The sequence below is a fragment of the Eretmochelys imbricata genome, chromosome 2, assembly GCF_965152235.1.
Source record: "Eretmochelys imbricata isolate rEreImb1 chromosome 2, rEreImb1.hap1, whole genome shotgun sequence".
NCBI lineage: Eukaryota > Metazoa > Chordata > Testudines > Cheloniidae > Eretmochelys > Eretmochelys imbricata.
Window position 1 is genome coordinate 67,033,612 of NC_135573.1, and position 72,089 is coordinate 67,105,700.

Below are 72,089 nucleotides of genomic sequence, written 5' to 3' on the forward strand. Positions count from 1 at the left end.
GTACGCCTCTGCAGAGTGTCTGGTCAGGCTCAACTGGACCCTGACCGAACCAGTCAGCTTCAGGTGAGGAGTACAGCAGGGGTGCCCCCTCTCGGGCCAGCTGTACGCTCTTTCGATTGAGCCCTTCCTCTGTCTCCTCCGCAGGAGGTTGACAGGGTTGCTGCTGTGGGAGCCGGAGCTGCGGCTGGTCCTGTCAGCGTATGCTGATGACGTGCTCCTCGTGGTCCAGGACTTGGGCGACTTGGTGCAGGTGGAGGCTTGCCAGGCCATCTATTCAGCAGCCTCCTCCGCCCGGGTCAACTGGGTCAAGAGCTCTGGCCTGGTGGTCAGGGACAGCTGGCAGGCGAGCTCCCTCCCACCCGCGCTTCAGGCCATCTGATGGAGCGCGGGTCCGCTGCTCTATCTTGGTGTTTACCTTTCTGCCACGCATCCCTCTCCGCCAGAGAACTGGCACGATTTAGAGGGCGGGGTGATAGAGTGGCTCCGGAAATGGACAGGACTACTCCGGTGCCTCTCCCTTCGGGGGAGAGTGCTGGTGCTTAATCAAGTAGTCCTGTCCATGCTCTGGTACTGGCTCAACACCCTGGTCCCGGCCCCAGGTTTCCTGGCCAACCTCCGGACATCGATTCTGAAGTTCTTTTGGTCAGGACTGCACTGGGTCCCTGCAGGGGTTCTCCATCTACTCCTGGAGGAGGGATGGCACAGCCTGAAGTGTCTCCACACTCAGGTCCATGTCTTCCGCCTCAAGGCCCTGCAGAGGCCCCTTTATGGTGCAGGTAATCCAGAATGGAGCATACTGGCGCACGCTTTCCTGCGCTGCTTCCAAGGGCTCCGATATGACCGGCAGCTCCTTTATCTTCATCCGAGAGGTCTTCCGCGAGACCTCTCCAGGATGCCAGTCTTCTACCAGGACCTCCTCCAGACCTGGAAACTGCTTTCAATGACAAGGTCCGGGGCGGCCACCAAAAGGGCAGATCTCCTCGCGGAGCCCCTGCTACACAACCCCCAGCTTCGCGTGCAGGTGGCAGAGTCCCCCTCAGTGTGCCAGAGATTGGTCCTGGCAGAAGTCACAAGAGTCGGAGACCTCCTGGACTACAACTAGGGAGACTGGCTGGATCCCCTGACACTCGCTCAACGCATGGGGCTCTCCAGACCTCGTAGTCCCCAGCGCGTACTTCAGGAGGTGAGGGCTGCTTTGCCGCCCGTTGCTCAGATTTACCTTGACCGGGTCCTGCATGAGGGCGTGCCCCACCCACCCTCCACCCCAGGCCCGCCGGACCTTTTCATCAGGCCCCTGCCCCGTGGACCCAACTGAGCCTCCACCCCTTCACCGTGAGCTGGCTGCATGAGCTGCAGCCGGTCTGCTTCCAGACCGCGCCAAGGAAACATCTATTCACGCTTGTGCTCCACACCCTTCACGCCCTCACCCTTGTGTCCCGCCCCGATACAAAATGGTGGGACCTTCTGCTACCTTTGGAGGGTGAGGAGGCCCAGTGGGCCAGCCTATATTCCACCTTGGTCCCGAGGCCTGCCGGGGATATCAGTTGGCGGCTCCTTCACGGAGCCGTGAGCATGGGCGTGTACTTGGCGTGGTTCACCCCTATCCCAGACACCTGCCCCTTTTGTGGCATGAGGGAAACTGTGGCACACATATATTTGGAGTGTGCCAGGCTGCAGCCCCTATTCTGGCTCCTCACAAATATTTTATTATGCTTTTGGTTGCACTTTTCCCCTCACCTTCTTATTTATACACTCCCTATCTGTGGCCCCACCAAGTCATGGGATCTCCTGGTCAACCTCCTCCTGGCCCTAGCTAAAATGGCCATCTATAAAACCAGAGTGAAGAGGCTAGCCGATGGAGTCTCCTGTGACTGTGGGGCCTATTTCCGATCCTCCATCCATTCAAGTATCCGGGCAGAGTTCCTCTGGGTGGCATCTATTGACTCCTTTGATGCCTTTGAGGAGCAGTGGGCGCTGTCCGGGGTTCTCTGCTTGGTGTCCCCATTCGGTTCCCTTCATTTGACCCTTTGAGCACACTCCTGTCCCTGTTATTTCATTAGTTGTCCCCCGTATTTATTTGGTGTCCAGGTCCTGTGGATCCCCCTCTTAGGCCGCGGGGGGATCCTTTAGCACTTCCCGGATCCCAATAGGATTACTCTCCTATAGCCATCTGGTCCGACCCTGTCACACTACATAAAACTCAAAAATTGCTAAAAATAAACACTGAAAAATGAAATTAATAACCCCCCAGAACGCAAGCCCTAGTTAAGCTACAGTCTTGCCTAATATTAAAGGAAGTCTGTTACAGAGACAAGAATAGTATTCAGCTCTCCTGAGTCCCAATCTGTTGCTTTAAACACAATCCATTTTCTTTTTATATCCCTCTGTCCATCCTGTACACCAAATGAGGCAGGACTCCTGAAAAAAAAAAATAGTATCTGACGACACAAATAAAAACTATAACAGAATGCCAATGCACAAGGGGCCAAATTAAGTTTGCACAGGCAAATGTAATTCTGTCATTTCCTAGCTTTTGCGTGCTTGACTTTGCAACCTTAAAAAATAAATAAAAATGGAAAGATAGAAAATCCATCATGAGGAACTACAATGACCCTCTGTATGGATCACTAGAACCTGTACATCCACAGCACAGACCTTTGAGTTAAAATATACTTGATAGCAGTAATAGGCTAAGTATTCTTTATGTTTTAATTCAACAGTTTTGATTGATGACTTAAAGAAATGAAAATAAAATGCTTTTGATTTTAACCCATTAAAATTCATGGAGTTATTGAAGAGACAGTGTCTGAGAAATGTTGGCCTGGTTGAAGTGGGGAGCTATTAGTTTCATTTTACTAAAGGAGCTTTCAAAAGTTTTGGAACATTGCCCTAGGGCCTTGGCTTAAGGGGCAGTGCTGAAACCTTGTCCTATCTGCAGCTCAAGCTATGATGAATCACCAGAGAATATTCTTAGGCCTGGTCTATACTACGGGGTTAGGTCAAATTTAGCCGCGTTAGGTCGATTTTAAAATGAATGCGTCCACACAACCAACCCCCATCCATCGACTTAAAAGGCTCTTAAAATCGACTTCTGTACTCCTCCACAGCAAGGGGAGTAGCGCTAAAATCAACCTTGCTGGGTCGAATTTGGGGTAGTGCTGACGCAAATCGGTGGTACTGGCTTCCGGGAGCTATCCCAGAGTGCTCCATTGTGACCTGGACAGCACTTTGAACTCTGATGCACTAGCCAGGTACACAGGAAAACCCCAGGAACTTTTGGATTTCATTTCCTGTTTGGTCAGCGTGGCGAACTCAGCAGGACAGGTGACCATGCAGTCCCCCCAGAATTGCAAACGAGCTCCAGCATGGACCGAAAGGGAAACACTGGATCTGATTGCTGTATGGGGAGAAGCATCTGTGCAGGCAGAACTCCGATCAAAAAGAAGAAATGCAAATATATTTGCCAAAATCTCACAGGGCATCTTGGAGAGAGGCTACAACAGGGACACACAGCAATGTCACGTAAAAATTAAGGAGCTGAGGCAAGCCTACCAAAAGACAAAGGAGGCAAACGGTCGCTCCGGGCAGAGCCCCATACATGCTGCTTCTATGATCAGCTGCATGCCATTCTAGGAGGGGACCCTACCACTACCGCACCACTGTCTGTGGACACCTGCAAGGGGGGAGTCTCATGCAACAGGGAGGAGGATTTTGTGGATGAGGAAGAGGAGGAGGAGGAAGAGAATGCACAGCAGGGAAGCGGTGAATCCGTTCTCACCGGCAGCCAGGACTTTTTCATCACCCTGGAGCCAATACCCTCTGAAGGCAGGATCCCCGACCCTGAAGCCGGAGAAGGCAGCTCTGGTGAGTGCACATTTGTAACTACAGTACAGGGTTTAAAAGCAATAGCGTTTAATGTTTCATTTGCCCTGAAGAATTGGGATGCAGTTGCGGCCAGTATAGCTACTGGAAGAGCCTGTTAACGTGTCTGGGGATGGAGCAGGAATCCTCCTGGGACATCTCCATGAAGCTCTCCTGGAGGTACTCTGAAAGTATTCTGGAATCATTGCAGCACAAAGCATGGCAGCGAATGGTCCTGGGTTCTGGTCTCATTCAAGTAACATTCGGCCTATACCTTTCTGTGTTAGTCTCAGGAGAGTGCTATCATTCATGGTCACCTGGTTGAAATAGGGGAATTTTTGTAAGGGAACAGTAAAAGGACCCCATTCATGCTGGGTTGTTTGCGCTTGGCTAAAAGGGATCATCCCGGAGAATAGCCACGCAATGGGATGGGGGGAGGTGTGTGCTGCACATCCACCTGAAAACTACAGCCCCTCCTTCTAATTGTGAAACCCAACCCAACATTGCTTGCTATGGGAAAGGATGGTGCTGCAGTTTGAAACCATTCCCACATGTTATGCATAAGAAGCCAACCCCGCATACCCTTTGCCTTACCATGGCTGCATGGAAACCGAATTCTGTTGCCCAGCCGTGTGTGATGTGTCACCATACCGGCAGGCGCTCAATATAAAAGGCAAAATGTGACCTTGTACCTAAAGCACATGTGCTGTCTGCTGTGAATTCCTTGATTCACTGTGAAAGAGTCTCCCTTTTGTTCTCAGAAATGTATCATCTTAAATTTTACTCTCCCTTCTTATCTCCCCTCAGGTGCAAATGTTTCTAGGTTCCCCCTATCATCTCTGTCCCTGAGGTTATTGCAGATTAGAAGGCAGAAAAAAACGCACTCACGATGACATGTTTTCCGAGCTCATGCAGTCCTCATGCAATGATAGGGCACAGCTGAATGCATGAAGGCATTCAGTGTTAGAGGCTAGGAAAGCATTAAGTGAGTGCAAAGAGCAGAGGCAGGAGCGGGAGAAGCGGAGGCAGGAGGTGATGCTAAGGCTAATGGGGGAGCAAACAGACATGATGAAGTGTCTGGTGCAGCTGCAGGAAAGCCAACAAGAGCACAGACCCCCGCTGCATCCATTGTACAACCGCCTGATCTCCTGCCCAAGTTCCATATCCTCCTCACCCAGACGCCCAAGAACGCGGGGTGGGGGAGGCTCTGGGCACCCAGCCGCTCCATTCCAAAGGATGGCCCAAGCTGTTGTGCTGTCATTCAAACAGTTTGATTTGTAGTGTGGCTACAATAAGCAATGTGGCCTTGTCCTTCCCTCCTCCCCCACCAGGGCTACCTTGTCAGTTATCTCTCTCTTTTTTTTAATTAATAAAGAAAGAATGCATGGTTTCAAAACAATAGTTACTTTATTTCAAAGTGGGGAGGGTGGTTGGCTTACAGAGAATTAAAATCAACAAAGGGGGCGGGTTTGCATCAAGGAGAAATACACACAACTGTCACACTGAAGCCTGGCCTGTCATGAAACTGGTTTTCAAAGCCTCTCTGATGCGCAGCACGCCTTAATGTGCTCTTCTAATCGCCCTGGTGTCTGGCTGCTCAAAATCGGACACCAGGCGATTTGCCTCAACCTCCCACCCTGCCATAAATGTCTCCCCCTTACTCTCACAGATATTATGGAGCACACAGCAAGCAGCAATAACAATGGGAATGTTGGTTGCGCTGAGGTCTGACCTAGTCAGCAAACAGCGCCAGCAAGCTTTTAAACGTCCAAAGGTACATTCTATCACCATTCTGCACTTCCTCAGTTCATAGTTGAACTGCTCCTTACTACTGTCCAGGCTGCCTGTGTACGGCTTCATGAGCCATGGAAGCAAGGGGTAGGCTGGGTCCCCAAGGATAACGATTGGCATTTCAACATCCCCAATGGTAATTTTCTGGTCTGGGAAGTAAGTCCCTTCTTGCAGCTGCTCGAACAGCCCAGAGTTCCTAAAGATGCGAGCGTCATGCACATTTCCTGGCCATCCCACATTGATGTCGGTGAAACGTTCCTTGTAATCCACCAGTGCTTGCAGCATCATTGAGAAGTACCCCTTGTGGTTTACGTACTGGTTGGCAAGGTGGTCCGGTGCCAAGATAGGGATATGCATTCCGTCTATCGCCCCACCACAGTTAGGGAAACCCATTGCAGCAAAGCCATCCACTATGACCTGCACATTTCCCAGGGTCACTACCCTTGATAACAGAACATCAATGATTGCATTGGCTACTTGGATCACAGCAGTCCCCACAGTAGACTTGCCCACTCCAAATTGATTCCCAACTGACCGGTAGCAGTCAGGCGTAGCAAGCTTCCACAGGGCTATCGCCACTCGCTTCTCAACCGTCAGGGACGCTCTCATCTTGGTATTCCTGTGCTTCAGGGTGGGGGAAAGCAACTGACTGAGTTCCAGGAAAGTGGCCTTATGCATGTGAAAGTTTTGCAGCCACTGTGAATCATCCCATACCTGCAACACTATGCGGTCCCACCAGTCTGTGCTTGTTTGCTGGGCCCAGAATTGGCGTTTCACTGTATCAACCAGCCCCACTGCCACCATGATGTCCCAATTGCCACAGCCGGTGCTTTCAGGAACGTCTGTGTCCATGTCCTCATCAAAATCCTCCTCTTAGCCTGGTTCTGCATATACTCCAGGATAATGTGCAAAGTGTTTACAATGCTCACAACTGCACCGGTGAGCTGAGCAGGCTCCACGCTTGCCGTGATATGGCGTCTGCAGGACAGCAGGAGAGCAGAATTGCAGAGGAAGCGGTGGATGACAATGGATGCCGCGAGAATAGATATTTATACGGAACGATGAGAGGACCTGCGAGGTGGATTTATGGCACCAGGAGAACAGAGTTGCAGCGGAAGCGGTGGATAATGACAACATGGAGAAATTTGCTATTGAGACTGAGCTTATTTACAAGAGCAGGAGGGCAGAGTTGCAGCGGAAGCGGAGGATGATGATGGTTAGCAGTCGTCCTGCACCATCTGCTGACAGCAGCACTCAGGACACAACAGCGGCGGTGATGGTGAGCTTAGCTGAGCAGGCTCCATGCTTGCTGTGGTATGGAGTCTGCAAGGAAAAAAGGCGTGAAATGATTGTCTGCTGTTGCTTTCACGGAGGGAGGGGTGACTGACGACATGTACCCAAAATCACCCGCGACAATGTTTTAACCCCGTCAGGTATTTGGAGCTTAACCCAGAAGTCCAATGGGCAGCGGAGACTGCGGGAACTGTGGGATAGCTACCCACAGTGCACCGCTCCGTAAGTCAATGCTAGCCAAGGTAGTGAGGACACACTCTGCCGACTTAATGTGCTCAGTGTGGACATATGCAATCAACTGTATAAAATCGATTTCTAAAATCGACTTCTATAAAATCGACCTAATTTCGTAGTGTAGAGATACACTAGGCTATATCTACACTTAAATCGCTGCACTACTATAATGGTTCAGTGTAGACACTACATACACTGACAGGAGGGGTTCTCCCTTCAGCATAGGCAGAGCCAGCTCCAGACACCAGCTTTCCAAGCAGGTGCTTGGGGCGGCATTGAGAATGGGGCAGCAATCCGTGTCCCACAGCAGCAATTCGGCGGTAGCTCCGCCTCTCTAGCAGCAGCGGCAATTCAGCGGCGACTGCTTGGGGCGGCAAAATTGGTAGAGCCGCGCCTGAGCATAGGTAATACTTCTCCCTAAGAGGTGGTAGCTAGATTGATGGAAGAATTCTTCCATCAACCTAGTGCTGTCTACACCAGGGGTGAGGTCAGTATAGCTATGTCTTTAAGGCGTGTGTATTTTTTATCCTGATGTGTAGACTAGGCCTCAGTGTCGATGAAGGTTAGTGGAGACCAGGGAGCATGCTCAGTGCAGATATATATACACCTAGTTTTAACTGCACTGAGTACCTAGTTTTGAAAAAATACCTAGTTTTGCCAAACTTCAGGTTTGGAAAAAGCATAACTGTTTTTGCTGAAACTTAAAAAATAAACAAAACTCTTCATGTATTTGTGAAGAGTATATATATGAAGAATCCTTAATTTTTAGCTTTTTTCTTACATATCTGCTTCAATTTAAAAAAAAAACGGTATGTCTTCATCACAAATTCATATATATATATATATATGAATCATTCCTTATTGATGATTCATATATATATATGAATCATCAATAAGGAATAGTCAGTTTAAATTAGCCGAACATTTACAGCGTGATCAGTTCAATGGGTCCACATGCATCATTTTAAAGGGGTGGGGCCTAAAAGTTTTGGCTAGTGTTAGCAAACTGACTATCGCTTACTGAAGGCCATAGCCACATGTATTTACATCCACTACTCACAGGCACGTACACACATAGAGTGCAAAAGTGACCATGCCAACCACTCTGCTCCACTTTCACATCTCCACTCAGCATTCAAAGGGAACTGTTGTTCGGATGTGATGGTTGGCTTCTGTCATAGATATAAAGGGAAGGGTAAACCCCTTTAAAATCCCTCCTGGCCAGAGGAAAAATCCTCTCACCTCTAAAGGGTTAAGAAGCTAAAGGTAACCTCGCTGGCACCTGACCAAAATGACCAATGAGGAGACAAGATACTTTCAAAAGCTGGGAGGAGGGAGAAAAACAAAGGGTCTGTGTCCGTCTGGTGATGCTTTTGCTGGGGACAGAACAGGAATGGAGTCTTAGAATTCAGTAAGTAATCTAGCTAGGTATGTGTTAGAGTATGATTTCTTTAAATGGCTGAGAAAATAGCTGTGCTGAATAGAATGAATATTCCTGTCTGTCTTTTTTGTAACTTAAGGTTTTGCCTAGAGGGATTCTCTATGTTTTGAATCTAATTACCCTGTAAGGTATTTACCATCCTGATTTTACAGAGATGATTCTTTTTTACTTCTGTTAAAAGTCTTCTTGTAAGGAAACTAAATGCTTTTTCATTGTTTTAAGATCCAAGGGTTTGGGTCTGTGGTCACCTATGCAAATTGGTGAGGATTTTTACCAAACCTTCCCCAGGAAGTGGGGTGCAAGGGTTGGGAGAATTTTGGGGGGAAAGACGTTTCCAAACTATGTTTTTTCAGGAACCCAGATAAAGTTTGGTGGTGGCAGTGGAAGTCCAAGGGTAAAATAGTTTGTACCTTAGGGAAGTTTTAACCTAAGCTGGTAAAAGTAAGCTTAGGAGGTTTTCATGCAGGTCCCCACATCTGTACCGTAGAGTTCAGAGTGGAGAAGGAAACTTGACAGCTTCCTTGACACTGGTGCCACTGACCAAAAATTCTTTTCAACACAGGTCTGAAGTGTTTCAGGAGGGCAGATGAGGGGGTGGGCAAAGAGTGAATCACCCGAGGGCGGCTGTTTACAGGCACTGCTGCCAACTCTCAACAATTGCTGGTGATATCTGATGCTCTTATTAAAACCCCTGCTATGTAATTACCTAAGCTCTGCTTCCGTTTAATAAGAATCATAATAACAGAAGTCTGAAAACATGGCCTGGTTGTACCCTAAAGGCTCAAAGGCAAATAAAAGAACCCCAACATTTATATTTCTTTCAGAGTAGCAGTCGTGTTAGTCTGTATTCTCAAAAAGAAAAGGAGGACTTGTAGCACCTTAGAGACTAACCAATTTATTTGAGCATAAGCTTTCGTGATGAAGTGAGCTGTAGCTCACGAAAGCTTATGCTCAAATAAATGTGTTAGTCTCTAAGGTGCTACAAGTCCTCCTTTTCTTTTTATTTATATTTCTAGAAACCTAACAAGACATGATTCTCTATGTGAGCCTGACTCAGGATTTGAAGCACTGAACTCCCTGCACGCTGGACTTCACTGTGGCTCTAAGCCCCTCACCCCTATTTTTAGGCCCTCCCTTCTCACAGCCCGCAGCCCCAGTTCCCCCCAACTCCCCCTGAGGCTCAGGGACCAGTACGCCGCCGTCCCGCAGCCTGCTCCGGGCATGCTCAGTGGGGGCCCCGGCAGCCTGCCACGGCGCCCCGCCCTCGCCTAACCCGGATACGCACGCTCCGCTGCCTTTCACCTCTGCTCGCCGGGGAACGTGGAGCCGGGAGCCAGCTGAGCAGCGAGAGAGGCTGCCGCCGCCGGGCTCCCTGTGGTTCCATGCGGGCGGGCGCTGCCCTCGGGCCGCTGCCGGGCTGGGTGCGGGGTGGGCGGGCCGCTATGGAACGCTGGTGAGCGCCCGCCTTCGGCCCCCGAGAGCCCGCTGCGCGCCCGCCCCGCCGCTCCCGGCCATGGCCCCCATGGGGATCCGCCTCTCCCCGCTGGGAGTGGCCGTGTTCTGTCTGCTGGGCCTCGGCGTCCTCTACCACCTCTACTCCGGCTTCCTGGCCGGCCGCCTCGCCCTCTTCATGCTGGGCGACCAGGCGGAGCGGGCCGGGGGCGGACCCGACGTTCCTCCGGGCCCCTTGCCCGAGGGCACCGTGGACCTGCGGGAGCTGCTGGCCGTGTCCGTGCTGGCCGCCGTCAAGGGGGGTGAGGAGGTGAAGCGCGTCCGGGAAAGCAACGTCCTCAACGAGAAGGCGAAGGGCAAGACCCGCGAGGGGGCCGAAGAGAAGATGACCAGCGGGGACGTGCTGTCCAACCGCAAGATGTTCTACCTGCTCAAGAACACCTTCCCCAGCGTGCAGGTGGGTCCCACGCCCGCCCCCCGAGCTCCTGGTCAGCGCCCCCTTCCCTTAACAGAGTGAGCCGCGTGTCTCTCAAGCCCCCTCCGTATAGCTGAACACCAAACCCCCCTCCCCTCCCTTTAGGGGAATCTCTTCCCTGGCACTTCCTCCTTATCCAACATACCTATCCCTAATCATAAATCACTTGAACCGGTAGCTCAGTATCCTGTAATGGCAACTTTCTGTTTGGTTAAACTGGGTGGCCCCTGCAATACTTTGTCAAGTTATTCTCAACCTTTTCCTTGCCAGGATCCTCTTAGGCTAAGGTCTGAGCTGCACCCAAGTTTTGTACCAGTATAACTCTTTCAGTTAGGGATGTGATTTTATGTTTTACAGTAATGGTTGTCTTAGTGTAATGTTGATCCCGGTTGTCATCTGCATAAATCCTGGGATGGACCTCTGGAGCTTAATGCATGAGCCTCAACTGCATGAGCTAAAAGACACATCTCTCTTGGCCAATGTAACAGGCTCATCAATCTCTAGTCACAAGAGGGGGATAGAGTGCCATACCAAGCAGGCCTGGGTTATCCTAGGCACAACCCATAGTGTAGATGCAGTTACAAAGGTGTCTTGTACAAGTATAGTTTATTCCCTTTCCTATGTGGGATTAGCTATACTAGTATGAGGTATCTTTATAGCGGTATAATTGCGTCCACGCTACAGGTTTATGTTGCTTGAACTACTTCAGTGCAGTTAAAGCAGCACAACTTTCTGGTGTAGAGAAGACCTTGGTAATACAGTATAAAAAGGGCAGGACACCTTGTTCTGATCCCCAGATTGAGAACCCATGTTGTATATAAATATAGTTGTACTGCAAACAGTAGGCACGTTAATATGAAACGTCCAGTTTTTATACATTCTGCCCCAAAGTGCTATAAAGGCTTTTGTCTCAGTAGGTTGAATGAAAAGAGGTATATTTCACATCTGAATTGCAGGGACTAGGGGTGGAGTTGGGAAATTAGTTATCACGTCAAAATATGTAAGCAAACTTGTGTAAGGTAGTCCTACACACTACCTTACATGTGTTGTCATAGAATGATAAGAAATAGCCAGCATGGATATGTCAAGAACAAATCATCCCAAACCAACCTAATTCTTTGACAGGGTTATGGCCTAGTGGAGGATAGGGGGCCGGCTATACACCTGATAGATTTTGATTTTTAGTAAGGCTTTTGACACTGTTTAACATGACATTCTCATAAGCAAACCAGGGAATGTGTTCTAGATGAAAGCACTCACTAGTGGCTGAAAAGAGTCTTTATCCATCGTTGTCTGTCAAACTGGAAGGATGTATTTAGTGGCATCCTTTAGAGGTTTCTTCTTGGTCCAATACTAATCAATATTTTCATTTAATGACTTGGATAATGGAGTGGAGAGCATGCTTATAAAATTTGCTTACAACACCAAGCTGAGAGTTTGGAGGACACTTTGGAGGACAAGATTAGAAATCTAAACAACCTTAAGAACGTTAGAATAGCTGCAGCAACGGTCCATCTAGCCCAGTAGCCAGTTTTCCCATGGTGGACAGTGCCATATGCTTTAGAATGAATGAATGGAACAGGGCAATTATTGAGTGATCCATCACCTGTCCTTCAGTTCCAGCTTCTGGCAGTCAGAGGTTTAGGGACACCCAGATCATGGGATTGCATCCCTGACTATCTTAGGTCCATCAATGGCTGCTATTCATCACCCATGAATTTATCTAATTCTCTCTAGACTCCAGTTATACTTTTAGCCTTTTGGTTGGAGAGGTTGACTGTTGTGTGAAGAAGTACTTCCTTTTGTTTGTTTTAAACCTGCTGACTATTAATTTCATTGGGTGACCCCTAGTTCATGTGTTATGTGAAGGGGTAAATAACACTTCCTTATTCACTTTCTCCACACCAGTCATGATTCTGTAGACATTTATAGTATCAACACCTTCAGTTGTCTCTTTTCTAAGCTGAACAGTCCCAGTCTTTTAAATCATTTTTGTTGTCCTTCTTTGTACTGTACTTTTTCCAATGACAAGATACCTTTTTTGAGGTGAGGCAACCGGAACTGCATGCAGTATTCCAGGTGAGGGCATGCCATAGATGTATATAGTAGCATTATGATATTTTCTGTTTTATCTATGAGTTTCCTAACATTCTGTTTGCTTTTTTGACTGCTGCTGCAACATGAGCAGATGTTTTTTAGAGATCTATCCACAGTGACTCCAAGAACTTTCTTGAGTGGTAACAGCTATTTTAGACCCCATCATTTTGTATGTATAGTTGGGATTATATTTTCCAATGTGCATTACTTTGTTGCCCAGTCACCCAGTTTAGTGAGATCCCTTTGTAACTCTTTGCAGTCAGCTTTGGATAAAATAAAATATATTGAGTAATTTTGTATTGTCTGCAGACTTCGCCACCTCACTGTTTACCCTTTTCCAGATCATTTATGAATATGTTTACCAGCACTGGTCCCAATACAGATCCTTGGGGGACCCCCACTATTTAATTCTTTCCACTATGAAAACTGACTATTTATTCCTACCTTTGTTTCCTATCTTTTAATCAGTTACTGATCCATGAGAGGACCTTCCCTCTTATCCCATGACAGCGTACTTTGCTTAAGAGCCTTGGGGTGGGACCTTACCAACGGCTTTCTGAAAGTCCAAGAACACTATATCATTTGAATCACCCTTGTCCACATACTGGTTGACAAAGAATTGTAATAGTCTCTTGTGACAACCTGTTTTTTGTTTTTGTTTAAAAACAAGTGTCTTTTATGGAAGCATTAGTTGCTACTACCCTCTGAGCTAAAGGTAATCTAAATTTCCATTATAAACCTCACTTTCTAATGCCACCAACTTTGACTGGTGAAACCAATTTGTTTGTAAATTAATATGCTCAAAATAAGTTAGGAGTAATATTTTTCTAGAGACCTTGAAAGTTGCTCCCCCTGGAAAATTACAGTAATACTGAAAAGGTAATGAAGGTTTTTGTTCTTTAAAGAAACTGTGACTGAGGGTATGTCAACACTTAAACTGCTACAGTGGCAAAGAAATAGACAGACACACTACAGCTGTGGAAACACTTATGCAGCAAATAACTTCTTGCATGAGTAACATTATGCAAGTGCCTGTGTGTTTGTGGCATCCCTTGCTGGGATATCTCCTTGTCAGTTAGCAAAGGACCAAATTTTGCAGCGAGGCAAGAAATATTGATATACCAAAATGATACACCTTTAATGCAAATAATTTTTGAGATCCGTTTTTATAGGTAGTCTCAAAGAAAATGTGAAAATGCCATTTTTGATATTTCTACTGGAAACAGTTCTTTCCAGAAGGCAGGAGATTTGACTATGTAGATAATGATTCTCTGCACCAAATTTTTCTCTTCTGTAGCTAACAAGTAACTCTTGTTTGGGTTCTTTATATGGATAGTGATGGTTCACTTGTTCAGTTAACCATGAAAAACCTGACTTTATTTTATGTGGATTTACACTTCCTTCATTAACCTGAAATAGTAATTCTCAGCATTATTAATAGGATGGATTGTGATCAAGTGTAACTAAAATGTTCAGTTTAATTGCTGTTGGTTAATACTTATGAAACAAAACTCAAAGATAATGTTTGTAAGAAACATTTTTTTAAAAAAAAAGGCATTCACTACCTGGCATAAGTCAAGTATGCGCTGTTTTGGTTTTAGTTCTCTAAGGCTTCAGTCTTGCAAAGAGAAGCATTTGGGCCATCCCCTATGTGAAGCTCTGTTAAAGTCAGTGATTCCCTACATGGGTGCAGGAATAGGGGCTTAAATCAGGTTTGGTGTACACTGAAAACTTACACTGGCAAAGCTGCATCTCTCAGGGGGTGTGAAAAGTCCACATCCATGAGAGATGTATCTATACCAACCTAATCTCTGATGTAGACCATGCTTGGCTGACAGAAAAATTCTTCCATTAACCTAGGTACCACCTCTTGGGGAGGTTGCTTAACTTCAGCAATGGGAGAACATGTATGTGAATGTGTACAATGAAGCAGTACAGTGGTGCGGATTAAGAGTAGGCATAGCCTCGGTCATAGTTTATTTAAAGAACAGAAACTTTATTACATTTTCAGCATTATTGTAATTTTCCAGTATTCAAAAATAGCTTAATTAGATAGTAGGAAATAGTGTTTGTCATTTGATCAAAGTAGACATACGAACCAATGAGCCACTGTATTCCCAGCGGTTCTGTCTACCCTGCACTACACTACTTAACATTACAAAGAAGAAAAGCATGTAAACAGTCAGTACTTGAAGCAGAGTTTCTTGTTAAGACCTCGTTATCCATAAAAAAGGAATAGTTAAACTTCCTTGTTATGGGATTTGAAATAAACATGGAAAGAGTCTTGGATTTCTGACACCTGTGATTTATAAATAAAAGCACTTGAAATCTGCAGGGGAGAGAAATCCATAGAAAATGTTGTACCTTTTTTTTTTTTCCTCTTAGGAAAAAAATGTGCAGTGAGTCTCCATTATGTGCAGAATGGGGGAAAAGTCCACTGTTTATACAAGTTATTCTATTTGATGTCAGCTGGCTAAATTCACACCGTTTACACTAAGACTTCTTACAGCAAAGATAAATAGGAGCAAGGAGTAGCTTGTAATTTTTGCTATATGCTACAATAAGCATGATCACCTTTTACTGAGGGTTATTCTTTAATATTTGTATTACAGTGGGGCCTTTAGATGCTTCTCTGGACTGGTGCTTCCACGGCCTGGTTGCTATTCAGACATGAAGGCATGGTATGTCACAAAGGGCTTACTGTCGTAAAGCATTAAACATATGATGACATACAAACACTGCCTTAGAAGAGGGTTATTTAGGTTGTGAAGTCGCACACTCAAAAGTTAGAAAATGCCAGAATAACGGTTGCCAGTACAACTTTAATTCTGCCTCTTTGTGTTTATGCATTTTGATAGTATGTGATCATATAATTAGCAACCATATATTTTTCCACAGGACCTCTGCCTTTTGCAGTGTATTCACTGGCATAAATTCCTCCAGTATACCTCAAACCTTAGCTGTAGCCACCCTACTTCTGCAGTCATGGGCCTCATGTGAAAGGGGATGCAAATCATTGTCGAATTCTTTCAGTTATACGTTGGGTTTTTTGGTTGTTCAGCCAAATGTTAACTAGAAAATGAGTTTGGTTTCATCCTATTTTTCCTTGTGACCTAGACAGAATGAAGGGAAGAAAAGCTCAGAAAGATGGTCCCAGTCAAGCAAGATTCTTAAGCACATGCCTAATTGCAAGGTTGTAACTAGTGCTATTGAAGCTAAACTTTAACTTGATTTCAATCCATAGAAATAAGGAACTGTTTCTTGTAAATTGCATCTGTGTTGCCCAGTTCCTTTTTTCTTAAGTTCCATGCCACAAAGCACTGTTTGCCACACACAAACTGTGAAACCCTTTCATTTTTATGCTTGCCATATCCAAACCTGCTGTGCGTGGCAGCAAGTATCCTGAAAAGTGATTGTAAGAAGTAATTGGAGTTTAGTCTGAGACAGTAAATCATGCTTTTAATACCAGTTTGGCAATGAAAATATAAGTGTTAAGGAAGAAGTTTCAAAGAGCTAAATGCTATTAAAACCCTGACAGGCATTCCTTTGTCATCCTGTGAACTGTCACTGCACTGTGCAGAACAAGATGAGTACAACTCTGTGGGAAGAACTCTGTCCTTGATTTGGGCAGTTATGTTGTTGCAATACTTTTGTGACATTGTCTCCTTTTTTGGCAATCTCCAGCAAGTACCTAAGTAGAACAGTGAGCTAAGATGTAAACCCAAAATTCCACTGACAGATATTGTCTGGGGATTTATGCAGGCCCTCTGCACTGAAGTGGATTTCCCATTTAATATATTTTCCTCAGTGAGTTTTAATTCAGGCCCTTAACATCCTCCTGGTGCAATGTGTTCTGTGATTATCTTTTCAAATGTATTTAAAACTATTTCAGTTGGTATTTTTATTTTAAATTTCCAGACAGAGACCTTTGAGACTGAATTCCTCTGTCCATAAATGAGGAACAGTGCAAGCTTCTGCATACTGTTTAGCCCATGTGTCTCAAATCTGATCTGATTGGGATACCTTTAAGAAAGATGGTGATTAACTCTCTATGCCCATCCAATCCTGTCCTGTCTGCTGAAACGTGCAGAGAAGTGGCCAGCTAGAGTGGTGATTTTTTTGTGATGCGGACACTTGTTCACTAAGACGTGAACAGCAGCTATTAACTATTTTACATAGGACACTGACCTGCAGGAAATTTAGAACAAGTGAGTCCAGGTGACAGCGACAAAGACTGTTACACTCCTTAGGTACCTGTGAAGAAAGGTTGGGGGGAAATAAGGTTTATATTAATTAGAAACAAACTGAGATTAAACATGACTGAGACAAGGTCATGCCTTTGCTTAGAAACAGTTTCTTATCGCTGCAAGAATTTATCTACTTCATCATATATGGGAGTGGATTAGCTACTGCCATGAGAGCAGATCTGTGTTGTGAGTGAGGGGATAAATGTGCCATCCTCTCTGAGTTTTAAGGAGCCTTGGCAATGAGAGTGTGCACTTCAGGGAGCTCTGAACTGGGTCTTGCATTTATGTCCCCCGTGGCTGGTAATCTGGAAGAAAACATCAGTAATCTCAGTCGGAGCATAAAGTACCAGGATTCCCTCAACTCAGAGGCTTTATGAGCCATGCTGTTTGTTTTATTTATTCCTGTCTCTAGCTGCTTCTATCTCCAGGTGTGTGACGCACACACACACACACGCCCCCAGCAACTTCTTGTGGCAAAGCAATTCTAGCATAATAGAGAATCTTCTGACTGTTTTGAGAGCGTTCAGTCTAGCTTTAGGTGGTTAGTCCACTGATCTTGTTGGTTGATTTTCTGTTAGTGGTCAAAATTGGCATTCTTTTTGGTTTTGTTAATTTCAACAGGGGCTTTTGAAACTGTTGACCATAAAATCTTAAGTCCTCTGCAGTTCCTGTAAAGGGTGAATTGGAGTGAAAGTGTTAAGCATGATTTCTGCACATGTGCCTAATTGGTAAAGGCTGCCTATAAATTACAAGCAGGCAGTATTTGAATGAGTTAATCTGCAGTTTTAATGAAATAATAGTGGGATTTGTATTTGGGAGTGCTTACTTTACAGCTGGACATATTTATACTTCATATGCAGATAACTTTTAGGATTTTTTAAAATTATCCTACTTAATTCCTAAAATTAGGTTGTTTATGGAATTCCATATCGTGAAACTAAATTTTATCACTTGCAATCAGTTCCTCACTCTTCTTTTTCAAAGTTTAGCATTATATGATGAGCTCATTGTATTTTGAACAAGGAAACAATTTCTTCCTTAGAAATACTGCATTTTCCATTAGCTGCAGTTGCTATCTTTTAAACTATAAACATGTATCTCCTTAAAAAGCTGCCAAAAGGATTTGACTATTCACATGCTTAATTACAATTATTTTTATATCTTCAATTTTCAGTATAATTGAGAGACTTCATAGGATATAGCTGTAGTTTTGCTTCCCAAACTGGAAAATGTCTTATTTAATGCACCTTTTCATGGACAACTGGCTAGCATTCCAAGCACGTTTGGGAGGAGGGTGGGTGATGTAAAAAAGACTTAATGAACTGTTGTTAAGGAATAGCCCAGCACAGGAAAATGAACCAGTGTGAGGTTCCTGTAATGCTTTATGCAGGCTGGACTGTAGTTTGTTTGTTCAGATTACTGGATTCATCAGCATGGATTTTTTTTTTTTTTAGTATGTTCATGACTTGTCTCTCAATCCCAGCTTTCTGTTTTGCCAACAAGTTATGAGAGAAAATGTCCTCAATATAAAGAACCAAGTGCTTAAGGCCTGGGAAGTCCCCTGTTGTACAGCTTTTTTGGGCCCAGATGTTTTGGTTGAATTTTCTGCTCGTACTTTTCCAGAATAAATTGCCTTCATACTTCATGAGATTCAGATAAACCACAAATTCATTTTAAAGTAGTTCTGAATTTGTGGGTTGCAATTAAGTTGCCTTTTTCATATAAAAAAATAATTGATAGTCATTCAAGAGTAGCCTATTTGCCTCTTATAGATGTGTTTAGAAAGCTGCAGGGAAGCGAGAAATTTGTATAGCAGAAGGCCGTTTTTTATGAGGAGTGACTTCCTTCAAACTCAGTCAGGAATGTTACTGAAGTTTCATGTTACAAAAGTCAGTTTTTGTTTGTTATAAAAGCCGATTTAATGAAGCTCTATATATTGCACATTGATTGTAACTTTATTACTAGCATTTAAGAACAAATTTGCAATGGCCATAATTCTGCTCCTACTCAGAATCTTGTACATGCAAATTATTTAGCTATCTAATTTTTTTCCCATGAAAAGAGAAGTTTTGAGGGCACCCAAACTATGGACATAACCTTGTATATGCAGATCAACAGCATGAAAGTTACCTAAACAGAGGTGGTTCCATTGATTCGATGGTTTTTGCTAAAACAGGAGTTCTGTCATTAAGGCATTTGGGGTCATAACAGTTTGAGACCTAAAGCAGGTCTCTAGGCAAAGTTTTTAAAATGGGCTAGGTTATATATTTGTATCGCTTTTGGCAGAAGTTTAGAAATTAAAAAAATACAATCTGTAGATGAGCAAGTGGTGGTTTTTTGGGGGATTGGAACTTGGGTCAAGCTATACCAAAGAACTCTGTAATTTTCCTTTGACATAGAAGAGTTTTGGTAGGTTTGGGGGGAAATCTTTTCTACCAGTTTATCAGTATAGAAAGCTATTTTTCAGGATGTGCCTTAATAAATTATTGCAAAATAGAAGTAAATTTAAAAGCTTGTGGCATGCTATCTGGCATAGCTAAAGATTGTTATACAACTAGTGCTTTAATCCAGTTTATCTCTTTAATTGTAATGAATTGTAAGTGATTCTTTGGTCAATGTTTAATCTTTGAAGGCCTTCTATTAAGAGCACATTTGTGGAAAGTAAATGTCACACAAAGGAAAAACTTTCTAGCATCTTTCATTAATTAGCCCAGGGTTTCCCAGACTTTCAGAGTTGCTGACCCTCTTCCAGACTAACATGATTTGCAGACCCCCTTATTTAGCCAACATCTCTAACCCTAATCAAGAGGAGGAAAGAATTTGTAACTGCCAACATGTAGAAATTAATATGAAGTTTGTTGTTTTTTATCACCACCATTAAAGAGAAATCTTTAATGCTGCAGAGACACACAAACCAATATTGGAATAAAAACTTTAAAGGCTTATCCAACTAAAGCCGGACGTTAATCCTTCAGAGAGAGCCAAAATCTGCAGCATTCATGGTTAGACAGTCAGTTGCAGTGGTGTTTGCAACCCTGTAGATGTTTTGGTCCCAGGATATTGGAGAGACAAGGTGGGTGAGGTAATATCTTTTATTGGAACAAATGCTTGTTGACACTGTGTGTCCAGTTGCATCACAACTCTCTCCCACAGTTCACTGTCTTAAATCGTGTGGGGCTTATTTTTAAGACCTGTTTCTTCTTTATTCATTAGTTATACCCACAAGTTTGTGTGATGATCTGTGACGTGGGCAAGAATCCATTATGGGTGAGGGTGTCCAATAAAATTCTACAGTGCAACGATGAGTGACAGCATCTTTTTTATGGAGGTGCATCTTTTACAAATTACAAGTCCTTATGTGACACTGTATAGAACAGGGGTCTCAAACATGCATCCCGCGGGGTTATTTTCTGCGGCCCGCTAGCTCCCCGTGGCCCCCCCCAGCGTTTACGTAAAGCGGCTGCGGCTCCAGCCCAGCCCAGCACACACCAGGGGCAAGGGCAAGCTCCCCGCCTGCCTGCCCTGCCCCCGCTCCACTCCGGGAAGTGGCCAGGATCTGGGGGGGGAGGGGGGGACACAGGGGTCTGTGTGTTGCCTTGGCTGCGCCTCCAGGTACCTCCTCCAAAGCTCCCATTGGACGCGATTCCCCGTTTCCAGCCAATGGGAGCTGCAGGGGGCAGGGCCTGGAGGTGCGGCCAGGGCAACATGCAGACCCCTGTGCCGCCCTCCTCTCTCTCTCCCCCCCCGCCCTTCCCTCTGGTTCCAGCCACTTCCCGGAGCAGCGCGGGGGCAGGGCAGGCAGGCAGGGAGCCTGCCCTGCCCCCGGTGCACGCTGGGCTGGAGCCCACCCCCCAAACCCTTCCTGCAGCCGAACCCCCGGCCGCACCCCTCCTGCACCCGCACCCCAACCCCCTGCCCTGAGCCCCCTGCTGCACCCTGCACCCCTCCTGCACCTCCTGGGGGCAGGGAGGGGGTGGAGTTGGGGTGGAGTTTTTGGGGAAGGGGTTGGAATGGGGGCGGAGCCAGGGCAGTGGGGGTTGAAGGGGTCAGTGATGCAGCCCTCAGGCCAATGTACTAGTCATCATGTGGCCCTCGTGGTCATTTGAGTTTGAGACCCCTGGTATAGAAAGAAAGATGACCATGTGTACACTAAAATGTCACCACCATTGCACAGGTATGATAAATCTTATACAAAGTATGCCTTGAAGGTATCAATGGATAAGTTATAATCTGCTATGTATTATTATCCTATTTAAATCCATGTATTGGTGTATCTGAAGTTATGAATATTTGCTATGTGTTTGTATCTTACATCTGTTGTGTTTCTGGGTGACACCTGCAAAACAGATTTACATCAAGGCTAACCAGCCTGGTTGATGGCCCATTAAGGGCAATCAGCTCTTCCAGGGCCCCTTCCCAAGGTTTGTTCAGGTAGCATGTAGGCAGTGAATGCCTCATAAAACAGCAAGGGACATGTGACCCAGGACTCCATGTTTGTGCCAGTAACTTTCAATGCACCTAAGAGAGAGAAATTGCAGACTGTGACATCATTCTTGGTCTTCTTCCTGCTCCACATCTCTAGACTATGGTTTCTAGCAAAGGGAAGCTTTGAACAAATGACTGATGACCCCCAATATTTATGATACAGAGAGACTTATTGCAAGCTAACAGATTTAACATCATGCTATTATCCTGATGTACAAACTCTGAAATCAACTGTAATGTATATGATTCCGTTTAACCTCTCAGTAACTCCCTTCCTTTTTTATATATTAATAAACCTTTCATTTTTAGTTGCTAAAGGATTGGCTATCAGTTTGATTTTTGGGTAAGATCTGAAGTACATTTTGATTTGAGGTGTTTCTGATTCTTTGGAATTGGAAGAACCTAATATGTGATTTCTGATTTTAATAAACCATTTGTCACATAAGTCTTGTTTGTCTTGGTGGTGAATGAGGGTTAGAGGGCCCGAAGGGGATTGTCTGTGGCTTTACAATAACTAGTATAGTATTTTGGAAGCACACATTTGTTACTGGCTTGCTGAAATCTTATGTCAGTTGTGACACCAGGCCAAAAAGGGTTAAGCAACCAGCGGGCTACGTGACCCAAATTCAACCTTTAGAGAGGTACTAAAAGGTATTTAAATGGTAATTAGGGCCATTCCATGTTAGATAGACTAGAGCAGTGGTTCTCAACCACCGTGGGTATGCAGAGGTCTTCTGGGGGTACATCAACTCATCTAAATATTGGCCTAGTTTTACAACAGGCTACATAAAAAGCATTAGCAAAGTTGGTACAAACTAAAATGTTATACGACTTGTTTATACTGCTCTATATATTATACATTGAAATGTAAGTACAATATTTGTATTCCAATTGGTTTATTTTATAATTATATGGTAAAAATGAGAAAGTAAGCAATTTTTCAGTAATAGTGTTCCGGGTAGTCTGGGTAGCACATCTCAACCACTGCTCAAATTACTAGACAACACTTCCTTCCCAGAGCCAGGATTCCTGCTCTACTGCATTCTTTAGTTGTCCAGCAAATATTTATGTAATCCCCAGAAAGTGTATGCGTCGATTCTTCATCTAGTGATTGGTCCATCTATAGGATAACTTGCTCCAGTTATCCTTAAGTGGTGAAGTCTGTGCTGTGGAGCTGAAGGTGTGGAATTCCAGCCCTGCTGTGACCCTTGTGGGAGGTCCTTGTGACTGCTCATGATGGAATTTTGTGGCTGCAGTTTACTTTATTTTTAAAAAAATGTGGTTTATTTAATTCACACAGCAACAGTAATATCCTTAATAACAGGGTTTATAGTTAAACTCCATGATCTGGAAATATGGATAGCTTGGAGCAAAATACAGGAGTTCTACGGTTTGGTCACCTGTCATGTATTCAGTTTTGCACATGGGCAGATCTGAAGGTTCAGAGGTATGATTTGGTCTCCAAACTCATTAAATGTTTTGGGATTTCCCCCTCCCCCCACCCACGTTGAGTTAGAAATGAAATTCCTCAAGGAGAAGGGGAAGGCTGTTAATTGCCATTATGTGCACAAATATTTGATAGATCATCCTGGTACAACACTCTGGGTTAATGTCTGTTTGTATCATTTTTAACATAGATAAATACCGAAGAACACGTTGATCCACCTGATAAGGAGACAGTTTTCTGGGATCGCAGTATTCCTGAAGACATAAAGGAAAAAATACAGCCTAAAAAGGTCCCAGCAGAAAGTGTGACAGTGTGGATTGATCCATTAGACGCTACACATGAATATACAGGTAACTGCTTTTTTATTTTTTAAACTGAGCCAAATATTTAATTCTGATTCTTTCCCCTTTAGATAGGAGACAAAAATGAAATGTATTTTCAAGATAAATTTTATACAAGAGTTGTTGCTTATTAGAGCTGTTGTCATTTTGCAGGTAGATATCTTGGTCTTTTTTTTGTGCTTTTAACCTATATGATGTTGAGCTAATTAATATGTCTAATTTCTTGGTCCCTTCCCCCTCATCCCCACCCTTAGAGGATCTTCGACAGTATGTCACTACTATGGTGTGTGTGGCTGTGAATGGTGAACCGGTAGTAGGAGTAATACACAAGCCCTTCTCAGCATATACAGGTATCAGTATGCATGTCTCATTCTTTGTTTCTGCCATTTTCACTGATGTACAGTTAAAGTTTTACATTTGAGGGAGAATCTGTAGTTATAAATGGATACAATAGTACTTAATACAGGAAAACAAAAATGTGTCATTACTTATTTATATTGTGGTAATATCCAGAGTCCTTAAGATTGGGGCACCCACAAAACACAGGAAAAGGTGGTCTTTGTGGGGCAGAAGAATGGTACATGGAAGAAACATAAACCAAAAATAGAGTGGTTGATGAAGCTCTTTCATTGAAACATTAAGAACAATCTCTTAAAAAAAAAAAAAAAAGAACACTGCATATGTAGGCCTCTATTCTATCACCCTTATACTGAGTGGCCCCTTGCTCACACAAGCAGTCTCATTGAAGTCCATACGAGTGCTCCCACGAGCAAATTATTTTTTATCATGAGTAAGGGTAGCAAAATCAGGACCTTAATGACTAGGGGTACCCACAGAAATTTTTCCTATCAGGCCAGCTATGGCCTCAGCACCTCACCCGTCAAAGTCTGTGCCTTCCGAACCGGCCTGTCCAGGTCCAGTGTCCTGATGCTTTTTGGGATTACCTGAGATGACTGTGGTGAATCACTACCACCAGCTCACAGCAGGAGGGAACCCTGTCTGTGCTCACCCAGGGAAAACACTCCCAAGCCACCTGCTGCTGGCAACATAGGTGCTCTGTTCTGAGTGCCCAGAGCCCCGCTCTGTCCCAGTGCAGGCTAGCAGTTTACACATCCCACTCTGTTACATTTAAGTGCCCAGTCCCTTATCTTCTGGACACCCGCAACATACACCAGTTCACTGCTTCCGGAAAAGCTATGCATCCCAGTTCACTGGTTTCACCTTAGTTCAACGCACTTCTTAGCACAGGATGTTTAGGGCTTGTCTACACATTTTTATAGCGCTCAACTTGCTGGTTCAGGGATGTGAAAAACCACCCCTCTGCGCTCAACAGGTCTGAGCGCTTTAAAGCGCTGGTGTAGACAGGCTCTGAGCGCTGAGAGCTGCGCTCCCAGTGCTCTGAGCTAATCCCCTTATGGAGGTGGCTTACCAGGAGCGCTGGGAGAGCGCTCTCGGGCGCAACCTCACTCGCACTTCAAAGCGATGACGCGGGAGTGTTTCCATGGCAGAGCTTTGACGTTTCCAGTGTAGCCATGCCCTTAGACAGGTTTGTAGTAAAACCACATTGAAGTTTATTTAACAGAGCTTGCAGGTAAAAGAAAAACATAAGACACAATCTAATAGCCTATACTTAGTCACACATGACTTTCCTGTCTAGTAAGGTATTTCTCACCTAAAGGTTAGTCCTTGCAGCGCTTGTTCACTCCAAAGACATGCCCCACCCCAAGCACAGCAGTTGCAATGCCACTCACTCAGTTTTGGCCCTGCAGTCTCTCCATCATGATGGCCAAACCTGAGTGGGCAGTGGGGTAGCCAGCACTGCTCTTCCTCACCACAACCCATGGTATGCACCCTGCATAATGTGCGTCTGACTTCAGGAACTACTGTTAATAACGGCTATGCATCCATCTTTCACAGTTGTTTTAAACACAAGACTTTCTGGGGGGCGGGAAATCTGTGTATTCCAAACAAGCAGCACTCTCATACAGAATCTCTTGAGTCTGTTGAAGCACTGATGAGGATGGATGCGAGTTTAAACATACACATTCGTAGATACTAAGTTCAGAAGGGACCATTATGATCATCTAGTCTGACCGCCTGCACAATGCAGGCCACAGAATTTCACCCACCCACTCCTGCGAAAAATCTCTCACCTATGTCTGAGCTATTGAAGTCCTCATATCGTGGTTTAAAGACTTCAGGGAGCAGAGAATCCTCCAGCAAGTGACCCGTCCCCATGCTACAGAGGAAGGCGAAAAACTTCCAGGGTCTCTTCCAATCTGCCCTGGAGGAAAATTCCTTCCCGACCCCAAATATGGCAATCAGCTAAACCCTGAGCATATGGCAAGATTCACCTGCCAGATACTACAGAAAATTCTTTCCTGGGTAACTCAGATCCCACCCCATCTAATATCCAATCACAGGCCATTAGGCGTATTTACCATGAATATTTAATTACTAGAATCAAGTTATCCCATCATACTATCTCCTCCATAAACATTCAAGGACAGGGTATTGCCAGTAACTTCTGAAAGGCTTAAACAACAAATCCAGTGTTGAGTATATTTGAAGGAAATGTATGTTATATTCCTGGATAGTTAAAACAGAGGCTGATAACATGTTTCCCTTTCCCCTTAGGCCATACTGACCTCTAGAGTCCAGAGCAGTTATGTAATAAATGAACTAGGTTTTCTACCTGTTAGAATATTCAATGTTGTGATTTTTTTTTTCCCCACCTAAGTATTACATTCTTTAAATGCTAACTTTAATTCCAGTTTATCATTAGGACTTTATCTTCACATTTTATATGTATCTTGGCTTTTTCTGAAGCACCTGCCGCACCTATTATTGAAGAGCTGATTTTCTTTCCAACAGAAATTCTGTCATCGTAACTGGGAATTTGCCATAGTCGTTCTTTTAAAAAAAGGAATCTGCAAGGATAGCCCATCAGAAATCTTCAGGAATGACATCCAAATAGGATTTTTTTTTTTTTTTTTAAATGTAAAAATATAGTTAGTTCTATTACCCTCCTCAACCCCTAATCTTGAGTAACTTTCCAAACTGGAAATGCCATAACCTTTTGTTTTGTCATGATCCTGCTCTACCACATAGATATAAATCAATAAGGGAGAGCGATATTTAAAGATTACAGGTTAGTTCAGTCTCTGCCCACATAGTGTCAGCCTCTCTACTATGCTGAAATCACCAGCTAGAACACCAAATAAATGTCACATTGTAATGGCTTTTGGACACAGCCTATCAAGGGGTGATTTTTTTTGAACCAATGATCTAGAAGCGGAAGGCTATGCATCCTGAATTCAGTCTTCTGAATGAATCCGTGTTTTCTGAAAATAAACATGTTCATATTCTTCTCTCTTGATCTGAAAGATGACAGTATTTTGTTGACTGATGGGAAGGAAATAAAAGGTAAAATTTCACTATCTATTTGAAATATAGTCAATTTAGAAGAATGAGCTAAAGGAATTTCAGGTAATATCATCTACATTACATCTGCCCCTGAATCTCCCTGTGAATTTTACAATCACATTTTTTCCAGGTTTACAATATGTTACTTATTATGAAAGATTACAGTTGAACTAAAACATAAAGTGTTCTAAAATGCACTAAGTACACAAATTCCAAAAAGAAATTTTTGTTTCCCATGAATTCTATTCTAGTAATCTTATGTGTTTTCTTCTAACAATAATGGCGGGGGGAATCCGGCAGAAGCACTAGGTTTTGTTTTGTTTTGTTTTTTAAGTTAGCATCTCTTTAATTGTATCTCTAAAAGAGCAGATGTCTCCAAAACCCACTAATGGAATGTATGTTTCTTTTGTAGCGTGGGCAATGGTTGATGGTGGGTCAAATGTAAAAGCTCGTTCCTCCTACAGTGAGAGAACTCCAAGAATTATTGTGTCCCGCTCTCATGCAGGAAAAGTAGAGCAGGTTGCACGGCAAACATTTGGAAATAAAACTGTGATCATCCCAGCAGGTGGAGCAGGTTTGTTACCTTTAAGCATCCCAGACACTTTATTGCTTGTGGATTACTTAGTAAGGAAACAGTTATTAAACCGGAGAAGTGACAAAAACAAGGAATTTGCAGTAGAAGTACTGTATTTCATGCACCTAGAACCCAAATTTAAACCTATTTCAGATTGTGGGATGGGAATTGAGTGACTGACTGAAAGCACTGTTATTATAGTTGGCAGGAAAAGGAGTCAGTACCCATACATTAGGCACAACATGAAACAAGAAGAGAGTACTGGGTACATTGAGAGAGGAGCATTTTGGGTGACGTTTGCTCTATCCCGAATGTTGGAAAAGATCAGAGTGAAACTGGCTGCTATGTTAAGAAAAGGCTGATCATCATGAACAGAAACAGGAGTTGTTGCACTGTTTTACTGGCGTGAGAGAACAATAAAAAGATCATATAATTTCAGATATACAAGCTGAAAATTTTAAGAAAAGAGTTCAGTGATTTAAGAATCTAATAGTCAGTCCCAGGAGTGATCTTACTACAAGCAAGCAAATTGGTTGGAGGGTTTTTTATATTAAATGTCTTGGCAAAATTGGTTCATGGTATAAGTGGAGTGTGCCTATATGAAGGGGAAGCACAAATGTGAAGTAATTACTCACTTCAGCATACTGCAAAATGCAGGTAATTTCTGCATTTCACAAAAGGGCATCTTCTAATTTCTTTGTATGGACAGCTATATCTGGTTTGGGGTTTTGTTCTTTTTTTAGAAAAGATGCACTTAATATCTCATGTTGATTAGCAGTCATGGGTAAGAGAATGAGTCTAAAGAAGTCAGGTTATGGTTAGCAGGAGAGATGAAAGTTTAATTGACAAAGCAAATATTCCATTCCAGTTGGCAGCATATAAAAAGAGGGAGAGGTTTAGCATGAATGAAGAGGATGAACTGTACTGTGAAATGAATGAGTAGGGAGCTTTTGTAAAGAATGAAGTCAGTCAATAAAATGAAATCTGATTACATGCAAAGATTTTTATGAACTGGAAATATGTTTGATACGCATGCCAGCTAGAATTAACAAAACATTTGAGATTAACATTTGAGAGAGAAGTGGAGATAAGCGATACAATTGTGGCAAAGCAAACAAGCCCAAGAGTAAAACACGATCATTTAGTTAAACGCATACACAGTCTGATTCTGTTGATGTGTCTATGTATCTATCAAACCAGTAGAGGATGGTACAAAGGAAATAATCATGGTCAAAATGGGTTTGTTTCAAGTGTGACATGTAGTGGAAAAATCTTGATTTCAGCACCTTGCAGGAAGTGTAACAGAAGGTGAAGGTTTCTGCTGCATGCACCGTTACAGTCTCAACTAACACGACATGGTTAACCAAATCATTTTTGTAATTGCTAATAAATGCCATTGTTTTGTGATGAATTAGGAAAGTTGATGTTTCATTAACTGGTGTTACCTTTCTAATCTTCTAGGCTATAAAGTTTTAGCCCTCCTTGATGTGCCTGACAAGAAACAAGAAAAAGCTGATGTATATATTCATGTGACGTACATCAAAAAATGGGATATATGCGCCGGGAATGCCGTGCTGAAAGCATTGGGTGGTCACATGACTACCCTGACTGGTGAAGAAATCAGTTATACTGGTTCAGATGGCAATGAGGGGGGACTCCTAGCCAGTATCAATGTGAATCATCAAGCGTTGGTTGACAAACTCCCAGATCTGGAGAAGGCATCACATAAACAAACATAACTGCTGAGGAGTACACAAATGTTTCTGCAGCCTCGAAATGTTCAGCCTAAGAAAACGGGCGTGAGAAGAGCCTTCTGGGGACTAGGCACTGAGAGCCAAGGCCACTCAGTGTTTTCTGGGGGACTACATATAGCATCGGGCTTCTTCATTGGTGGTAGTTACAAATTCAGAATTAGGAAGGTGACTGAACTGTCCCATGCCATCTTTTATCTTTTGAGACTTTTCCATACAGTTATACTCAAGGTGCACATACAGTATATATTTGTGAATATAGGCAAACTAAAAGAAAATCCAAATGGGTACTTAGATTATTATAAGTGGTACTTTTCATACGGATTCTTGGAACACATCACATTGTTACAGTATTGTAGCTGCTCCATCTTGAATTTAGTAGAAGAAAGGATTGATTTATGTAGTCACTTGATAACCCTGTAATCCATCTAGTAGGAAACCTATGACCATGTGTTCCATATTCCCTTGGATAAAAAGCACAAGTTGCATACACATTTGTGTCTGCTTTCAACAGTTCTTCTGACAGAACAGTATTTTTGAATGATCAGACATGTTCTGAACTAGTTTGCTGATATTTTTTTCTGAAAACTTAAACCAGTTTAATTCACATGAGAAAATCATGAATATTGGTGGTTTATTAATCAGTGTAATTATTTCTGTATATCTTTTTAAAAGAAAATTAGTGATTCCTTGTATGGGTTTTTAACAAACTCTTGTCCTTGATTTCCATTTGCAATGTTAAAGGTGCATGCTAGATTTTTATCTAATGTGAGATTAGTTCAAGGTTTGTCCCTGTAGAAGCAGCCTCCTTTCCTTTAATGTCTTTTTGTTCACTAAGTTGCTAGACAACACATATGACAGTGTTGTTGGCAACAGTAAGTAGGTGGTTTAGCGTACACTATAGATTTAAACTAGCAGGTTTTTAGAATTCCAAAATTAACTTGCTGGCTTCTTAAAGGTTGTCTTGTATGAATTCCCTTCAAAAGATGTACTCTTTCCTTCTTTGCTGTAAGCACTCTAATTCTGAACAGTCTGTGGCCACATGTTCACCATGGAATTTAGCTCTGCATTAAATTACAACATTTTCCCATAACCCAAAATGGGGTTGGGAAATTTTTGGGGACCTGTGGCATTGATGTACCTCAGTTTGAAGTAGGGCACTTTTTAATTAATTCCACTTCCGAGTTTTAGCCCAGTTCATATGGGACAAAACACTAGTCCATTGAGGTCAGATAACAAATAGCTGCACCACTAAAATATGTGGGTCTTTCTCTTCTGAAAATGTAACTGTCTAACTGGGAGTTGTCTTAGGGAGGCGGAAGGATAATATTTAATAAAGCAAGTTTAAAATATACTTTTTTCTTTTTAGTACCTGTGGGTAAGTGTCTAGCTTTCTTGAGAAGATGAAAAGTTTCATTTAAACACAAATCTTTTTTTTTTTCCGTTCTAAGTTTATTCAATACAAGTATAGGCCATTTATGCAAAATTTATATTCCCCTGGTAAAAATTTTAATCTTCACTCCAGTTATCATCCATGTGGTAAAAGGAGGGTGACACTGCCTACAAAATAACTTTATAATTCTTCTTAAATCAAGAGCTTAAATACATCAATGACTTTCTTATTTTGCGAAATAAAACAAATTTGCTCCTTTTCAGTGGGCAGATTTATTCTGGACAATTAAACTTCACTGAAGAACTAAAGTCAGTGATTTAACAAGGCTTCAGTAAGATTATTTTGCAGGAGCACAATGTGTTTTTTTTTTCCCTTTCTGGCTACTTTAAAACTACTTGAGGCCTGATTAAAAAGATAGCTCTTTTACTACTAATTAAGGAATGGGTTAATTTTAATCCTAGAAATAGCCGTAGTTAGCATATAAGTAAAAGCTGAATGCATCATAGAGATAGGGCATAAGGTGTTAAGTGATATTAAGGCAAAGATTTATTTTGAAGGTTCGGATTGGAAGACCATGTAAACTTTTCCAAGTAAGTATGTGACTACCTCTTTCTTTGGGGCTGATTCCGCCAACCCTACTTACATAGAGCTAGATTGTGGACAGACTACATGCCAATGCAAGGAAGTAAGAAGGGATAATAGCTCCCCTTACATCCCTACATAGGGAGTAAATGGGGATATTCACCTGCTTAATCTCTCCCCACAGCAGGTGACCAGGGAATGGGCAAAGCTATGGCTCCACTCCCCTACTTGCTGGCCACAGCAGCTAGCCTTGAGTCAGTAAGACTGTTATTTGCTTCCAGTTACTGCATCCTTAGGTGTTTGGCTGCATCAGGTCCAGAGTATTCAACATACTGCAGGATCAAGCCCTTATTGTGGGTATAGACCAGCCGTAAATTACTATCTCCAAGGCCTAGGGAGGAGGCCATGGAGGAATTGTGATTCAGAGGCATGCCTGAGTCATAGTACCTCCTGGTGCTGCCTGAGTTGGTGCAGCTTTCACACCACCTCTCATGCAGGGCTGTGCATAGAGTCTCACAATCTAGCCCAAAGAGGCATCCCCTTGAAGTTGGCAGAATTGGGCCCTTGGTTGACATCGAGCTTTCTGATGTTCTCATATTAGAAAAATGTAACTTTTTTGCACAGATGAGCTAGTATTTAAAAGTACTTTAAACAGTGCACATCTGGGTTATTTGTGATAAAACTACTATCCATTTTACCATGATTGTGCTGTGTTCCTAAACATGGTATTAGCCCAGCTTGGATATAACACAGTTTGGCCTTGCCCATGTGGTAGGGACTAAATCATGTGTTCAGCATGGTAAAGGATCATTCTGTAACATTGTCCTCCACAAGGCCTGGAGCACAGGTCCTTACTTTGGTTACAATCCTTTGGTGTCTTCCACATAAACCAAACCCTATTGTACAATGGCAGTACAATATTTAGGCATGCTGCTGAAACATAACATTTACAGTGCAGCTGGGGTCTACAATAGTACCTCTTCTATAAATTTGTAATGTAAAACTTTTATCATAGCTACTAAAAGGGAAGCCCAGGATAATGTTTTATTTTTGGCACTGGTTTATATTTTAACTTGATATTTCAACCAATGTTCTAGGGCTTTAGAGTACCTTGATTTGTAATACGCTTTGTTTTGATCAGAACCATAGTTCACAGTAAAAGGTGGCGTTGATGCTACATAGCACTGTACCAAAAGTTCTAATTTGCATTCCTTGAATGCCAAATATTTCTGAATAAACAAACATGGAAATAAAAGGGTTGAATATTGTACTTACAAAATGGCTTTTGGTTTAACATATTTTTTATGATATAAAAGTTAATGTACGGAGGGTTTGTTCTTAAACCCACTGCTTTCATAGATTTTAATATCTATTTGATGGTTATAATAAATTGGCTCAGGGGAGATGTGGGGATTTTTTGTTTAATTTTGAAAGCAAGTTGGGGAAACCATTTAGAGAAGCTGACCAATGGTGGAGTACGGGAAACAGTTACTTAAATTCATCTTTTGGTTACTTATTCCAATTCTGATACCATTTCCTTAGTTTAAAAAACATCAATCAGGTCATAATACATCATAATGCTCTCATGTATCTAATTGTGCAAGAGCAAGATTTCCACCATTAACAAAATGATGCTACAACACACACGTTAACAGTATAGAAACAGGCAGTCTATTCCTTCCCTCCTCCCAGTGAATTTGAATTCTGTGCTGCCAACTGTACCCTGTCAACTTAGCCCTGCAACTGCACTGACACGATCTTGCTCTGGCTTTAAACTGATTGGGTATCAAATGAATAGGAATTCTATAGATAAATCCTCTGGTGGACTGCGTTGTTGGCTTTGCACTTTTCACATTTTAAATGGACACTTCAGTTGATTTGGGTGGTGGGTTTTTTTGCTTTTCTGCTAAGTTATTTTCAGATCCTACTTATCTTCCTGGGAAGGACAGGCTCTTTCAGCCATAGATATCCCCATCCCTCACATTTGGTTACCACCCAGAGGAATTTGCATCTGCCATGGGTTCTGGCAAGCTGGGCCCAGAGCCTGGATTTGAAAGCCCTACTGCCAGTAACTTTAGTATGTGAACTTTGTTCCTCAGGCTGATATATTCTTATTACTTAAGAGAGTTCTAAGAGGTCAGTGCATACACTAACATACTCCAACCTAACAGAGTCCAGCCATTCATTTCTTTAGAAACTTGAAGATGGATGTTGCTGTCACTGAAGCCCCACAGTATAATGCTCTTACACACATGACAATGGAATAGGGCAACGTAAGTAAAATGACCTTGCTTACTGAAGCAGACAGAGCTGTTTTTCTTAGGGAAGTCTGAGTGCTCTGTATTGGGTTTTATTTTAAATTGTTTCCTGTTTTCGTTTATGATGGTTAATAGGGAAGAAATTTCAAGTACTGATCCTATAGCTCAGTGGTTCTCGGGCTGCTTGCAGCCCATTCAGCAAACAGCTGCGGCCCATGTTACATCCTCAGGGCCATACGGCTAGTATGTGAGCTGCATCCACACGATATATATAACACACACAGAGCTGCATAATGGTAAATAGGTTGAGAACAATTGCTATAGCCCCATTTGACAAGATGCTTGTCTTGAATACAGTTCTACCACAGTAGTGTCACAACTTTGTTTTTGTAACTGGAGCCTGGAAATGTCCTTTAAAATATAAATTGTATTCTCCAGAGACCAGATCTGTGGTGCACTCATTTAAGCGTATGTCTCACTTTCAGCTGAGAAGGGAAAACAGGCTTGTCTAGTGATGTGTTTGGTGTAGTGTGTGGGGGTGGGAACTAGACTCTTTGCAATGGTTTTGGTGTTAGGAGTTACATTTTTTTCTCCTCCCCCTCTCTGGCCACGTGACCTCGGGAAGTTATTCATAGCCTGATTGTTTTTTGGGGTTTTTTTTGTTTTTTGTTTTTTTTAGAGGTATAAGCACCAGCAGCTTCCATTTAAAGTCAGTTTTTCTTCTCAGTAGAGCAGAGGGGCAGATTAATTCCTTTGAAATGTAGCATTTCACACCAGCCAGTAGGCAATAGACTCCATGGATTGCATTCTCTAACACAGTTGGATTTACTAATAGAGTCAAAGTCTGTTCAAACTTGAAGGGTCAAACTTGAAGCAATTTCTCATTTACACAGTTCCGTTATGATATTGTTTTCATATTTCTTTGACATCTTGTTAAATCTTACTTACTTACCTTTGCTTAACAGTGCTCTATACGTCATGGATTAAAACTTGTAATAATGGCATGAACCAAAAGAATTGTAATAAATCAAAAGCTACCATAACATCTCATCCCAATAAGTCACAAAAGGGTGTCTGTTAATGTGCTGTTGGAGCACCCTCACTACCTGGGAGTTTGAAGGCCTGTTAAGTAACCAGTTGCTACAGTGCCAATGCTACCTAATGCATATCCTGGTGTTGCTAATTGTATTAGAATGTGAGGCTTGGGAATTTTAAAATGGTGGTGGTGTGGGGAGGATTACCTAGTGGATATTTCTGCTGTGAAAAATAATTGCTAGGAGAAGGATAAGAAGGGTAGGGGCAAAGGAAGTGCTGTGTTTGGCACTCTTCTGACCCTATTTCAAAGTAGGAGGATGAGAAATAGGGGTTATCCCCTTATTTTATGGTGACTGCTTCTAGACCAAGCACTGTTTACCAAAAGTGTACAACTGGATACTTGGCATCTCCAACTAGTTTCCAATATATGTTGCTTTTACACATCTCTCCACATCTTAGAATATTAATTGGGGGAAAATAGTTTCTAGTCACCTACTCCAAGTGGTTCAGTAACACAGTAGAATACTCGACGACTAAGTAGTGGTACAGAATGCAGATTTACATTTATTTTAGCACCTCTTAGGCAAGAACACTGTAGAGGAGCAGGGTGTCTCTAATCTGTCAGAGTGGGGGATGGTGCTTCCCCATGGCAGTTGAACAAACCACTTCCCTGTTCCATTCCTGTTTGTGTAAAACTCCCAGTTTGAAAACTGTCCCTGAGTGGGGAGTGTAATAACGTGCTTGTAGCAACACCCACAATAGAGTAGCATTAGGAAAGTATTTAGAGTATTTGTAGTTATTTAATGTGATTAGCTGCTGGAAACAAAGAGAACCAGCACCATGTAACCAGCCAGTTCTCCGTGGACCAGTTTGGAACTATTGCTGTAGGGATGACTGTTTTTAATGCATCCTGTGTGAAAAGCTGAAATTGTTCTCTACTGTATATTATACAAAAGGCTATGTCTACACTAGGATCGCTTTACCAGTGTAGGAATACTGGTACAGTATAGCAGCAAAGTGCTCCTACTGTGAATGCAGATATGTTGGCAGAGCTGCCTTTTGTATCACTACAGGAAAACCACCCCCATGAGTAAAACAAGCAGTACTGATAAAAGTGCAGTTTTGCTGGTATAACTGTCTTCACTAGCGGCTTCTGCTGGTATAGCTATGTCAGTTGGTGGTTACATCTTGTCACAGCCCTGAGCAACAGTGCTATGCTGGCAGAAGTTGAATGTAGACCTGACCTAAGACTCATGAAAGACAAAAGAACATTGACAGTGCCACACTGCTGCACAATAAAGGAAAATACAAACTCTGAGTAATGTATTAGTTGTAAGAAGTTAATGGATACGTAACTGACTTTTTAAAAATTAATGGGCCTTGGGAAGGAGTGAAAAACTGGGTCAGCGTAATCTTTTGTCTAAACATATACCGTGCTGTGTGAGTCGTAAGTGAAATGACACCAACCACAAGCGATCCTCAGAAGTGGTTGTCATAGGACTATTAAAAGCCAGCATACTCTATTGAGATAGTAGAGAAGAGATTCACCAAAGGTTTTTTTTAATGTGTGCAAGGTTTTTTAAAAAAATTTTAAGTGCTTTGTAGTGAGGAAAAATAAATTGCTAGTAAAAGCACTTGTAAAGAAAACGGGAAAGTCTTCCAAAATGTAAGATTATTAAAAGTTAGAGAACTACTAACAAATTATTTTACTGCCAGTTATTTTAGGTAATATCAAGTAATTCCCCTCAGCTATATCTTCCTTTTTCCTCCCCCTCTGGTTTGGTTAATTATCTTTGCCACTATAGTACAAAGAACTTATATAAGGTGGTTTCCCTCCTGCTGTCCTGCCTTCCCTCCCCCCCAAAAAGAAACTTAGGAGTAACAAAACTAACATGGATTACCTTTCAAGAGTAAGGTAGCAAACTGTTTTAGCTTCCTTGATTGCACAGTTTATTCAGTTTATGTTGCAAAATTTCAGAAATCTCTGAAGAAGTTTGTTAGCATCAAAATTACTCACTCATGCAGGAATGGAGAAGGCAAAGCTAAGACCTAGTCTACACAGGAAATTTATTATTATTTAAGGGGTGAATTTAAATAGTTTATACCAGTAAAACTACTTGTATAAACTGCTGTGTGGACTCTTATTCAGATATGAGCGAGTGTTCTGTTTCCCTCAAGTCTAGCTTAAATCTCTTCCCAAATGATATAAACTAAATACAAAAGCCATTCTTCTTCCAGATAGAAGAATGTCCATGGGGGGAGGTTATACCGGTATAACTATACCTTTATATCTGATAAAACTTTCCCCTAATGACAATCCCTAACTGAAAAGAAGTTAGTTATCTACAAGTAAATGTATATGTATAAGAACCTAGAAACATTGCTTAGGCCAGTAGGGGGCTATATTTTTTCGATATTACAATGAACACAAGTAGAAAGTTAACTAAAGTTTTGCAAAGATTTACACACATGCTTAACTTTAAACATAGCAATAGTCTCATTGACTTACAAATTAAGCATACGTGTACATCACTGCAGGGTCTCATCTAAAGGCTACAGTAATTTAAAAAAACAAACAAACCCACCTCTTGTTCATACCAAGATCTACATTTATGCAAAGGTCACTTAAATTGGACTGTTTTTGCATCAGTAAATCATGAGAATAAGTACAGTCTAACACCTGCTCAAATTTACTTCTGCTTGATGCAAAAAAACCCACAAAAAACAAAAAAACAACACATTCTAACCCTACCGCTTTCTACCCAACATATATGTGGCTCTCACACCCCTGAACTTTTAGCCCTTGATTAGGGCAGAGGAATTACATTCCTTTTCATGAAGTTCAGTCTTGGGCAAATGTTACCTTTATTTTCCCTTGCTTGGTTTGATCACTACGTATGATTCTCAAACTACAGATGGTTTATACTTTGAAACACAGTTCGTAATGGCTTTTGTTTGTGTAGTTCACTTTTAACATGACTTATATGTGAGTTTTGGAGCAGATGGGCTGGGAGTTGCATAGATGTTAGAGAGTGATTTAACTGCCTGGGCTTGATTTAAGATGTTTAACTGCTGAGTGTTCTCAGAGCTGAGTGATTATGACTATGGAACTAGCTGTTTACTCTAAAAGGACAATTACCTCTGGATGTGATTTCTTCTTTGTGAGGCGAAGGTGAAATAACTGACTTGGAGGGCACATACTGAAAACTTGCGCAAGTCTGCCGTAGTTTAGGCTCAGTGAAATAAATGCAGCATCTCCACAGTTAATCAATATTCAGGATGGCTGGCAGTTTCTCAAAGAGACTATATTAAAGGTGCAACAGCAAACTATCCCTCTGCGAAGTAAAATTATGCTCCATCGCTAAGGATGAGTACAAAAAATGAGCACAGGCATGTAGGCACTAAATCAGAAAGACTAAGCCAAAAATGAGTTATACCTAGCAAGGGATGTGAAAGGAAATACAGTACTCCTCGCTTAATGTTGTAGTTATGTTCCTGAAAAATGCTACTTTAAGCGAATCCAGTTTCCCCATAAGAATTAATGTAAATTGGGGAAATTTTTTTCACCAAACAAAAGACTACACACACACACACTTTAAATAATTTAATACTGTACACAGCAATGATGATTGTGAAGCTTGGTTGAGGTGGTGGAGTCAGAGGGTGGGATATTTCCCAGGGAATGCCTTACTGCTAAATGATGAACTAGCGCTTGGCTGAGCCCTCAACGGTTGACACGTTGTTAATGTAGCCTCACCCTCCACAGGGGAGGGAGGGGAAACAGCATGGCAGAGGGAGACAGAGACACAGACTCTGTGTGTGTGTGTGAGAGAGAGAGATGCGCATTGCTCCTTTACATACTCTGACCCCACTCTAAGTACATTGCCTTTTTAAGTAGATCAGCAAGTTGAGACAGCAGCTGCTGCCAGCAAGCTCCCTCTGTCCTAAGCCCTGTCATGTCCCCACCCTGCTCTGTGGAGATGAGATAAAGGAGAGGGGCCAGGGGGACACCCTGACATTAGCACCCTCTTTCCCTCCCCTCCCCCCATGGCAAGCAGGAGGCTCCTGGGAGTAGCTCCAAGGCAGAGGGCAGGAGCAGCACATGGCAGTGGGGGGAGGGGCAGCTAAACTGCCAGCAATGGACAGCCTGCTGGGCGGCTGCAGCACAGGGAACTTAGGGGAGCGGGGAGCTGATAGGGGGGCTGCCGGTCCACCCTGGTTCCAAGCCCCCACCAGCTAGCTGCAACGGGCTACTCTTCCCGCAAGCAGTGGACAAAGCAGGTGGCTGCCAAACGACATTATAAGGGAGCAGTACGCAACTTTAAACGAGCATGTTCCCAAATTGATCAGCAATGTAACAAGGAAGCAATGTTAAGCAGGATGATGTTAAGTGAGGAGTTACTGTAACAGGAGGTTCTATAAATACATGAGGAGCAAGAGAAAGATGAAGAAAGCATAGGCCCTCCACTTAGCGTGGAAGAAGAGCCACTAACCAGCAGAGTATGTCTACACAGCATTTTGGGGCAAGCCTCCCAGCCAGGGTTAACAGACGTGGCCGAGTGGGATTCTTGCTAGCATTCTACAAATAGCAGTATGGGCTGGAGATCAGATTCTGAAGTATGGGGGGAAGTGGGCTTCGGAGCCTGAGCTCCAGCCCGAGCCTCAACTTCAAAGCATTGTCTATACAGTAGAGCGCTGGCACAAGTCCTACTACCCCAAATCTGCCACCCTGAGCTGGGAGGCTCGCTCATACTCATTCCAAAATGCTATGTAGACATCCCCAAGAAGACTGAGGTATTTAATGCTTCTCTCTCTTCAGCCTTCACTACAAAGATGAACTGTGACCAGATAGTTAACACCATTATTGGTAGCAGGGGGTAAGAAACACAAGCCAAAGTAGGAAAAAAACAGGTTAAAAATATATAGATAACTTAGATGCACTCAAGCCAGCAGGGCCTGATGAAATTCATCCTTGGGTACTTATGGAACTAGCTGAAGCAATCTCAGAACCACTAGCAATTATATTTGAGAATCCCTGAAGGACGGGTGAGATCCCAGAGGACTGAAAGAGGACAAACATAGTACCTATCTTTAAAAAGGGGAACAAAGAGGACCCAAGGAATTTCGATCAGTCTGCCTAACTTCAGTACCAGAAAAGACACTAGCACAAATTATTAAACAACTTGTAAGCACATAAAGCAGTGATACTTACTCTCCAGTGGTTCAGGAGCTAAATTAGCAATCAACAGTATCCAAAAGAGCCATAGTAGTATGAATTCATTGTTTAATTTACTACAGAGATATGGCTATATTTCCTCTCAGGAAAATGACTGACCAAGTATTATTTTATCAACTACAATTGGTTAATAACATAGTAACAGTATCCTGATTGGTTAATCTCTGAGATTGGTTAGTAATCAAAGCATACAATGCTTTAATATCGTATGCTGCGAAGAGTCGGAGGAGCTTTATTAAAGAGCCACTTGCAGCTCTCGAGCCCCGTCTGAGTATCGCTGGCCTAGAGGATAGTAGGGTTATAGGGAAGAGCCAGCATGGATTTGTCAAGAGCAAATCATGCCAAACCAGCCCAATTTCCTTCTTTGATGGAGTTCCTGGCCTAGTGGATAAGGAGGGAACCAGGAGATGTGGTCATCTTGACTTTAGTAAGGTTTTTGACACAGTCTCACACAACATTCTCTTAAGCAAACTGGAGAAATGGGGTCTAGATGAATTTACTAAAAGGTGGGTGCACAACTAGTTGAAAGACTGTATTCAAATCGTAGTTATCAGTGGTTCCCTATCAAATTTGGAGGGTGTATCCAGTGGGGTCCTACAAGGATCTGTTCTGGGTCCTGTACAATTATTTTCATCAATGATTTGGAAAATGGAGTGGACAGTATGCTTATAAAATTTGTGGATACCACCAAGCTGGGAGTGGCTGCCAGCACTTTGGAGGATAGGATTAGAATTCCAAATGACCATGCCAAATTAGAGAATTGATCTGAAATCAACAAGATGGAATTCAATAAAGGCAAGTGCAAAATACTACTCTTAGGAAAGACAAATCCACTGCACAGCTTCAAAATGGGGAGTAACTAGCCCTGGTGGTAGTGCTGCAGAAAAGGATCTGGGGGTGATAGTGGATCACAAATTGAATGAGTCAGGAATGTGATGCAGTTGCTTAAAATGCTAATATCATTCTAGAGCATATTGACAGGAGTGTCGTATGTAAGATGTAGGAGGCATTTGTCCCAACTCTACTTGGCAAGGGTGAGTCCTTAGCTGGAGTTCTGTGTTCAATCCTGGGTGCCCACACTTTAGGAAAATGCAGACAAACTGGAGAGAGTCCAGAAGAGAGTAACAAAAATGATAAAGGGTTTGGCAAACCTGACCTATAAAGAAAGATTTAAAAAACTGGGCATGTTTAATCTTGAGATGATAAGACTGATGGGGGTCCTGATAACTGTATTCAATTAAGGGCTGGTATAAAGATGATAACAACAAGGAGTCCTTGTGGCACCTTAGAGACTAACAAATTTATTTGGGCATAAGCTTTCATGAGCTAGAACTCACTTCATCAGATGCATGGAGTGGAAAATATAGGAGCAGGTATAAATACATGAAAAAATGTGAATTGCCTTGCCAAGTGTGAGGTTAGTCTAACGAGACAATTCAATTGACAGCAGGATACCAAGGGAGGAAAAATAACTTTTGAAGTGGTAATGAGAGTGGCCCATTTCAGACAGTTGACAAGAAAGTGTGAGTAACACTAGGGAGAAATTAGTATTGGGGAAATTATGTTTAGGTTTCATAATGACCCAACCACTCCCAATCTTTATTCAGGCTCAATCTTATGGTGTCCAGTTTGCAAATTAATTCCAGTTCTGCAGTTTCATGTTGGCGTCTGTTTCTGAAGTTTTTTTGTTAAAGAATTGCCACTTTTAGGTCTGTTATTGAGTGACCAGGGAGATTGAAGTGTTCTCCTACTGGTTTTTGAATGTTATAATTCCTGATGTCAGATTTGTGTCCATTTATTCTTTTGCACAGAGACTGTCCGGTTTGGCCAATGTACAGGGCAGAGGGGCATTGCTGGCACACGAGGGCATATATCACATTGGGAGATGTGCAGGTGAACGAGCCCCTCCATGTCCACTGAAGGACAAGAAGTAACAGGCTTACTCTGCAGCAAAAGAGATTTACAGTAGATATTGGAAAAAACTTTCTAACAGTTAAGCACTGGAATAGTCCTCCAAGGGAGATAGTGAAATCTCTTTCTTTAGAAGTTTTTAGATAAACACCTATCAGGGATGGTCTAGGCTTACTTGGTCCTGCCTTAGTGCAGGAGGCAAAACTATATGACCTCTTGAGGTTCCTTTCAGCCCTGTATTTTTATGGTTCTATATTAAAAAGAGGCAGTGGAACTATCATTTTATTTAAACAGGGGTCTCAAAGTCCTGGCCTGCGGGCCATCTGCAACCCGAGAACCTCCCCAATGTGGCCCGTGGGGCTCCAACAATTTTGGGGCCAGGTCTCTCCCTTGGCCCCTCCTGCTGCCCCTGAGCACTCCCCCACGGCCTGTCCCCAGGGTAATTTAAAAAGGCCCAGGGCCCCGTCTATCACTGGCAGCACAGCAGAGCTGAGCGGCTTCCTGCACGCTCTCTCCACGTGGCTGCCAGCCCCTCCCAGTGGCAGGGCTGTGCCTCTGCGCACTGCCCCCACCACGAGCGCCCCTGCGGCCAATGGGAAGCTGCGGGGGCAGTGCCTGGGGGCAGCAGTGCATGGAGGCCCCCCGGCCTGCCCAGCCTTGGAGCCCCAGGTAAACGCCACACCCCCCGACCTCCTCCCAGAACCTGTATCCCCACCCCTTTCCCGCATACTCCCTCCCAGAGCCTGCACCCCCACCCCTTTCCAAACACCCCCTCCTGCTCCCACCTTAGTCCCAGAGCCTGCACCCTCACCCCCTGCCCCAGCACAGAGCCTGCACCCCAGACCCCCTCCCCCACCCCAAACTCCCTCCCAGAGCCTTAGGCAGGTGGGGGGTGGAGTTTGGGGGGGGGGCAGGTTCTGGGCGGCATGAGTGATATTATTGGTCCGCTGGGAGGATTTGAGGACTGGCACTGGCCCTAAAGTAAATTGAGTTTGAGACCCCAATCTAAAGTTTGTTTAAAGATTTTATCTGTTAGATCCTAGAAAACTTTTGTCCTTTTCTTTTTAGATTAGAAAAACACTGGCTTAAGCAGGACTTGAAACTGGAAGTCTCAGCCATGTTAATCAATGGGAGTACCCTGACCCTGGCATTAGAATTCTACAGCCTGATTCTCAGCTGGTGTAAACTAGCATAGCTCCACTGAAGTAAATGGTGCTAAATTACACTACCTGCAAATCAGTCCCTTACTGCCTGCTCTGGCACCAGGTGCATTAAACAAGAGTACTGATGTCAAATTTATCTAGCTGGACACCATAGGCAGACAGTTATATGGGCCCATGGTACCTGTGCTCCACCAATATTCAGGAACGTGGGCCCCCCTAATGTTTGGAGCTCCGCTGCTGGCCCTGCACTCGGGGTCCTGGTAGAAGGATAAGGATGTCCCCCTACAAAGAAACCACTCCTTAAGCCAAACACCTGAGAAAAGAGAGACTGTGTTGTGCTTTAAAACTCCACGGACTCTCATTTGATCAGACCTGGATCAGGAAGGAATAGCATGTACTATATTTGATAGGTCTCTTCCCAGAATACTCACTGGCCTTCAGGTGTTTATAGCTAGGTATTCTCAGCCTAATGTCCCAGCTGACCTAGCTTTCATTGTGGTATACATTTATTTGAAAGAAGTGATGGTCTCACAGGAGCTGGGACCCTAGCCTGATCGATTCAATCCTCTCTTCACGGGATTGGCCAGAGAAGTAATCAAAGGGAAAAAGAGAGGGGATTATAGGTCTCTGCAAATCAATGGCGGTACATGCAGTGGAAGGCACCTAAATGGCTCATACAGCAATCTCCCTACACCTGGAAGTAATGATCACTATCTGTCACTTCAAGGTTATTAGTGATTGAATCGTGTGTATCTTTCTCCTGCCTGCCTGCACTACAACGTGATGGTACTCATTTATCCAAAATAATGCCGCCCCCAGTGGTGCAAGTACGGCAGTCCGGTCCAGTACGCTGTACCAGTAAGATATTTATAGCCTGTACTCTGTACCGGAAAGACACAGGAGGAGCAGAATCCACTTAGAGCTGGATCTTACCACTGTGATTCATGCCTTTGTCACTTTTAGACTTCATTACTGTAATGTGTACTGTATGGGCCCACATTCACAGGCCACAGTAGGAAGAATGCAGCTGCTCACGTGCTTGGCAGAGTTAGCCATATACAGCATACTAGATCTCTACTCTGAAAATTTCTCTGACTCCCTATTTGCTTCCAGGTGCAATTCAAAGTGTTGACTTTGAGCTATAAATCACTAAATAATTTGGGTCCTAGGTTCCTGGGAAATGTCCCTCAAGCAGAGCTTGCCATGGCAGTTCATGTAACTGAAAAGCTTGAGCTAACAGATCCAAGATTCAAACCACTGGGCAATGGTGGCTGTGCATTTAATGTGAACAACCCTCAACTCCAGAATTGGCTCTCCCAGGTGTTCTAACAGAGAAAACATCTCAAGTAGGAGACTATGGTCAACAATCATGACGCTCTCTATGTGATACAAAATACAGTCAGACCTCACTGTGAGCGAGATTCTGCTATCCTTTCTCTTGTTGACTAATACTACACTCCAGAAGTAGTGAGAAGTATCTCTTTGGAGCTACTCATGGGGTAAGGTACTACTCAGTAAGTGTGAAAGTGGCAGAATCTGATTTTTATGGTTCGATGCTGAGAAGTGAATACATGCATCTGTTGCTCTACCTGGTCAAATGAAACCTGTTTACCTGAGTGTTCTTCATGTTCCTGAAATGTTTTAGATAAGAGATATAATTAAAATCCTTTGGAAGGGAAAAGATTTCATTTTTTTCATATAGGCTAAAGATACATATGAAAGTTTAAATTCATGAAACTATACATGACTCATGGAAAAGGAGAAGTTTTGATTCCTTGGTCCCTACTTTGCTTCATTGGATTTTGCTGAGCATCTGAAATCAACTGAGACTTTGATCAACTGAACATCCAAAGTCACTTCCAAAAGCATTCATAGCCCTGTGCAGATACAGATTTCTATTCACGGATGCCAATATCCATGGATAGAAATTGATATCCTATCCGCTGAACCGCAGGGCTCTCCGGAACCACAGTGGCAAAAGGAGCAGAATGTGGGGCCGCTGGGCGGCCCCATGCTGGCAGCTTCTCCAGAGCATCTGTACAGCTTCCAGCCCCACCCCCTCCGGCCCTGTGCTCTGCTGAGGTTGCTGTACAGACTGCAGGCAGGACTCAGGAGATGCAGCTTCTTGGAAGGGCTGGGGGTGGGGCTAAGAGTGATACAGCCACCCCGGAGGAGCTGCTGGCATGGGGCTGCCCAGTGATGAAAAAGTTCTGCTCCTTTTGCCACCGGTCATGTGGGATGGATGTGGATCATGGGGAGGGAACGGGGAGAGCATGGGATAGGGAGAGCATGGGAGCCCCAGGCTGGTGGCTGGTGGGGAGGAGTCACGTGGTGAGGTCACATGCTCCCCCTTTAGCTGATGCCCCTCCACTTTGTGTCCCTCCCATGAGTGCAGCATACCAGTAAGAAACGAATTCTACTTTACCACTGGCAATCCCTCTCCTATTTCTCTGCAAACAGGCTTAGATTCTTCACTGAGGAAAGAAACTAACACCAGCCACTCTTGGTAAGTCATTTAGGCTCAAGTCAAGGCTCAGTAAGTAAGTCAAGGCTCAGAATTGAACTCTCTTCCCCCCAAAGAGAGACAAAGAAAATTTGAAGCAAATTTGTTTTGAAACTCTTGAATCAGGAGGGTTGTGAGCAACTGGATGGACCTACTTTCTATCATTTGGCATGGTCCTCTGATGGTGTAGCCAGCTAACTTACATCTGGGCTCCTCCTCTCCCTGTTTCCATCTCCTCCGTACACCCTTTTCCTGCCCAAGGTACGCTTCTTCCCAACTTTATAGTTTTTGGGGTTTTAGTTAAATATCCTGATAAAGACAATCTTACATCTCACTTTACCTTCTGTGATCTCATTTACTACTAATATAATATTTCTATGTCTGAAATCAATATGAGCCAAATTTATTTTCTAGTCCATGTATTGCTCAGTATTGTATACTTAAAAAACTTGTATCATCCGGGTTCATCCTCCATCTATTGAAGTTAGACACCAATTTCATGGATTGCAGGGCATACAGAATCAATCCCATAATGTCCAACCAGCAATGTTGAGTTATCTGGGGGTGTGTGGAGAAAGGATCGCCAGGTGTAAAGGGAACACGGGAAGCAAGCGGAATAGAGGGAGACTTCTTTGTGTTTAAATGTAAATCTAAAAAATTATGCTAATTTTAGACCTTTGACCTTTGTGAGGTTAATTCTGTTAGTGAAGGTGCATGCATACATATAGTATTATACTTCATACAGGCAGGATCACACTTATCAATCAGTTACTTAATCAAACTTAAGGAACACCCACGTTTTAGGAGCATGATCATTTTATAACAAGCCGTTTTATAGACAAGAGACAGTGCTGTTTTAAAAAATAAAGCAAAGAAGATATTAGTCTTTTGTTCACTCCAACCTCCACATATAAATAACAGCACTTTGAACAGTTAACATCAGCAATCCCATGTTAGCCTCAGGCTCATTTTACATATGCATTTATTGAGATCATCAAGATTAACTGAAGTCTTGTTATGTATCTATCATAGGACCTAGAGGGATAACTTCTTAGTTCAAAATGCTGATTAGGATCACCAAAGAAAAATCCTCTTGTTGGATAACAACACTTAGATTTCCATTTTTGTATATAATACTTTTATCTAGTGAAATTGCATTAATACTAATTAAATCCTTTGGAAAACCACACACACACACACCAACAAAGGTGGTATTATGACTATGCTATCTTAGGTTCTTTATGATTTTCATGGTTAAGAGTTAATGTGTTTTTCCTTAGCACATGTCTGCTGAGTCACTTGAATGAGCAAAATGGGTTTTGGACAGTAGAATTGAAACTTCACATTTAACTTCTTGAATTGGGGGATCTAGTTTCCAATCAATGGGACAAAAGTGTGTGTTTTTGCACGTGCATGCCTGCCTTTTAGAATGGAGATCTGAATGTTTTGGCTTGGGATCCATCTCTAATTACATATCTAGAAGGTTAAGAGCCTGGAGGCACTGGAATTAACTCTGAAATATTTGATCTGAGCTTGAATGAAAGTGTTTAGGATTCAAATCATTTTATCAATATTTGCTGAAATAGAAAAGCTAGAGTCTACTAAAATTACTGATATCCTCAATTAGTTGTGAGGCACAGAGGATTTGTAAGAATATGACATATTGAGTCTTGAGAGGAAACTTACTGTGACTGAGATCTTATAAATAGTTCTATTTTAAAATGAATGTAGATCAGCCTAGCCACTTGGCTGAATTAACTCCCCCCCCCCCCCCGCCCCGAAAAAAATCCCATTACCATATTGTAAATGAAAGATCTGTAACTGTGTTTGAAAGTGCTTTGAATTATTTAGATATTAGCTTCTGCAGTGAAGAGAATCTAATTTTTTAATTCTTTGGGGCTCAAATATTTTATCCTATCATTGACGAAGCACAAAGGGCTTACTTGAGAAATATTGAGCACTTTTAATGTTTCAAAGACATTTACAAGGTTAGAGAACATGCCATCTCCTCTGTGTCTGAACTGTCCTTATTCATGAATGGCCCTCTTGGAATAAATGGGCCATCTAATGTGAATAAGGGTTTCAAGGATCAGCCCCTTAAATTCCTATGCAGTTCAAACCTGGTGTGTAGGAGTCACCTCTATGAAAGAGTAGTGTTTAGTCTCAAAGTATGTTCATTCATTCCTTGGATGCCTTTTCATTTAAAAACTTTAGTGTCCCCACACTTAGGAACAGGGACTTGAAATTTGGCAGGGGGTAGCCTTTGTGTCATCCCCATGAAAATCCACCCAAGTTTGGTCAAGTTACTAGTTTTGAAAAAAAGTGCAGTTCGCACATGTTCAGTAGAGTCTTAGATTTTGGGAGATAAATTCCCCAAGATTCTATTCACATTAGGCTTACTCCAGCGTGGGGCTGAGCAGGATTTTCCTTGCAATTGTGGCTCTGGATTGCTGTGGGCCATGACAGGCACAGGTCCAGATACCTGAACTGAGAGCAGGGAGATTCTCTTCTGAGCTCTCAATGACTATGCCGCTGAGCACAGGCAGCCCGGATGGGAAAGATGCGTGAACTGAATGTGGAGGGACAAGAGCCAAACCTGTGGGGAGGACTGGGAAAAGGATCTGTGGACAGGAGGTGACTGGGACTAGAGGCTGGTGGCAGAGGAAGATGGAAACTGATTGGGAATTGGGATGGGTGGAGAAACTGGGACTATGGGTAAGGAGACTGGGACTTGAAGCCAGGGTGGAGGCTGAGAAACAGTTTTGGGGGAGAGGAGACAGATCTGACAATCAACCAGGGCGTGGGAGGAGAACTGGGGCTGACTGGACAAAAACTGGAGCAAGAGCCCACTGTGTAGGGGAGAGGAGAAGCACAAGAAATTGGACAAAGGAGCCAAGGGGACAGAGACTGGGATGGGGAACATAGGTGAAGGCACTGGTCAGGGAGAGAGAGAAGGATTAGATAAGGATCCAGGATGGGGAGCTGGAACTGGTTGGGCAAAAAAGACTGGGACAAGAAGCCTCAGGAATGGAGAATGAGACTGGGTCTGCGTGGAGAATGGGACTGGGACAAGGAGCCAGGGTGGGGATGAAACAGGACTGGGACAAAAATGGGGCAGAGAGATTAATCTTTGGGCAAGGGGGGTGGAGGGATGTGCAGAATACTATGCCCATTAGAGCCCCTCCGGAGCCTGGAATGGATCCCAAGATTCCTTAGTCTTGTCTTCATCAGCAAATATCCATGAAACCCACTGTTAAAGTGTCATCCCTTTCTAGGGCTAATCCACATAGGGTAATACAGCCCAGAGTGGCGGTCTGTTAGCTCAAGTGGCAGAGGTCAGTGAGGTGGATGTAAATGTTCCAACCCTGCTGATGACCCATGTGGGGATCAACATGATGCCACATGATAGAATTTTAAAAAAAACCCAACAACCTAGTTTTTGTGTGCGTAATTTCCTGTTGCAAAGTCAAGCACTCAAATTTAGGAAAATGCCAGAATTAAGATTATCTGCGCAACCTTAATTTACTCCATTGGGCATAAGCATTATGATGCAGTCTCTAATTATGTGATCCACAGGCCCCCTGCCTCATTCAGTGTACTACAGGATGGACCTGCTTTGGGGGGTGAATCAGGGTTGCATAGTGATAGAGACTGCTGTCTATAAGACCCCTGCCTTATTTATTTCAGCAGTTGGAAGGTCTGTAATGTATAAGGCAGGGGATTGTAGGAAGAGACAGGGTGGTCTTGTGGTTCAGGCAATTGAATACAGCCGAGAGAGCTGGATTCTATCACTGCCTCCACTACAGAGCTCCTGTGTGATGCTGGACAAATCATTTAAAACATCTGTGAAGTATTCAGATACTGTAGTGATGAATGCCTCAGAAAAGCCCATGAGGAAATCTAATAATTCTATCTTCAGAGCAGGTTTTTCGTGGCATGCAGTAAATAAGGCATGGGGCCACACATAGAACAACAAGGAGAAACCCAAAATATTGAATAGCTGTTCATTAAGTGAGCAATATCCATTCTCTGCACTGAAAGAGACTGGGGTCCTCTGCACAAAATAGTATGTGATTATTTAATTAGAGACTATATCATAATGTATATAATTTCCTAACTTTTGAGTACTTGATCTCACAATCTTGATCAAATTTTCAATGTTTTGTGCCTGTGTGTAATTATTTGGATAGGGCCTAATAGGCCCTATGAAGTTAATAGGAGCAGCACATCTAAAATCGGGCCTTACAGTGTGTCACTCACTTCACACAGAGCTGAAGAGGGCAGAATTTACAATCTCTAGTTAACCTTGATGTACTTTCATGAGTTACAGCTAAGCAAAGGCTATCAGGGTAAACACATAGCCACTCTCCCTACAGAACGTGAAAGGAAAATGGCGAGGCAAACTGGGGCTATTTCAAAATAAATCTGTTCCTCCCTGGAGATAGCATTGTTCCTGTTTGAAAGGCACGGCTGTAGAAGTGAGACTATATGATACCAGTGATATGGGCATAACTGTTCAGGCCCAAGTCTAAAAACAGAAGAAGAGTGTCACTGAATTAAACGTTGTATGGCTGTGACACAGTGGCTCATTGGTGATTCACTACTGTGTGTCAGCAGATCTTGTCAGGACTGACAATCATTACACTTAAACACACTGTTGTCATGATACATGCCCAAAAGGCAGCATGTAAGATATTATTGGAAAACTTTAAAACTCACTGGTCATTAATATTCTTGCATGATGTATGTATGAGGTGTGTACAGAGAGTTATAATATGTGCTAAAATTATGTTCTTAGAATGTCTTTGGCAAGCAATGCATAAGCCCTGTCTGTCCTATACCATGGAATGTGTATTTGCTTGACTGTCCAGTCTGATTGTCAGGCAGAGACAATAAAGGTATATTTACATAAAAGCTAAACAAAGCCATCAAAAAAGGGGTGTCTGAACCTCAACTGATAAGTAATTGAACCAACTGATTGTATACAATATTACTGCATTATAAAAGTATCAGTAAGGTCTGTTATGAAATCGAATGGCACACTGGTGATTAACAATTGTAAAATATATATATTAACACTACATGAGGAATTATGAATATTCATTGGTATTATGCTTTCAAATCTGTGAGCAGAACAAAGGGAGTAACAGGTTCTCTCAGACAGGAAGAAAAGTAGCTATCTACAATAAAATTAAGCAAGTGTGATCAAAAACAATGGAAGGCCTATTTACATATGAATCAGCAAGGGAACGTGAAGCCCACAGGAAGGGAAGAATATGAGGTCATCCTGCATCTGGGGACAAAACAATGAGTTTGGGAAGATATACAGAGAGAGAAGAAGCCATCATGGCATCCATCACTAGACAGGCACAAGGGACCAGAGCTCTTGGAAGCTGAGAAGGATGAGACCTACAGCCAAGGGGGTTGAAGTCTCTGGGAGCTGAATATAATTGGAAAAACCTGCTTAGGCAAAGATCTTTCACCTAGGAAGACAAGGGAAATCAGCACCTTGTACTTCTGTGGAAGGTCCTGACTGAAAGTCAACCACAGCTGGAAAGAAGAAAGTGATTGGTAAGAATTCTACCTTGAACCAAGGCTGTAGCTTGTTGAGTTAAGTCTTAGTCACCAGCAGTTGTGGGTGTTCTCAAGCACACAACGTATTTCAATACTTTATAACTTCACATATAATGAGATCACATACAATCCAACAGGATATCAACGTTCAACAGATCAAGACTTTTAAAATGATGCCTCATAAGGCATACTTTGTACAAAACATAGCATAATTATATGACAGTGGTGAATGTGGGAGTTCAAAGGTGCTACTTTGAGGTATGGAGTGCCACGACATATTATTTGTGTGACTTTGCAAGTCACTTAATCTCTCAGTGCCATAATTTTCAAACTGTAAAAATCAAAATAATAGTACTTCCCTAGAGTATTGTGAGGCTAAATCCAGTGTTTATGAAGTGTTTAGATACTCTGGTGACAGGGGACCATAAAAGTACCTACATTCATTTCAGTGAGCAATATAGTGACAGCTATCTCTAAATATTTTACACTTTTAACTTTTTAATATTCCTGACGTGGTCAAGTCCTCAGGCTTCCCCCCTCCCATCCCAGATAATTTCAAGTGCTTCTTTTTAATTCTACCACATCCTGCCAGTACCTCAAGTGCCTTCCATGATCTTTATAGATAGTCAGTTCACAAAGGAACTTGCAAAAGTCCACATGGGTCACAAAACTTCTAAAACAACTAACATTTAGTCTAAAAGTCAGTGAAAGAATGGTATTTTTAGAAATCACTCTATGCTGATTAATCTCCTCAAAGTATCCCCAAAGACTGCTCATGCTCAAATAAATTGGTTAGTCTCTAAGGTGCCACAAGTACTCCTTTTCTTTTTGCGAATACAGACTAACACGGCTGTTACTCTGAAACCTGCTATAGTACCATAATTTCAGAACTTCATGTCCCACCATGCATTGTAAAACCTGATTTTTATTTTATTTATTTCACAATTCCAGTAGCAATTCTTTATTAGCTAACTATTAGGCTGGTTCTTATATCACAAATTAAAATGCAAATAGTAGGTTGACCAAGTCTGGTGTTCTTAGGGTATTTACATTTTGTTATGCCTGTCAAGGTCTATGGTTACATCAAGTGATTCCACAGCTGCCTGACACCTGCATTTGTTTGATCAAATGGAACATTGTCATGACAAGTGTTTAAAACATTGTGTAGAAATGTTCCAAAAGCAGCTGTTGGATGGATCATTTTCCACTGTTGCTTGGATTCTTATTCCTTAGAGATGTGAAGAAAAACTGCTCAGTAAGTCAAACAGTTCTTTCATGCCTGCAACTGTCTCTAACTTCTATAGATTAAAAATTAAAAATGGAACATTTGGGACTAATCTAAAAAGGAACCTTGTGGATTGATACAATTTTTTTTATTGTATGTAATGTACCTAGAGCTAGTGATAAATGGAAAAATATCAGATGGGAAGATCAGATGTACTGGAGTAAAATACTGAAAACTGGTTTTTAGAGCGACAAATCCTTTCCCTAAATCACTACAGTAAAGGTGTGAATTGGGCGGTCCTGTGGCTTTCATTTCAGTAATTACAGCAGCTCCTTTTAAAACAATGCTTTATCTTGATTATTTGAAAATTGTTAATACTCTTGAGATACTATATTGTAAACTATAGCAAATATCATTCAAGTTCTAAGCAAGTATATTTTCCCCCACAAAAGCTAGAGGTTGAAAATACATATCAGTGATTTAGGGTAAAATACATTACATCGAAATTATATTAAAAAAAATTACCAACCCAGGAAATTCAGAATTAATCTTAACATTAAATCCAAAACATGTTAAGGCATGGAAATGCATCACTAAATCCCGTAATAATCTTGACTCCAACCTGTAGTGATATAATCAAATAACCCAACAGTTCTGATTAGTGCATAAATCTGTAGTCCCAAACTAAAGACACACTAGGTGTTCTTTCCCCTTCCTCATGGCTTTACTGCTGGGAGGAGTTAAGCTTGTCTGGGTGCATTAACTGTGTATTTCTATCCCTTAATACATTTGGATTTGTGACCCGTAGGATCTCTCAATTTTATAGGAAAATATGCATAAATGTGTAGGTTCACTAATGGCTATTACCACAAAGTAATTAGAGAATATTTCCAATGGATCTGCCCTTTTTTTTTTTTTTTTAGTTTATTTTCATATTTAGATACAGAACTAAACCAGAGTCAGGCAATCTTAATACTGAATAGCTTTTCTGTGTCAGTAGTATTAGCGTTAACAAAAGTTTTAAAGAGAAGTTCAACACTAAGATTATTTCGCTGCCTTAATGTGTTAATACAGAGTGACTGATTGAAAGAAACAGCTTATACCACTAGAAGACAGGAGAACATGCAGAAGTAAATGATAACATGAAATATTGTTCCTGATTCCTTTGGGTAATTTCACCTTTTTTCCCCTTAGAAAAGCTGACAGTGATCGTTTTTACTAATCTCTCCTCTTGTTCTCTATTCCTTGCTATATTGCTTCATACACGATGAATTATCAAACTTCACCACAGAGGGGAAGCAGAGCATCATTCTTTAACCCTGTGCCATGGTGAGCAATATTACCTGCTGATCTGATATCTCCCCAGTAGGGGGTGGGGCTCACTACTTATGGGATCAGCAAGAGGCAGCAAAAGACTTTTAATAAGTTGGCTTTGTAATTTGCCATCTATCATGGCTATTACAGCAAAGTGTTGCTGCTCTGGGCCGAGGCACAAACTATCGTGTTGCTTTTCCCTAATCCATGGCAAATTGAACAGAACTCAGACAGCCCACGAAATAAGAACTGTGCCTTGATCGTGATTTTTTTTCAGATTGAAAAATCAGAATAAAAATGAACATTGTTAATTTGAGTGTTTAGTTATTAGCAAAAGGGACTACATGTATCTAGGCACTGGAATCTCCTTGCATTATAACATGCCTGTGTTTTGTTTTGAAATCTCAGTTCTTGGTTTCAAGCTCTCCTTGGCTGTGACAAAGGGGTGCCTCTGTGTTGCAGATCTTCACAGCCTTATGAGGCTGTGGTGGTAAACTTCAAAAACAGAAAGCACTGTGTTTGTGTAATCCAGATCTTATTTTAGCAAGGTTAAATACTGAACAAAAAAAGGAGAGATTTTCTAGACACATACCACCATGCTACAGGTGTGGGACACTCAGGGAATCTTATCCCACATTTTAATAGCAGAGGATACTAATTACTTTCAAGTGGTGACTATTTACATTTTAATGGTGGCCACAGAAGCACACCTTCACAACCCCAAGTTTGTAAGCCTAGTGTCCAGGGCCACTTTGCCCCACTCTCCTCCCTACCCTCTACACAGAGAAGAACATAGAATTGTCATAGTGGATCAGAACAGTAGTCCATCTAGTCTAGAATCCTGTCTCTGACGGTTACCCGTACCAGATGTTTCATCACAAGATTCAAGAGGTAGGAAAAACTTTGTGAGCTTCTCCATTCAGTTCTTGAATAGGCCTATAGGGCTCCCATAACCAGTAGGTATCCTGCAGGTCTCTTGAATTTCAGGACCACAGGCCAGTCTCATATGCATGGATATCCTGTCCTTCTACACTGCCTCTCTGACTTCCTGTTGCCCCCTCCAGTTCCTCAACAGTGTGGCTTCATTCAGTTCTTACACAAGCAGCTGCCTCCAGAATCCACCTCTACGGGGGGTTCCATGCAATATGTGATTCTGCTTGGGGCTCTGTTACCTTGTGTGCATATTTACCAGGGTTTGGGGAGGAAAAACATTCAGCCCTTCTATCCACTCCCAATGAATAGATAGTCAGATCCACTGAGCATCCTTGACAGGCACATGGAGGGTACTACATAAGTGATTGATTATCCCTGTCTCCCATCTCCCTTTCCATATGTCCAGGGATATATTCTGGCACAGATGGGTTGCATTAGGATTAATCTTTTTCTCCCTTCCCATCTGTACAACTTCAGTTTTCTCCTTCAGATGGGAAACATTTCTTTACTGATGCAGTTGTCTGCTCAACTGGAGAGTGATTGATCTCTCATCGTTTATACAGTCCTTGATTACATCCTTTCTAAAATGTGACACACTAAGATGATAAGGAAGAATTTGAATAGTCACTGAAAGTCATCTGAAGAACTGTTGAAAAGCCCACATAGCATCAGCAAGAATCTTGGGTTTGATTTTTGCATTAAAAATGGTTATTAAAACTATTTTAATAACAATGGGCCAAATCCTGCAGCCCTGAGGTAACATTTTTTGCTCAGTTTAATGACTGTAGAATGTAGCCCAGTGCACTAGGTAACCCATTCAAACCTTCTTAAAATGCTATTTCTGTACAGTCAGTACATGAAATTTCAAATCACAGTAGCTTTTCTTATATAAATTACAATTATAGGCCTAAATGGTGTATAATGAAGCTATGTTCTCATTGTGTACCGTGTGATTAGCCCTTGGAGGAAATCAAAGATGCAACCTGCAAACCAAATTTATTGAATCCCAATTACTGTGGACCTAAAAAAAGAAAAGGAAATTTTAAAAATGTTGGTCCTTCCCTCAAGTTGCTACAGCCCTCTGTTCTTGAAACATTGCCTCCTGACACGTGGATGTCAATCGCCTTCAGAAAAAACAATGTTAATGCCCTTATTGCCTGTTGGTTCAAAATCTGTGGTTTCTACCTCAAAGTACAGCCTGACTGAAAAATGTGGCTGACCCACTTATGTAAGATCTAACTTAGCTCATGTGGAGATTCTACCATCTACATGTGGCTACTGTAATATCAGAGGGATCAGCCAGCTTAGAATGGCTGTCTTCAAGACTCTTAATCAAATATGGCCTGCTCCTGCTCTACCATCACTCCAGCATCTTGCCATCTATACCAGAGATTTAAATACCATACTTCCTGGAGCTATAGAGAATCTGATCAAAGTGGGATTGACCTTGCAGACAGTGCTTCCCTCTTTATAAAAGCACACCTTATTCATGAACTTAAGCAACCAGCAAATTCTCACTATGCCTGTTGGAATCAGGGATACTCCCCTGACCTCAGTTGGGTCACTTCTGCTGGAGACCACCCTCTATCAGCCATCTGCAGGGTCCTTGAAAATTTCCCCCATAGCAAGCATCACACTATCCACATGCAAATAGGGATTACCATATCTGTTGTGACCACTAGCTCCAGGCTACACTGGAACTATAGAAAGGCAGACTGAGGCAATTACACTAAGCTCATTGACAAATATACAGTCTGTAGCCTTCATGACATCTCAATAGATCAAGCATATTCAAGGTTTACCAAACCAATTTTTAAGGCCACCTCCAAGTCCATCTGATGTGGTTGCCAAAAAAAACCTATATACCATCTCTGGATGAAGACTCTGCAGACCTCTTTACAAAAACTCTGATGATTCTGAAAGAGCCAAGCACCTCCTAGAGAGCCAAGATCTAGCAGGAAAGCATGGACACTCTTCAGGAAATTAAGTGCAGCACAAAACCCACTAGATACACAGCAAGAGAAAGTCTCTCCAAGCTGTGTCATCACATACCTGACCAACATCACTAACACAGTCAGAGATAGAATTGTTGAGGTGTCAATAAAAAGAGAGTGGTGTCAAACAAGCAATCTCCACAGCTTGAGCAAGAGAAAAGCTTCCAACCATTCTCTAGGAAAGAAATAGAAAAGGCACTGAAATTAACGAAAACAGGGAAAGTCTGTGGCTGTGATTGTCCATCTTCATGTCCTGCATCATACAGGAGAATGTGACGCACAAGATATGGCAAAAAGCTAAGGCGATAGCTTTACCAAAGCCAGATAAAGACCACTCTGCTGCAGCCAGCTATTGTCCAATATCACACCTGCATTGTAGCTACAAAATCCTTCAGTGGATGATCCTACCAAGAATTACTCCCATGACAGAACATCTTTTGAAAGATGATCAGGCCAGTTTCCAACAAAACTGAAGCACTCACTATGTACATTGAGAATAGATTTTAAAAAAAGAAGAAAACTGGAGCTGTCTTTTTTGACTTTACAGCCGCCTATGATGCCATCTGGCCCATTGGTTTTCTGTACAAGATGTCAAGAGTTCTTCCTAGATGGGTTATCATGGCAACCCTGCTGAGGCTCTGAAAATGATGTTTTCAGGTGGCTCTGGGTCACAAAACCAGGACATCGAGATTCCAGAAGAATGAATTCCTGGAAGGCTCAATTCTTGCACCAACTTAATTTAATAGTATTCAGTAAGTTATTGCTGAATATATCTCCAGGCAGCTCATGTATGCCTATGACATCTGCTTGGCTTCAGGAGTCCTCAACTTCCAAAAGACTGAGGACACCTGAACTGTGGTATGGCTGCCAGAGGTGACTATTGTAAGAAATGGAGACAAAAAACAACTACATCAAACACTGTGTCAACATGCATCCACTTATAACATGCTCAGCACCATCAATGTAACATCTTTTTGAATGGTCAGTGGTGGGCAGATGATTAAAAGGCAATGTATTTTAGCGGTCACCCCAGATTGCGCACTCACATACTATCGCACTAAAGTCACTTGAAAGATCAAGAGCAGAAATTGTCTCCTGAACAAACTGGTAGGGTCCATCTGGGGACCCAATGTGCAAACACTGTGTAGTTTGGAGGTCACTCTTTGCTACCCAGTTGAAGAATACTAAACCTCAGTTTGGTTACACATTACCCACACTAGACTTGTAGACACACAGCTTAATCATACCATGAGCATTATCACAGATGCACACATGCCAACAAAACTTGTATGGTTACCATTCGTAGACAATATTCCCCCACCTAAGATCCAGCATCAGAATGCAGCCAGCAAACTGATCACCAAGGTAAAACAAATGGCACACTTACTACTGTTCAGGGATATATGGCATAAACTCTGCCACTAACTGCATAGAAGAAATCCTATTGGGACAGTGCTGCCCACTCACCATCCAGCTGATAACTTCATAAGCACACTGTGGCAGACAGAATGGAAGATAGCTTCTGTCACTACCAGGAACTCCCACATCAACATTAGGTGAATGAACAGCCTACATTGCTTTCTGTTCCCTTTGTCACTTCTGGAGCCATCTGAATAGTTTCAGGTTTGGCATGGTTCACTGTACCAAGACCAGCCACGCCTGGGGCACCTAGGACAGCCCACTGTGCAGCTGTGGTGCTGTGGAGGATGCTGCACATATGCTGGATGGTTGCGCTTTCCATGTTGGGCTTCTAATTGACCTTCCCAAGCACAATACTACTGCCTCAGAGACCAGGATGGTTCAGGACCATTTATCTAGATGGTGGTGATGTTTTAAATCTTGCCTTGCTTCTCGTGCCCACATGCAATCACTATCTGCCTCCTTACCTACCTACTAACTAGACTAAAATCCTTGACTCTTAATGAGAGTTAGGCACTGTGATGGGGCATCTGCCCCACACTGGCCTGTAAGGGGTTAATGGATCCCTAGGGAGCTGCACAGAAAGCAGCCAATAGGAGAGGGGCTGCGAGGAGCAGTCAGTTGGCGCTGGGCAGGCCCATATAAGAGGAGCTGCAGGGCAGAGCAGGTTCAGTTGCTCCCTGGAACTTGAGGAGGGAGCACTGGCTGCCTTGCAGGAGGAAGAAAGCTAGCATCTTGGACAGAGCATTGCTGGGCAGGATCAGGAGAGTGAGAATTAGCTCCTGGCAGACTGCCAAGCCACTGAGGAAGTGGCTAGACTGTTGGACTGTGGTACTGTCCCCCGGAAGGGGGGATCACAGAGTATAGCACAGCTGGAGGGTGGTGTCCCAAAGAGAACACCATGATCCTTGGAATGACATGAGTGTGACACTGTACCCCATATTCTTCATAGTGATATTATGATATAGTTATAGCATAATTATGATGTATTTTATGCAAGATGCGTCATGTAAGGTGTCATTGGAAAGTTATGATTTGCTGAATATGATTATTCTATTTGTATCCATGTATCATTTTTGTATCTGAAGTTATAAATACTGACTATGTATCTGTACCTTCAAATGTAGTTACATCTGGGTAACATCCACTAGACAAGATGCTTTCAGTCTAGATAGCTGGTTGGGAAGGCGTATTTAGGGCAATGAGCCATTAGGAAAAACAATAGGTCTTAGGAGAAGCTTATCTTCCACCTGGTGAGCCTTCCTAAGAACACTCCAAACAGCCTGTAAGTAATGGCTGCTATGACTCTACAAGGACATGTGACCAGGCCAAATGACTCTGGACTCCATCTTGGGATGTCAGTATTTTTCCACAAATGGTCTGGGAATCAAGTTTTGAAAGAAAGGGTTCCCGCCATATGCTAAAGCTCTATAAGGCAGGGAGTGACATCATTTGTTGTTCTTCACTCACCACACAAGAAGACTCTTGAAAACACCTGAGGAACAGAGACTGAACTGGGGGAAGTGCTGGACCCAGGCTAACAGGATTTCTAGCCTGCATATGAAAGACCTGGGGATTCCAAGCTGCAAAGCAAGTGTAGCTTGTGCCTTAAGAATCTGCAGCCCGCTTATTCCATCAGTTAGGGTGATAATCTGCTAATTCATATCCAGTCTATCTAGTATATTAAGCTTAGTTTGTGTTTTTGTTTATTTGCTAGGTAATCTGCTTTGATCTGTCTGCTATCACTTCTAATCACTTAAAATCTATCTTGTGTAGTTAATACATTTATTTTATGTTTTAATCTAAACCTGTGATTTTGGAGTGAAGTGTGTGCGAATCTTAGCTCAGAGGGGCTGTTGCATATTCCTCTTCACATTGAAGAGTGCAGCACAAGATGGTATAATTTTGGGTTTATGCACCAGAGGGTATGCATGCCAGGGGAGCTGAAAGTTATCTTGGCTTTAGCCTTTCTACTTTTGGTTCACATGCAGTGGTTAGTCAGACAGCATGCATGTAACTCAGTGTGTCCCTACCTGTGTATATGCTGGTGGAACTGTAAGACCAGGAGCGGGTCTGCAACTTGTCATAGCAGTAGCAGTGTGAGAGGGAGCCCAGGCTGGTGGGACAGAGGGCTCAGTGGTACCTCAGTTCCAAGAGGCACCCCAGGGGGAACCCATCACAATGGGTTCAGGAGCAGAAGTGTTGGTGGGCAAGACACCACCAGGAGTCAGTGTACCGACCTGTGGAGCTGATCTGCAAGATGACCAGCAGGATGCGCTAGTGTGGTGAGTCACACTCTGTCATAGGAACCTAACTTTTGAATACAGGACTTAGTGACTTAGATGTCTTAGGTGCTTTTGAAAATTTCTCCTGAGGGCTAGCTTGTTGGTTAGGAGGGAAGATAAAAGAAATCCCCTCCATTATCAGCATAAGATCCATTTACTAGTCAACTTGTTGAAGAGTAAATTCTACCAAGTGAGTCATAGTGTGTAAGAATGAAATAGAAAGGGAATGAGGATCCTGTTGTATAGCTGTGGGTTAATACATAAAATATTTTTTTCTGAAGCACATGTTATGAGTCATAAAAAAACCCTCTGTCCCTTCCTATGAACTCAAACCTTTTGCAAGAGAGGAAATTGAACTATTGCTTAATCCCCTTAAGGTAGATTTAGCCATTCAGGTAATTCCTGAGTCAGTGGAAATGTTTCTGATAAGTATACTCTTCTTATAGTAATTAGTTTAATATCATGGGAAAAGGAAATACAAAACTAATTTCAGTATTGATGGGTAAGACTTCATCAAGGCCATTGCGAGTTATTGCTCTGATATAACTGAATTAATTAAGGCTTCCTCACTGTAATGCACACATTGAAAAATCTTATTTCTGGAAAACATAATGCATCTTTGCATATAGCTAGTAATTCAGTGACTTAGGCTCCAGTCCTGTGAAGTGCTGAACATCTCGCTGAAAGTGTGGCATCCCCTCAACTCCCATTTAAAGTCAGTGGGAACTGCGGGCACATAGTGTCTTGCAAGACTGAGGCTATGTCTACCCTACAGCTTGTGTCAGCATAATTAATAATGCTCAGGGTGGTGGTGAATAAATCATTCCCATGAGCAACATAAGTTACACCAAAATCAGTGTCGGTGTGGACAGCACTATATCAGCGGGAGAGCTTCTCCCGCCAACATAGCTACTGCCACTCGCAGTAGCTGGAGAAGTTAAACTGATGGAAGAACTCTCTCCCGTTGGCTTAGAGCAGCTACATTAGAGAGCTTACAATGGCACAGCTCCATCGGTGCAGCTGAGCTCTGGTAAACTCTCTAGTGTAGCCATGCCCTCAGCTCACTGAGAAAAGATTGCACAATGAAATGTCTGTAAATAACGATTACAAAGCTCAACGCTCAGCCTCTGCCTTCATCCTGTGTTCTGAGGACACAGCTCAGGTATGACAGGTTTCAGAGTAGCAGCCGTGTTAGTCTGTATTCGCAAAAAGAAAAGAAGGACTTGTGACACCTTAGAGACTAACCAATTTATTTGAGCATAAGCTTTCGTGAGCTACAGCTCACTTCATCGGATGCATTCAGTGGAAAATACAGTGAGGAGATTTATATACACACAGAACATGAAAAAGTGGGTGTTATCATACACACTGTAAGGAGAGTGATCACTTAAGATGAGCTATTACCAGCAGGAGACCCAGGGTGGGTGGGGGGGAACATTTTGTAGTGATAATCAAGGTGGGCCATTTCCAGCAGTTAACAAGAACATCTGAGGAACGGGGGTGGGAGGGGGGGAATAAACATGGGGAAATAGTTTTACTTTGTGTAATGACTCATCCACTCCCAGTCTCTATTCAAGCCTGAGTTAATTGTATCCAGTTTGCAAATTAATTCCAAATCAGCAGTCTCTGCTTGGAGTCTGTTTTTGAAGTCTTTGTTGTAATATTGCGACTTTTAGGTCAGAGATCGAGTGACCAGAGAGATTGAAGTGCTCTCCGACTGGTTTATGAATGTTATAATTCTTGACATCTGATTTGTGTCCATTTATTCTTTTACGTAGAGACTGTCCAGTTTGGCCAATGTACATGGCAGAAGGGCATTGCTGGCACATGATGGCATATATCACATTGGTAGATGTGCATATGAATGAGCCTCTGATAGTATGGCTGATGTGATTAGGCCCTATGATGGTGTCCCCTGAATAGATATGTGGACACAGTTGGCAAAGGGCTTTGTTGCAAGGATAGGTTCCTGGGTTAGTGGTTCTGTGGTGTGGTGTGTGGTTGCTGGTGAGTATTTGCTTCAGGTTGCGGGGCTGTCTGTAGGCAAGGACTGGCCTGTCTCCCAAGATTTGTGAGAGTGATGGGTCGTCCTTCAGGATAGGTTGTAGATCCTTGATGATGCGTTGCAGAGGTTTTAGTTGGGGGCTGAAGGTGATGGCTAGTGGCGTTCTGTTATTTTCTTTGTTGGGCCTGTCCTGTAGTAGGTGACTTCTGGGCACTCTTCTGGCTCTGTCAATCTGTTTCTTCACTTCAGCAGGTGGGTATTGTAGTTGTAAGAATGCTTGATAGAGATCTTGTAGGTGTTTGTCTCTGTCTGAGGGGTTGGAGCAAATGCAGTTGTATTGTAGAGCTTGGCTGTAGACAATGGATCATATGGTGTGGTCTGGGTGAAAGCTGGAGGCATGTAGGCAGGAATAGCGGTCAGTAGGTTTCCGGTATAGGGTGGTGTTTATGTGACCATCGCTTATTAGCCCCGTAGTGTCCAGGAAGTGGATCTCTTGTGTGGAACTGGTCCAGGCTGAGGTTGATGGTGGGATGGAAATTGTTGAAATCATGGTGGAGTTCCTCAAGGGCTTCTTTTCCATTGGTCCAGATGATGAAGATGTCATCAATATAGCGCAAGTAGAGTAGGGGCATTAGGGGACGAGAGCTGAGAAAGCGTTGTTCTAAGTCAGCCATAAAAATGTTGGCATACTGTGGGGCCATGTGGGTACCCATAGCAGTGCCACTGATTTGAAGGTATACATTCTCCCCAAATGTTATGGGTAATAGCATGGGCAAGGACAAAGTCACAATGTTCAGCCACCAGGTTTGCCATGACATTATCGGGGATAGTGTTCTCGACAGTTTGTAGTCCATCTTTGTGTGGAATGTTGGTGTAGAGGGCTTCTACATCCATAGTGGCCAGGATGGTGTTTTCAGGAAGGTCACCGATGGATTGTAGTTTCCTCAGGAAGGCAGTGGTGTCTTGAAGATAGCTGGGAGTACTGGTAGCGTAGGGCCTGAGGAGGGATTCTACATGGCCAGACAGTCGCAATATTACAACAAAAAGACTTCAAAAACAGACTCCAAAGAGAGACTGCTGAATTGGAATTAATTTGCAAACTGGATACAATTAACTCAGGCTTGAATAGAGACTGGGAGTGGATGAGTCATTACACAAAGTAAAACTATTTCCCCATGTTTATTTCCCCCCTCCACCCCCCACTGTTCCTCAGACGTTCTTGTTAACTGCTGGAAATGGCCCACCTTGATTATCACTACAAAAGGTTTCCCCCTTCCCCCCACTCTCCTGCTGGTAATAGCTCATCTTAAGTGATCACTCTCCTTACAGTGTGTATGATAACACCCATTTTTTCATGTTCTGTGTGTATATAAATCTCCTCACTGTATTTTCCACTGAATGCATCTGATGAAATGAGCTGTAGCTCATGAAAGCTTATGCTCAAATAAATTGGTTAGTCTCTAAGATGCCACAAGCTCAGGTATGCTGTCACACACCCAAGTGAACAGGCAGATCAAAAATTTCATCATCCTGAAGGAGACCAGGAAGAGTTGTGGAAGACCTAGGAAAAGAATCTGGGTAAGGTACATAGAGAAATATGGCTGAGAAGCCAGTTCCGAAGAAGACTGAATAGAGTATTTATATAGAAATATAACAAAGAAGGATCAACCCTTAGTACAGTATAGGAAGTCCTGTAAATAATTTCCTAAATTAAAACAGCTACAAAAGTAGTAGCCTTAAATAACTACAAGTTCAACAAGAAGTATATTTCTGCATAAATTAGAGTTCACTTATTTGTTTTTTTAAAATCTTGTTTGTATTTAGCATTTAAAAAATTAATTCTTTATAACAAACAAATCTAATTTAGAGAAGGAAAATCTTTCTACTTGTATGTCAAAGAAACAATATACCTTTACTTCTGTCTTGATTATCCTTATCTACAAAGAGGCAAATAGCCTCCTTTGTATTATCAGGAATCTGTTCCTAATCAGGGACTGAAAACTGTGGCTTAAGGCAGATGAATGTAAAAATCCAGTGCAAGACTTTGTTATGGGATCTCATTTGGGGGAAAGAAAGTAACTGAGATCTAATGTGTCTGTCATACTGACTCTGTTTCTCAAATTACTCACATCACAAAGGTGGCGTCTGTTGTGGCTAGTGGCCAGAAGAATGGCTCTTGGGGCTAGAAAAAAATACTGGTGTTGTGCACATACTAATTTAGTTAATACGATATATATTTGCAATAGTGTAACTGTTCTGACTCAGCATTGTTCATCACTGCTTCCCCTAGGCAACACTGATGCAGTCATTCTGCATAGATGCCTTTTCTTCTGCTTGGTCAAAGATGTCAAGAGGGCATTTGGAAATGTGCTAGTATGTCCAGAAACGATGAAATGCTCAACCTGCTCATGTGGTATTCCCATAGCTCCTCAGTCTGATGCTTATTTCTGAAACTATTGTTTAACAATCTGAGGTTAACAGTCAGTCCTCTTACTCTGGCATCAAAGTTTGGTTCAATGATGGGCAAAGCCAGTTGGGCAAATACCAGCAGTGACTTCTGGTGCCTATTTTGGCCTTCTGTCACAGGGTGGCTGGCCCCTTAAGTAAAGTCAGGGCCCAGCCTACCTGTGATGGGCTTCTTAAGGGAAAACAAGCCTATCTTGGACCACCTATAGTAATTAACTGCTCAGGTGATGGTTGACAACTAATAGACTGAGCACCTGGGTTTGATAAAAGGCTACCAGAGCTCAGATGAAGAAGGTGCTTCTATGGAGAAGAGCTCCCAGAGAACAGAGGGATGCCACTTGCAGGTCTCTCCTAGCCTAGGGGGAAAGGACTGAATGGGATAAGGGTTGGTTGAGACCAGCAGCTGACCTGAGTTAGAGCCCAGCTCCAAGAGGAGAGTTCGGGACCCCTGATCCAAGGACAGAGTGACTATTTACAACCTCCGAGAAGGGCTGTGGTGCTCCTGAATACAAGGAGGGCAAGCTTCCCAAGCTCCTGTCCAGGGGGAATCTGTGGGAGGCCTGAATTTAGGAGCGGAGGCCTGCCTAGGCACCCAGTAGAAGGGTGGACTTGAGGAGCTAAAGAGTTTGTATCCTGAAAAAGCGTTAATAAATAAACCTCACATAGGGGGTATCTTGATTCTGAGTGCTCTGATCTGGGAGTAAATCCTAGTGGGACTGCACGAGAGCCAAAGAGAGTCTGGGGGCTGGGAGGAGGGGGTTTGCAGAGCAATGCTGTGCTACAAGAGGGCGTGCTCAAGGGTAGTGCCCTGTCACACCTTCCATTTGCTTTGTAAAAAAAGTTGGATGTTTTCCCCGAGATAAGCCTGGCTTTTGAGAGAGCTGCGTGTCAGATTCTTGCTGCTTCACAGAACCACCTGCTACATGAGCAGATGAAATTGACAAAAGCTAGATTCATCTGCTTAGCTAGTTCAGCTTTGTGAAGTGACAAGAGTTTAATGTGTGTATGTGCCTCAGAGAGGAGCAGTCCACTTCCTAAGCACAGACATTACCACCCACTGATGGAACAAGAAGATCGGGAATCACGCTGGTTGGGTTTCCTTCACAGACTGTGTGCCCCGCCCCCCAATAAATTACCACCTGTGGGCTATTGGTCTTCACAAGTGTGGGCAGCTCAGTTCATGACATGACAGTGGGAATGTGGCATCTTTTTATAATGGTCCACTTCACCTGAAAACAGATGGACAGAGCCTGCTTGCAGCCACCTATGTAGAGGTGCAATAGATATAATTCAAAGCAAAGATCCTCTTTTTAAAAAAATCTTATTTAGCAAAAGGGGATGCAGCCTATGACTCCCCACTCCAAATCCCTTGCAGAACAGAGCAGAGCAGCTTCATTGGAGACCCACTAGAAAGAACTCCCCTCTGGTTATGATGAGCCTCAGGAGCATGAGGCAGAGCTATGTGGGAAAAGGTTACTATGCTTAGAGTTGTATTATTTCTTTTGGATAAGGTCCATGCAGTAGGAGAGGGATTTATGTATCCCCACGCCCAGCCAGCTCACTCAATCCATTCTCCTGGCCCTGAACAGACCATTGAGTGGTACGGAGAGGGCTCCATTGCATTGGGTAGATAAGGAAGGGCTCGGGATGGGGTCACCGAGGCTGTCAACAAGTGGGTCTGGGAGTGGGATGGGGAGAGATGATGATGACCAATCCTTGGGCATCCAGCCACACTCTTTTATTAACTTTGGAATTAAAGACACTCAAAAAAGAATGGTAAAAAAAATACAGGAAAAAACTCAAAAGTCTTCTCTCTCAGCCTGATGAAGGCTGACAGATGACCAACAAAAATTCCGCAGAGCAAATTTCAGTCCCCAGAAATAAAGCATCAAATAAATAATCTGAAAATAAATTAAAAATATAAAATTACCCCCAAACAAATGATCTATAAACACAACTAACCTATATCACTCTTAGTAAGCAAGACACAATCACGTTACCAAACCTATAGAAATCTGACATACAGTTATACCACTGTCATGCCCTTTAAAATATTGACTTAAAATGGAGCTAAAATGAGTCAGAACTCTTCTATTTCCATTCTCCTTTGGGCAATAACAGGGTTTGCAAAATGTTTCCAAGAGACATTTGAAATCTTGCTCTTTAGACATTTGCCAGTGTTGTCATTTGCTTGGAAGCTTCACTGCCAAAAAAGTTACCATGGGAACAATATGTTGTTCTGTCATGCCTTTAACCTCTGTAATTGCAGGACCCGAAGACTGAACTAGAGTCCTGCCCTCTCTAGAAAATGATGCTACCACTAATGGCTTTCGGTCCACAATGAATATTTTACCTTGGAAAAAAATGTAATTAAGCCACAGAAAACTACTTTCAAATATCATTAAGAGCAGTATTCTCTAGTTATAAAAAACAATTAGTTACTAGCCACATGCCTCAACATGGTGGATCACTGTGAATAATAATGTCAACCCATGACATTTTGTTTCTTTTAAGATTGTGAACTACCTCCCCCTTCAGACTTCTTCTTCTTCCTCAAACCAATGTAAAGGTCTGATCCTGTGATTCTCCTTGGGCCAAACTCCCATTGAAATATATGGAAGTTTGGTCTGAGTAAGGATTTGGACACAAGTCATCAACCATTCCTTGCCTAACTTCCCTCACTTGCTCCCTCAGTCTGGTTTATAAACCCTTTTTCTACTTCCCCTGATTGATTCTCTTTCCTTTTGACCTTGTCCTTAAATACAGTCTGTGCCAAGGAAGCTGCTTTGAACATCTGTAAGAGACACTATATCAGAAGTTTATAAGTGTCACTGGCATAATTCCACTGTTTAACAGAAATGTGATAATGACCTACTAATCTACCAAGTGGGAAAATCTAGAGTTTTAAGCTGAAATTCCATACCCACATATGGTTGTGCAAAAAAAGAGAAGATTTCGTAATATTTCTCTCTATAAAAAAGGCTCCTGCATCCATAATGCACCATTGAATCACAAACACTGCAGTGATCTTTCACTATTTGTAGTACAATACCTCACCAAAATAACGTGATTAAGGAGCAAGGAAGGAGTTTCACTCTGACCTTTTATATTTCTTGGTTTTGATATAACTGAATGTAGGGATCTTTTAAACGTGCTGTTTAATTTAAATATTCTGAAAAAAGTGCCTTTATGGAAGCAAAACAAAAGATATATGCAGAGCCAGGACAATTTCATGAAATAACAGACCATGAGACTGCATTAAAAAAACCTTCAGTAAGTACTGCAATTTAAATAATACTGATATGTAAACTGTAACAATAAGCATCCAAAAACCTCACTAAATTTCAGTATCAATAGCACTTTCAGTCCTTCATCTGCTTTCTTTTCTTGATCCTTACATTTCTTAGATGTTTTACTAGTAATTTGGGACATTTACATACCATTCAGATTCTAGCTTTGATGCCATGAGGGCTATATGCAATGGGCTGTGGATGAGAGAACAGCTTAGGAAGGAGGGAGATGTGAATCTATAGAAAGATGGAAACTTTGAGAATTTCATAATGAACCTTAATGTTTGCTTGAAATTGTGTTTTGTCTACCCCTGCATTAGGTCTCTGTGTACTCACACATTCAGATATTACCTTGAACATTCATCCTTCCTGTTCACTCATTTATTTTGCATACACTCTTTTTTGTATTAATCCACTTTATATTCTATAATATCTTTCATGAAAGCTAGTTAGATACGGTTACAAAGCTAATATGAATAATAGCAAAGGGAAAGAAATTCAGACTGGTGTGTGGGAGGGAATGTATTGAGATAAGACTGGGGAATAGTTGATAAGGCAGAGAGATAAAGAATGTTACAGATGGTGGTTTTAGCACCAACAACAAACAAAAAGTAGATTTTTGAAGTAGACTGGATCAAATCTTTCCTCGGTATTCTTCCATTTTGACTGAAGTAATCATATCCTCCATGAAGGGCTCGCTTGCTTTTGTTAGGCCCAGGCCCCTGTTGCAGAGCTGCACCGACCCAGTGGGAGGCTCCAGGAGGCACAAGGCATCGTAGGGATCCCAGGTATGCCGAGGAGGCACACCTCATCTTCCCACTTGCAAGTACAGAAAATGCTCCTCTGCTCTGCCAGCCAGTATGTTGGAGAGGAGGAAGGAAGGGATGGCCCTGCATTCTCTCTATCCCTTTTGTGCTGGATAATATCTGTGGCATGAGTGCAAGGATTTATTGTGGCCAGAAGATTAGTAGAAGGGACAATGCTTAGATAGGATCCTATCTTTAGAGGTGCCTTAGGCCTAGTCCACACTTAAAAGTTTTGTTGTTCTGACTATGCCAGCAAAACTCCGCTACTGTAGAAACAGTTAAACTATATGAGTGCTTATCCCAGTATAGCTTATCCTGGTTCAGCAAAGTGAAATAAGTTATGCTAGCATAAAACCCCTTATACTGAGTATACACTAGGGCTTTCACAAGCATAATTATGTCAGACAAAAAACCACACACCCCTTACCAATGTAGTTGAGATGGTAAAACTTTAAACACAGAGCAGGCCTTAGAAAGCCCAGAGATAAACAGATACAGCCTTTGCATCTTCTCTCTCCCAGGCTCCTTCAGACAGAGGCCAGCAAGAGTCTTGCCCTATGTTTGCAAAGATAGCTTGACATGCTTCTTAAAACCCAAGCACACTTTCATTACTGGTAACGACAAGGACTTTTACTTAGGGCTGGTCTACACTAGAAAATTAGGTTGACCCAGCTACATTACTCAGGGGTGTGAAAAACCATCCCCCTGAGTGACATACTTAAGTCGACTTAAGTCCCTGTATAGACAACTGTTATAAATATAAAGGGAAGGGTAAACCCCTTTAAAATCCCTCCTGGCCAGAGGAAAACTCCTCTCACCTCTAAAGGGTTAAGAAGCTAAAGGTAACCTCGCTGGCACCTGACCAAAATGACCAATGAGGAGACAAGATATTTTCAAAAGCTGGGAGGAGGGAGAGAAACAAAGGGTCTGTTTGTCTGTCTATATGCTGTTTCTGCCGGGGATAGACCAGGAATGGAGTCTTAGAACTTTTAGTAAGTAATCTAGCTAGGTATGTGTTAGATTATGATTTCTTTAAATGGCTGAGAAAAGAATTGTGCTGAATAGAATAACTATTTCTGACTGTGTATCTTTTTTGTAACTTAAGGTTTTGCCTAGAGGGGTTCTCTATGTTTTGAATCTAATTACCCTGTAAGGTATCTACCATCCTGATTTTACAGAGGTGATTTCTTTACTTCTATTTATTTCTATTTCTATTAAAAGTCTTCTTGTAAGAAAACTGAATGCTTTTTCATTGTTCTCAGATCCAAGGGTTTGGGTCTGTGGTCACCTATGCAAATTGGTGAGGCTTTTTATCCAACATTTCCCAGGAAAGGGGGGGTGCAAGTGTTGGGAGGATTGTTCATTGTTCTTAAGATCCAAGGGTCTGGGTCTGTAGTCACCTAGGCAAATTGGTGAGGCTTTTTACCAAACCTTGTCCAGGAAGTGGGGTGCAAGGTTTTCGGAAGTATTTTGGGGGGAAAGACGTTTCCAAACAGCTCTTCCCCAGTAACCAGTATTTGTTTGGTGGTGGTAGTGGCCAATCCAAGGACGACGGGTGGAATATTTTGTACCTTGGGGAACTTTTTGACCTAAGCTGGTAAAGATAAGCTTAGGAGGTTTTCATGCAGGTCTCCACATCTGTACCCTAGCATTCAGAGTGGGGGAGGAACCTTGACATGGTGGCATAGTGGTGGGATTAACCTGAAATCATTTTGAGATCCAGTTGAGATTTTTTGAACTAGAAATACAGATTTTAAAAAGGAAATTTTTTTTTCCTTTGGAAAGGAAGTCCAGAAAGCAGCTGAAACTGAAAGCAGCTTGTTTTTTCTCTGCTTTGTGGCCAAGCAGAGACAAAAGGGCATTATCTTTGTGATTTGCAGTTTTTCTTTGGCTGGAGGTAGGGTACTTAACTGCTGCAGGGAAATTCACAGTCTTCCAACCCAAAGTTTTTTTTTCCCTAAAAGTAAATGGGGGGGGGGCGTGTTCTACCCATTTGCCTGGAGACAAAAGTGGCAGGGGGGTTTTTTTTGGATTTTGATTTTTTACAAGGAGCACAAGTTTAAAAAGGAATTTTTTTTCCTTTGGGCTGCTGGTAAGCAGGTTTCCAAGTAATTGGAGGTTTTTTACTTTGATTTGGGCCCAGAGCAGAGACAAGGGAATTGTCTTTTTCTGTAGGCTGACAATCACTATCAGAGAATAGGTATTCTATTCCAGCACAGCAAAATTTTACAGGCAAGTTTTGTTTGTTTATTTCTAAACCTCGGGTGTAAAGTTAGTTAAAAACAGAGAGGTTAGAATGACAAAATCCACGTCTCGACAAAAGCTGGAATTAGCCAGATTTCAGGCTGAGGAAAGACAAAGGGAACATGAAAGACAGATAGAACTCATGCGGCTGAAGAAGGAGGAGAAGGAACAAGAAAGGGAGGCAGCGAAAGAGGCAGAACAACACCAAGCAGCTTCTCACAGGAGAGCTATGGAAGCAATGGACAAAGAACTGGAGGAGAAGGAAAAAGAGAGGAAGTATGTGGAGGAGATAGGGAAGATAAAGGCTCAGCAGAATGTCCCAACAAACCCTAGCAACCCTTCTCCAAGTACCACTTCCCATCCCAGAAAGTTCCCCACCTACAAGGCAGGAAATGATACTGAGGCCTTCCTAGAAAACTTCGAAAGGGCCTGCCTTGGGTACAACATCTCTATTGACCAATACATGGTAGAGCTGAGGCCGCAGCTCAGTGGACCCTTAGCTGAGGTGGCAGCTGAAATGCCTAAAGAACACATGAACAAGTATGAACTGTTTAAATGCAAGGCGAGAGTCAGAATGGGGATAACACCTGAGCGTTCTCATCGGAGGTTCAGAGCCCTAAGGCGGAAACCAGACGTGTCATTTACCCGACACGCCTACCACATTGTGAAACATTGGGATGCCTGGATATCAGGAGCAAGTGTTGAATCTCCAGTAATTTGCCCTTCATAATGCAAATGGAACAATTCTTAGAGGGGGTTCCTGAGGAAATAGAAAGATACATCCTAGATGGGAAGCCCAAAACTGTAATCGAGGCAGGAGAGATTGGAGCCAGATGGGTGGAGGTGGCAGAGAAGAAGAAAACTGGTCGCAGTTGGAGCGGAGACCAGAAGGGACAACCCCAGACCACACCCTATTACCGGGGGCCGCCCAAAGCCCCACCTACCTCCCAAAGAACCCTCCAGACACCTTATTGTCCCACCACCCCGTTCTCCAGCAACCCACCTCACCCCAGTGACCCGTCAGCTGGACGATGTTTTAAATGTAATAAGCTGGGGCATGTAAAGGCCAACTGCCCCAAGAACCCCAACAGATTACAGTTCATTGCACCGGAATCACACCAGAGGTCCGCAGGCCCAGATACCTCCCAGATACCCTTGGAGCGGAGGGAAACTGTGAGTGTGGGCGGGAAGAAGGTCACCGCGTGGAGGGACACCGGAGCACAAGTGTCAGCTATCCATGCTTCCTTAGTGGACCCCAATTTAATCAACCCAGAGATCCAAGTGATGATTCAATCCTTCAAGTCCAACTCTTTCAGTTTGCCTACAGCCAAGTTTCCTGTCCAGTACAAGGGCTGGTCAGGAACGTGGACTTTTGCAGTCTATGATGATTATTCCATCCCCATGCTGTTGGGGGAGGACTTGGCCAATCATGTGAGGCAGGCCAAGAAGGTGGGAACGGTCACCCGCAACCAGGCTAAACAAGCCGTGAGGCCTAGCTCTGTTCTGGAAACTTCTATCAGGACCCGGTCACAGGTGAT

General features: G+C 42.7%; 1 protein-coding gene across 2 annotated transcripts; it reads left to right on the top strand.

Annotated features, from left to right (window-relative positions):
* Positions 1 to 10,131: 10,131 nt before the first annotated feature.
* Positions 10,132 to 32,145, top strand: BPNT2 (3'(2'), 5'-bisphosphate nucleotidase 2). Of its 2 annotated transcripts, XM_077810242.1 has the most exons (5): positions 10,132 to 10,529; positions 23,014 to 23,173; positions 23,419 to 23,514; positions 27,003 to 27,164; positions 28,626 to 32,145. In XM_077810242.1, exons 1-5 carry the CDS (start codon positions 10,134 to 10,136, stop codon positions 28,901 to 28,903), a joined length of 1,092 nt encoding a protein of 363 aa, XP_077666368.1. In that variant the 5' UTR covers positions 10,132 to 10,133; the 3' UTR covers positions 28,904 to 32,145. The 2 variants fall into 2 exon arrangements, with proteins under 2 accessions (XP_077666368.1, XP_077666369.1); XM_077810243.1 differs by lacking the exon at positions 27,003 to 27,164.
* The last annotated feature ends 39,944 nt before the right edge of the window (positions 32,146 to 72,089 follow it).

Coding starts and splice junctions, on each gene's coding strand:
- BPNT2 (XM_077810242.1), top strand. CDS start 10,134: ATGGCCCCCATGGGGATCCGCCTCTCCCCGCTGGGAGTGGCCGTGTTC. Junction 10,530..23,013: donor ACACCTTCCCCAGCGTGCAG/GTGGGTCCCACG, acceptor TTTTTAACATAG/ATAAATACCGAAGAACACGT. Junction 27,165..28,625: donor CATCCCAGCAGGTGGAGCAG/GTTTGTTACCTT, acceptor CTAATCTTCTAG/GCTATAAAGTTTTAGCCCTC.